Raw genomic sequence first — 72,089 nt, forward strand, 5'->3', positions numbered from 1 at the left:
TCATGAGGTCAAGCCCCATGTCAGGCTCTGTACTGGCAGCTCAGAGCCTGGAGACTGCTTCAAATTCTGTGTCTCGGGGCGCCTGGGTGGCGCAGTCGGTTAAGCGTCCGACTTCAGCCAGGTCACGATCTCGCGGTCCGTGAGTTCGAGCCCCGCGTCAGGCTCTGGGCTGATGGCTCAGAGCCTGGAGCCTGTTTCCGATTCTGTGTCTCCCTCTCTCTCTGCCCCTCCCCCATTCATGCTCTGTCTCTCTCTGTCCCAAAAATAAATAAACGTTGAAAAAAAAAAATTCTGTGTCTCCCTCTGTCTCTCTGCCCCTCCCCAGCTCATGCTCTGTCTCTCTCTCCTTCAAAAATAAATAAACAGTAAAAACAATTTTTTTAATAAAAAAATAAGCCATTGGAAATAAGCCATATCTGGAGGGCATAAGAACAAAATAGGTGAAAAACAGTGAAAAAATCTGTGAGTTCTAGAACAATCAAAACTTGCTTAGCAAAACCTACCTTATGACCACTGAAGTAAATACTTTCGGAGGCTTTGGGGATGACAGCATTGACAGGGATGAGATCAGGAAATGATGGTATAACAAAATTGGAAGCATCATTTCCACATATATTGAAATCATCAAAAACATTTACAGGACCAATTAAGAGACAGGAAATAATTGTTATAAAGCTGTGAGGATTGGTGGGGGCTTTGCAGGAAAATGAGGAGCTGAGGGTTCCTGCTTTAATCATCTCTGATGGCAGAGTTGAGGTTTGTAGAAGGTGAGTGGCATGGAGACCATGAACATCTTGATAGAACCACTCAAATTACAATGAATTATTAATATAGGTATGCACGTTATAGTTTATAGATTGATCTACATTCCATCTTTATTTCCCCCCAAAACTCTTACTAAAAAATACTTATTAAGTCAGATTTGTAATTCTTTACATATTTCTATTCAAGCAGTGAAAGTTTTAAACATGTTCAAACAACCAAAATGAAAGATCAATATCAACTTTCTATTGATTACATAATCACACCAAACTGCAGGAATCCATATACAAATGAGCCTCACAGTAGTCAAACAGCATGCTGTTATTCTGATGGTACCTTGTAATTTTAGCCTTAGTTTGGTTATAGGGAATAAATTGGGATACTGGGGGGGGCAGTTTTCTCTGTCACTCAGTTGATGTCTTCTAGGTTCTTTCTGATCTCAAACCGTTTCTTCATCCTTCATACCTATTCTCAATTTATGGTTCCTTGTTGTTTTTATTTTGTTTTGTTTTGTTTTTGCAGACCAGTCCATTATTGCTGCTAGAAAGTGTTAGTTCTCACCCTTTTTTCTCCTCACAGTAAAATTCATCATGGCCAGCTAACATTTTTTTTTTTGGTCCCATATTTAAATACTTAGGTTATAAAATCTGTTTGGATAGCTTAGTATCAGTCAAATGTTTATTGTAAAGCAACCATCTGGATCCAGAGGGAATGGCAGTTGCTGATGAAAGGAAGAGTTAATACAAAAGTTGTACAGTCTTACTGATTCCAGACTGCATGGGTCAAGTTCAACAAGAAGAGATCATATCTCACGGTCTGTGAGTTCGAGCCCCACATCGGGCTCTGGGCTGACAGCTCAGAGCCTGGAGCCTGTTTCGGATTCTGTGTCTCCCTGTCTCTCTGACCCTCCCCTGCTCATGCTCTGTCTCTCTCTGTCTCAAAAATAAGTAAATGTTAAAAAAAAAAAATTAAAAAAAAAAAAAAACAAGAAGAGATCATAGACTGGGAGAGGATGATTGACCTCATAGTAAAGAAAGAACTATAAGACAAATCAATAAATCAACTGAGTACATTACTATTTGGGGGAGATAAACTCATGATGCATGCCAGTGATGATATATTATAGTATATTTTTATTAATCGTTTATTTAAAAGTCTTTTAATAAATATAAAGTAATGCTTATTTGTGAACAATACTTACTTTGAGTGGGAAAATGTATTTCTTTCTTTAATTATACTGCACTAAATTATCTGAATATCACAACTAAAGTTTCTAGGGTTCATCTTTGAGGGAAAATAATATAATGGGATCATTCATAATTAGAAAAAGAAAATCCATGATCAATGTTTACTTATAACATCTTAATTAATATCTAGTTATCTAGTTATCTAGTTATATACCCAGAGTCTGAGTTCTACCAAATCCAGACACATTGTTACCTCTTGAAATTTTTAACTTGCATGTGCTTGTGAAATATAAATTTCATGTAAGTCTAGTAGAATATATCTTTATCTAGGGGCTAAAAATTAGAATATGCTTCAAAATAATTAAAATTATTTTAAGAACATTTACTATGGCAGGAGAGAACCCTAGATTTTAAACATGTATTTTTTTTTCTTTTTCTCAGTATTCCAGCCAGGTAACAACAATGGCAGGTCTGAGTTCTATGAGCTTTGTTGAATACTCACTCAGGCCTAATTAATATGTTTTTTATGCAACATTAAAACACAATAAACTATTTTAACACAGTCTTTAAGTACCATTAATGATGCAAGAGTGTTTATCCTGGGGCATGTCTAATAAGAGGAGGCACAGTATACTTGCCACTATCTACTGATAGGGAAAGAGTTTTGTTGTTGTTGTTGTTGTTGTTTTCCCTCCAATGTAGTTGTGTTCCCTTTGATTTTTCCCTTCCCTTTTTAATAGCCATATGTGTCAAATAAACTTTTTTTTCTATTTTTTTAAGTTAAAAAAATTAAATCATGGTAGGGTATTCACTGAATGAAGTATTTTTTTTTAATTTTTTTAAACATTTATTTATTTTTGAGACAGAGAGAGACAGAGCATGAATGGGGAAGGGGCAGAGAGAGAGGGAGACACAGAATCGGAAACAGGCTCCAGGCTCTGAGCCATCAGCCCAGAGCCTGACGCAGGGCTCAAACTCACGGACCGCGAGATCATGACCTGAGCTGAAGTCGGACGCTCAACCGACTGAGCCACCCAGGCGCCCCTGAATGAAGTATTTTTAAACTAATGTCAGAAGATATTGATGGAATACAGTCTACTCTTTACACCAATCCCTCCCTACTCCAGATATGTACATCTGGTTGTGTCTCATTCATCTGCTTTTGTTGTTTGTGTTTCATTTATTTCTTCATTTATTTTTATTTTGTTGTTAGTGTTTCATTTATTTCTTTCATTTATGTTCCATAAAGCACAACATGTAAAGCCAGTACTAAATGTACTTTTAAATATTTCAGATTATTTTGGAGACCAACCATGGGAAATTAAGGTATGATGTAAGACACCTACAATCAGTTGGAAGTGCCAAGCCTACGAGCACTAAGGGGTAGTTTGCAAGTCCTTCAATGTTATTCAAAAGCATAAACATCAAGAGCTGAAAAAGAATTATTTATTTGAACACAAAGGACAGAACAAGAGATTTAATTAATCTCATTTTTCTTCTACATAGCATTGGTCACAATGCACACAACCCAAAGACACATTTGTTGTGATTTCAATGGAAAACACTTTTACTCAAGTTTTTTTTTCCTCTATACCTGAGAAAGATCAAATTACAAATAAAAGGTAAATGTGAGAGAAAGCACTGGGGTGTTCTTAAGGATATTAAATTGATGTGTTTTTTTTTTTTTGTTTGTTTTTGAGAGAGGAAGTCAGGTAATATGATAGTAGGTAAAGACTAGAATTTATAGGTGACAATTTCTAGAATTATATGAAGTAATAGATTCTAAAGTAATTAGAAAAGGAGATGAAGAGAAAAATTAGAAAAAATAGAAAATTATAAGTATATAAGCAAGAAAGATTGACTAGAAAAAGTTTGATTTAAATCCATTACTTATGAGTCTTACGAGATTACCTTTCTTAGGCTTCATACGTGCAATGAGGGAAGCTATCACCATAAAGCAGTTGCTCTTTGTATAAATAGTAAAGTAATCTTCGCAGTGAATTAAAAGAAAAATTATGATTTAGTTATATAGCATAAATTAGAATACTTTATGTACAACTACTAGTATAAATTAATTATTATGACAGTGCTTATATAGTAAAACAGAGAACATATATAACATTTTGACAGTTTATGGCTCCTGTGAATCCTTGGTTCCACCATGTTTTTATAGATGAGAAGGTAGAAGAAATACTCTCATAGCATGTCCTATTTTATCTGCCATAATCAGTCATTATTGATTTTCAGTTTGTCCTGGCTTTCCCGTCAGGACATATAGAATGTTTTTTAATACTACCTTGAAGTTATCTTACTCTGCTTTCTTCTTTGTGGTATTTCATCAAGTTCCATAAAGCGTCTGCTGTTTTTACTTTTTATTTTCTGCTTGGATAGTTGGGTATCAGAATTCCACCTGAACCATGTGTACAAATTGTCATGTGAAGACTTTAATTATACTAACTGTATCTTTTTTAACAAAGTCCTGGAAATTCCCAATGATGCTCCAAATTTAGCTTAACTTCCTATTGGTTTTGAGGAAATGAAAGTTAACTATATGGCGCTTCTTCTGTCCCTAAGGAATAAAATAACATGCTAGGATCAGAAGAATCACATCAGTGTAATGTGACATAACTTCTTGTTTGCTTTTGTGCTCTAACTTTGAATGGTCAGTATTTTCTTTTGTTAAATTCAGGATGATAGGATGCAGTGTCCACAGAGGCCTTAGGCAACCTCCCAAACCTGTGACATGAAGGCACATGTCACTAGAATTTGATCCAAAATAATCACTCCAGGGAATGTCCATGTGCCCTTGCCTAGCTGAAGAAACTCCCTTTAATAGTTAGAGAGGTCTTTGTTATTTTTCATTCTGGTGTGGGTTTGCTGTATTGTTTTTGAAAATTTTTTAACGTTTATTCATTTTTGAGAGACAGAGAGAGAGCACAAGCAGGGGAGGAGCAGAAAGAGAGGTAGACAGATTCTGAAGCAGGCTCCAGGCTCTGAGCTGTCAGCAAAGAGCCCCATGTGACGCTTGAATCCACAAACCGTGAGATCATGACCTGAGCTGAAGTCAGCCACTTAACCAACTGAACCACCCAGGTGCCCCATGGGTTTTGCTTTAGATAAGTTGTGAGTGAGTGAAAGTTATAAAGATCCCAAATTGTTAAATAATGACAGGTTTATAAAAGGTTTATAATGGGCTTATTTCGGGGGGGGGGGGAATCTCAGTACATAATAAGTTGAGTGATAGTTATATCATATATAGGTGAATATATGTATATCCTATGTGTATAATATTTATAATTCCAAATCATGTTCTTTCTAGGTATGCAAGTTTAACTGATAGAGTCCTTAGAGATTAATTACTGCAATTTGTTTGTTTATCCAAATGAGAAAATTTAAGGCAGCAGAGGGTAATTATAGTTAGGTAAGCTGACTGAAACTATAACCTAGTGTTTTTTGATTCACAGTTCAATGTTCCTTTCACCCAACCTCACAGAACCACTTAATAGAGCAATAATTAATTTTTTTAATATATGAAATTTATTGTCAAATTGGTTTCCATACAACACCCAGTGCTCATCCCCAAAGGTGCCCTCCTCAATACCCATCACCCACCCTCCCCTCCCTCCCACCCCCCATCAGCCCTCAGTTTGTTCTCAGTTTTTTTTTAATATATGAAATTTATTGTCAAATTGGTTTCCATACAACACCCAGTGCTCATCCCAAAAGATGCCCTCTTCAATGCCCATCACCTACCCTTCCCTCCCTCCCACCCCCCCATCAACCCTCAGTTTGTTCTCAGTTTTTAAGAGTCTCTTATGCTTTGGCAGAGCAATAAGTATTAACCAGCCTGGTGAAAACCTCTATGTAGAAGGTGTTAAATAGAAGAATATTACATCACCAAACATGAATGAAAAGCATACACATTTTTTCTGACAAGCACTCATTTTAACTGACATTGATCTATCAACCCTTGGTATTTTAAATATTTTTTAATGTTTATTTATTTTGAGAGAGAGAGAGACAGACAGACAGACAGACCAAGTAGGGGAGGGGCAGAGAGAAAGGAAAAAGAATCCAAAGCAGGCTCCATGCTGTCAGCCTGGAGTCTGACATGGGGCTAAATCTCACAGATCATAAAACCATGACCTGAGCCAAAATCAAGAGTCGGATGCTTAACCAACTGAGCCACCCAGGCATCACTAGAAGAGTGGTGACTTTTTAAGTATTTTCTTACTTTTGAATTTTTTAAAAATATTTTCATTTATTTTTGAGAGAGAAACAGAGCACGAGCAGGGCAGGGGCAGAGAGAGAGGAGAAACACAGAATCTGAAGCAGGCTCCAGGCTCTGAGCTGTCAGCACAGAGCCTGTCACGGGGCTTGAACCCACGAAGTGTGACATCATGGCCTGAGCTGAAGTTGGACACTTAACTGACTGAGCCACCCAGGCGCCCCTAGTGGTGCTATTTTTAAGTGGTAATCCAAATTTAGTTGGAAATATATTTGAAACAACTTTGTAACCAACCTGTAAGAAATGAATAATTCTTGTTTGATATTTGTTTCTTTTTGTTTTTGTTTTTTTTTCCTGTTTTGTTTGTTTGTTTATTTATTTATTTATGGTTTCTTAACACCTATTGGCAGTCCTTTTTTGGATTTTTTTCCATATTCAGTAGTGCCTATAGTGCCTTCAAAAAAAAAAAAAAAAAAAAGCTGAGGTGTGTACGACTCTTACATAGTCCGGATTTTACAAGACAGTAGGATCTCAGATATATTTTATTCCAACTGGAAAAATGAATGAATCTCAGAGATATTAAGTGGCTGCTCAAGCACATAAAACTGCAAGGTTAGAATGTGGAGCTCATTTTTAACTTTTACTTCGGTACTCTTTCTAAGCATTTACATTATTTCTAGATAATTTATTGAGTATTAGCATTTTCTGTCTTACACCCCTCCTTCACACAAATACATATACACAAATATCTACAGCAACAGCTGTGGTATTTTCTTCCAAACTGCTGTTTAGAAATAATTTACACAGATGCCAATGTTTTGTATTTATAGTCATGCAGTGTAATTCCTAGAATAGAAATACGAATACATTCTTTAGATGGCTGCCAAATTTATATATGTGAAGTTTGTGTGTGTGATTTGTAATATGTTATTCTTAGGTTACATTAAAGGACATATAGTTGAGATACTTACTTCGTAAAAGATCAGGTCCCTTGAAACCTTTTTAATATTGTCTACTTTCAAATAACTTTTAGTCATTTAAAGGGGGATTAATCCACAGTTCTCTACAATATTCACATTTTCTGTTTCATTTTCTGTTTAAGTAAATTTATTTAAAATGTTACCAGTATGCAAATACACCAAATTTGTTTAAATGATTATATTTCCATTCTCAGTGCCATCCAACATTATTTGGTGCTAAAACAGTTCTAGAAAGATATATTTAATAAGCTGTTTTTTTCTTTTGCATATATATGTGGGGCGTGTGAGGGTTGCTGGGGTAACACGCACGCACTCCAACAAGAAACAATTAAAGGGAATCCTCAGTAATATAGTGTATTTAGTTAAAAGGGTAGCACATCTATAAAATGTTGAGAAATATATCTAAGAATTCTCAATTTTTCTTTTAATTCCTACTATTATAGTTTGTGGAGACAGGCCAGGAGCTCACGTGGAGGGAGTATTCCATTTGGCTATAAAGCATCAAGAAGACGCAATTCATCTTGGTCAGATATAGTCTGACTCATGCATTCTAAGCTGATCTCAGCCTTATCCTAGTACAACAAACTCATTTTTCTTTTTCTTTAAAAGAATATTTTATAGTAAATTGAAACCATAAATAATGAGATAATTAAAAGCCTTTTGACATCACCATCTGCCTATTGTGTTAAAGACACATTTTAGTCAAAAACCCACCTAAAAAGATGCATATTTTAAGATTTGGCTATTTTCATTACAAATGTAGTAAAATGTATTACTGGAATTTTAGGGTTTTTTTTTCCTTTTATAAGCTGTGTGCTCCCCTCCCTAAATGTCACATCTGTGTGGATTCTGAAGATAGAAAGCACAAATATTAACCTGAATTTGTACCTTAGTTATTTTGGTAATTCTAGTAGTTATGGAGGAGGGAAAGGGTATAGCGTTGTTTGTAAGACACCTAAAAGACTCATAAATTTGTATGATATCATAGAAAAAAGCACTCACATTAGTTCATATCTTCATATCTACCACAAATACACACAAACACACACACGTATACATATACACACTTCTAAAGGATTGTGATTTGTGTAATCACATAGAAACAAACCACATTATAAATCAAATTAATTGTAGTAAAAAATGCTTAATATGGGGTTGTCTTGTATTTATCAGGTAAGTAAAATTTTCCATATTCAATAACCAATCTTTAGTTTTATTTCTCAGAAAGAGGGATATATGCTACTGGATAAAGATCTTACCCATTCAAGCTAGAGAGGCCTGTAACTTAATCTTGATTCGATCACAAAATAGATGTCTGATCTTGGGCAAGATTTTTAACTTCCTGGACACTCAGTTTTTTCTTGGCTTGCAAGATTATTGTGATTGTAAAGTAAGACAATGTGCATAAAGTTGGCACAGTAATGACATATAATTAAATGACACTAAATGACAAGCTATTCTCTTGAGAAAACTTTTGGTATCATTATGGTATTTTGGTTAAGATCTTTTTATTATGACATTTAGATACTGTAAGCAAATATCAGGGCTATATCAGTGCAAATTGAATGACGTTGAATTAATTTTAATAAACATTTACACAGTATTTGTTAGCTTTTGTGAGATTATACCATTTGGAGGATAGTGAATTTCTTTTTATTTAAAGAACAAGTGGAATTTATACTTTATATGGTAATAATTGATTAGATTCAATGAGAAAAGATAGTGAAGCTAGGTTTGTGACTGAGGTCCCACAGTGAAAAAACTTCAGCGAGAAAAGAGGAATAAATAAATAAATAAGATGTTGAAGAATAGAAGCTTTCTGTAGAAGGATAATCTGAAGTCTTCAAATTGTTTAGATTTCCTAGGCATATTGGAAAATAATCTGTAGATTTTACAGACATATAGAATTTTTCCACCGTAATTAAATCTGGACAGGACTACTTGGTCAAATATAGGTGATGTCTCTGTATTTAGATCTTCTTCAGATTGAATGGATGACTCAAAATATTTAATCATGTTATTGGTGCTAGAAGATTCTAAGAAAATTTACAAGAATGTTTGGTTCACTCAATGCCATCATTTACAGCCTTTATGTAGGGAGCTGATTAAATAATTGAACCCTAGTAAACATGTTCTGTGGGACTCATATAGGTTAAATTATTCTTATAAATTTTTGTTATATTTTTATAAAGTTGGAAATACAAACCAATTTTACTTATAAAAATTGGAATACTTTCTACTTTCATGTGGAATGGGAATCTTTAAAGTTTGTGTTGAATTTTAACAGGTCTGAGATACAATTTTCTATAGTGATTTTTTAAGTCTGAAATTCAAATTCATCTTGCCTCAAAAATAGACTGTGGTGGTTAGGAGATACGAGAAGAATATCAGATGAGAAATTGAGCCACCCTCAATGAGATCTCAAAAAAGTACATAAACCCAATTAATTTACCAGAGTCATTAGTTTGGATAAACTTTATAGATCTAACATCTTCATTTTGTTCTTAGAGTTGACTTTCCTCTTTGTGATTAGCTGCACTCTTGATATTTGTGACAGGTGAATACAAAAATAAATAATAAAAAACCTTCAAACTTCAAATTATTAATTTGAAATTAGATAACTGTGTTTATCTGTTTAGAATACTAAGATGTAACCTTTCTCCTACACTGAGGAGAATTAAACAATTCTAAGTTTAAATCTCCACCTAGATTTTTTGAAAACTTTGTATCTACTAACAATATCTCATCTGAAGAATAATCCTCTACCTGCCAGGAAGGCAATTATAAGTACCAAATCCATGAAAAGTATATGCCCTCTTGAGTCTAGAATAGTGGCACAAAGGGCTTCAGAGTATATTGTGGGCTTTGATGCAAGTAAAGGTCATATCTGTGAACTCTTCTCCCTGACTTCCAGTAGTTGGATAATTACTGATCTAATACACACACAGACACATACACATGCATTCACATATGCACCCAAATATACCTTTGGTGCTAAGATGATTAAATAGAATAGTTTAGATTGTTTAAAAATTACTAATCATTTCTTTAATGCATAATTTATAATGATTTAGAGATATTTATTCATCTTTAAATATTATCTTAATATTATATAACATTTATATTGAGCATACCTTTTTTTTAACGTTTTATTTATTTTTGAGACAGAGAGAGACAGAGCATGAACAGGGGAGGGTCAGAGAGAGGGAGATACAGAATCTGAAACAGGCTCCAGGCTCTGAGCTGTCAGCACAGAGCCCGACGTGGGGCTCGAACTCACGGACCACGAGATCATGACCTGAGCCGAAGTCGGCTGCCCAACTGACTGAGCCACCCAGGCACCCCGATATTGAGCATACCTTGAAGAGGAATGCAGTAAATTGTAAAGTTTATAATTCCTCTGTGTGTGTGTGTGTGTGTGTGTGTGTGTGTGTGTGTATAACAAAGGAGTAAAATAGTTATTTTTTCTCAAAAAATAGTGTGTGTCAAGACTAAATTATGTTTTAAAAAATCATACTTCCATACATTTATTAATCCTGTAAGTTTGAAAAAAAATTGCCTGAAAAATATCAGAAGACCACTAAGAGAAAATATTTCTACTGAATCCAGGAGACCAGGCTGTACTATAAGGCAGTTACCTTCTGAAACACAGTCCTGCATCATTTCATGGCTTAGATCCATAGAAAATAATTTATTTAAAAATAAATATCCGTTCTGTGGTTAACAAATTTTTCTGATGAATCAGCTAGTTCTAGCTTTGTATAAATCTTTGATCTATAGAGTTATTCAGTTTAAAGTCTCAAAATATTTTCTTAGCAATATGGACCAGAGTGAAGGCCATAATTGTATACTATATCCTTTACACCTTTCATAAAAAATATTATTACACAATTTGATCATTTTCTCTTGTTCAGTATTAATTTTATATGACTTGTATTCTTTATTCCAAAGTTTTGATACCAAAACTAATATAATGTGGAAAAGAATGTAAGACTCAGAAGTTGTATGTTAATGTCCTCATAGTCCAGATACAAAGGTCACTTTCTACATCAGAGTTAATTTTCTTTATGAAAGACCATTATTTCCATATTATCAGTATGTTATAATTTCCTATTAAAATGCAAGCAATTTTAGTAAAGAAAAAGTTTTCTTATTTTTATAGACATCAAGTTATTCGTTGAAATCAGAGAAAGTATCAGCACTTGAGATTGTTCAACATTACAGACTTTTCTCATAATGTCTACCCTTCTGAATTGTTTCACCAATTATTTACTCCATTTAAATAATAATAACTTGTCTGCAATACATATTCCTGGTTCAATCCATTTAATACCATTTCTTCTCTGAATCATTTTTCTGTCTTATTACTTGCAGTTTGTATCACTGTGCAGCCAACAGATTTAGTGATTTCTTCATTAGTTCATGCTCAAAACTAATAAATAGCAGTGAAATTGGTATTAATTTTATAACCAAAATGTTTATTATCTAAACTTGAACTTTAGATAATTTTGAGTGGAAGGGAGATATAGTAATAAATGCTTCTGGGCTTTTAGCTGAGATATTTTCCCAGGGAAACTGCCTTGCATGGTCACCCTAATTATGTAGATCTAACAAAGGGCAAATCATAGAACATATCTGAAATATTTAAATTAGAAAAATATATATATACAAAAATATATACACAAAAAGTGAAAAACAGTTATGCAGCAGTGTGTTAAATGGTTTTGTGTATACATATATATATATATATATATATATATATATATGTATATATACATATATATTCTTATAGGTACTAGATATGTACATTTATGTTTTCAGGTTTTCAATGTCTAAAATTAAAATCCTAGAGATTTTGGTTGTTCTGGTACATGGTGAATATGCAGAGGAGATAGAAGGAAGAGTGAGGACTTAAAGGTTAATTAAAGAAAATGATTTATCAGAATAGTTTTGAAGTCACTGACATCAGTGTATAGAGTGCCTATAGGCACTTTGTATATTGTGGACACAAAGATTACATTCACTCATTGTCTTTAAAAGGCTCACTCTTAGTGAGAAGACCAATAAAATTTAAAATACATATTTAAATAAATAAGTGCAATTATAGGCATTTATAAAGTTCTGTAAGAGCATATGTAAGGAGAAACATGTATCTTTGGAAGCTGACGAGATTTTTCAAAGATAGTTTTGTTCAGTCTAGGTGAAGAATAAGTGGGGAAAAAAGTATGTGGGTTTTCTGTATTCCCAGAAAATGAACAGAATTTTCCAAGGCACAAATGTGGCTTCAGTTATGACTGATGTATAGTGTAATTGTTTGAGGATAGTATAAAGGTGGCAGTAGCTGCAAAGGTCATGTCAGAGGTTGTGGACAAAGAATTTGAGATTTTACTGAATGTGATAAAATTAATTTTTATCGAATTTGAGATCTTATTGATTGTTATAGGGAAGTTTAAGCAGAAGGTTACATTTGAATTATAGAAAGATTGCTCTTGCACTGATCATGTGAATGGATTAAGAAGTCATCATACCTGGAGCCAAGAGGACAATTTAGAAATACTTTGTAGTAAGCTAAGCAAGATATAATAAAGACCTGAATTAAGGCCAATTTAAGAAATGTGCAGAAAAAGAGATGGATTAAAGAGATATTAAAGAGGTCAAGTAAGCTGAATTGGTTAAAGGTGACACCTGAGTTGTAGAGAACGAAGTTCCTAGGTGGTGGTGGTGTTTCTCAAACAAGACCATAGAGGAAAAGGATCAAAATTGGGAAGCAAATGATGATTTTTTTTTTAATATTGAGGTTGAAGAACCTGTAAAATGTTTAGGTAGAGATATCCAGTAGAAAATTGGAAATCTAAAGCTTAGGAGAGAAATTAGAATTAACCGTCAATCTATTAAACATTGTATTTCATATGAATTTACCTCCTACATCTTTCCCAATATTGTCCACCCAGGACTCAGATGATTTTTTTTTTTCAGTAAACACATTTTTTAAGCTTGTTTGTTTGTTTATTTGAGAGAGAAAGACAATGGGAGAGGGGAGGGGCAGAGAGAGAGGAAGCGAGAGAGAATCCCAAGAGGGCTCCACGTTGCCAGCACAGAGCCCAATGTGGGTTTCGAACTCATGAACCCTGAGATCATGACCTGAGCTGAAACCAAGAGTCTGATGCTTAACTGACTGAGCCACCCAGTCAACCCCAATACATTTTTTTTTCTGTTGTGCTGTTGACTTGATTCTACTCTGGATCTCTTACTGATTTTTCATGACTCCAGTAATTATGCCTACTTATAGACAGATACTCACTCTGGAGTACTGATGTGAATTTCTGTCTGGGAAGAAAGAAAAACACACTACTACAAAAAAAAAATAAAAGAAAAACTTATATTTTGCTATCAGTGCAACCAATTTTCCATGATTAAACAAAGATTTAAATTTATGTCAACAAACATTTATGGAATGTTTTCTATATGCAAGGCACAATGCTGGAAATAAAGAAAAAATGTGCATTTTTAATCCTCAAAGAATACACAGGTTAATAGAGGAGACTAGCTGGTAGTCTACTGAATTGTAATTTAGATTTATCAATGCAAAAAAAAAAGTATGTGAAATATCAAAGTGTAGTACACAAAAAGCATTGATCAACTCTGTGACTAGAGTTCAGGTCACAATGGACTTGATGAATTATGCTTATAATTTTTCATGCTTTCTAATTTTATTTAAATATTTTAAAAAGTACAATTAGAGAAAAAGACGTATTTTTTAGAAACATCCCTTAAATTTGTCTTAAATTTCGTTGGCAAACAACCAGTAAAAATGAAGATTAATATTGATAGTTATCCACAAATAATATTGATCCTGGTAATTTTGGGATAGATCATGAAAATTTGCTCATTGAAACACATTGATTAGTTTAGTCATCTCAAGAATAATGGTTCATGTGGGATTTTATTATAAAAAAAAAATTGGCTAGAGAGTAAATGATTTCTCAGAACCACACCTAACTATGATATAATACAATGAGATTTAAGGAGAAAGCAGCCAAGTGTTTTGTAATAAATACTAAAAAGAGACATTTTTTATTCCAAAGGCAGATTCTATTTCATGTTTTACATGTAAATATTTTCTTCTGTTGAAATCTACAACAATTTAGAAAGTTGGCATAATTATTAGTTTTTGAAAATTATAAAACACTCTTTTTGGAAGACATATGTAAATGATTTTTTAAAACTCTTCTTGGTGCTGTAAAATCCAATAAGCTAATCTGTGTCTCAGGTTTACAAGAAAACTGTTAAATACTGAGATTGGGTACACTGTGCCTTAATTGAATTCTCACTATAGCCATCCATTACAGTTTTAAGTATCATTTTTGTTTTATGGATTTTTATAGGGTAATACCAAAATATAATGCTTTCTTTTATGATAGATATTAAAGGTATCATAGTTCAAATGTAATTCTAACTGTGGTTCTCTTGAGGGGAAAAAATCAGTTATAAAAATTATTATTATTTTGAATGTCATTTAAACTATTTGTTTTTATATTTGTACATAGAGTGTTTAATACAATTTTGTTTTAACATATCTTAAAAAACCCTTTTATATTTTCTGAAAATTGTAAAAGAATCTCAAGCATTTATTCTACTTATATTTAGAAAAAAATATTAAATATAATGTTACATATTCAAAATCAATTTCTAAGGAATATAATGTATGTTGTGTTTGATTAATCACAATCCCTGGAAACAAATCAATAAGTTATTTTGTCTTTAAATTGATGGTAGAGGGTGGGTGATGGGTATTGAGGAGGGCACCTTTTGGGATGAGCACTGGGTGTTGTATGGAAACCAATTTGACAATAAATTTCATATAATAAAAAAAAATAAAATAAAAAAAATAAATTGATGGTAGAATTGTTAAAAGTTTCATACTACTAAATCAGTTCTATAGTTCTATAGTTCTGTATGGTTCTATAGTTCTATAGTTCTGTATAGTTCTATACAGGATTACAATTGGAGACATACAATTCTGTGTCTCTGACAATTGATTATGTGATTTTGTAAACAGATTTGTTGACGTCAACTTGATAGAAGTCATAGTCACAATCTTTTGTTAACATTTTAGAAACTCAGCCCCAATACATTTTAGATGGATATAATTTAATATGCAGGAGGACCATTTAACCTTACAAAAGAACACAGGCAAGAGGAAAGAGCTCATGCCAGCATAGATTTGTGTGTGAATAATTATATGAATTGTCTCATGCCTTTTTTTTTTTTTTAATGTCAGAAATTCCCTGTAAACTAGGGACATTAATAGCACCTGTCTTACAGGGTTGTGAATAGTGCCTGTGTCTTGGATAAGTGCTATTTAAATATTAAGTACTGTTTTCATGGCACCATTTTCTCCATTTTTTTCCTGATAGTTCTTAAGAACTCCAAATTCTTCTCACTCTATTGTACAAAGCAGTTAAACTCCCAGACTGTTACATCCAGGATGTGCATCTCTCTTATATTTCTGTAATCTGAATATCTTCTGATATAGTACTTATACTCTGTTAAAATTGCCTAATTAGTTATAAGACTGGAAGACCCACAAAGACATGAAAGGTGATGGTCTGTATGGTTCTATGTCAAATAGCTAGCACTAATTTGCTACTTAGTAAATATTTAGGTACAGAAGAGAGGAAGGCAGGCAGACTATCCAGCTATTAATTCATCTGTTAAGTACTATTACTCAATCAGTTACATACTTAATTCTGATTTTCCATCATGTCATCTACAGGTCCAAAGACACTTGTGTTTCACTTTGAGGACAGAAGTGCCTCAAAATTCATTAAAAATTTTTTTATATATATATGGAAGTTATGTATGCTAGATATTATGGAACACCCCCTTATGGGAGTATAAGCACTGCATAAATCAAAACATTAAAACAGTGAAATATATAATATTTACACTGTCTGTATAACAAATGAAAGGATGTAAATAGCCTTATATCAGTCCAAAAAAGATCCACTGTGTCTTCTTTCCTTTCCCTTTCTCTCTTTCTCTTCCTCCTTCCCTCCCTCCCTCCTTGACTCTTTCCCTCCAGGCCTCCAACCCTCCCTTCCTGCCTCCCTCCCTTCCTTCCTTCCTAAACATGTGAGAGGTTACTTCAGTTTTTGCTACCAATGGGGTACATATAAAATAATGTTTTCACAATTTTTTTGTATTTGGAAATTGCAAGTAATGGATTGCAGACCTCTCACATTAGAATAGTTAAGAAATTATGAAAAAAATTTCACCGAGACTGGAGGACAAATACCAAGACAGAAGTTTATCAAAGGAACATTGTGATAAGAAATGAGGTTTTTTAACAAGATGTTTTGAGTAAAAAGCTCTTCATTTATTCTATTTGATAAATATAGCTGGGGCGCCTGGGTGGCTCAGTTGGTTGAGCATCCGACTTTGGCTCAGGTCATGATCTCAGGGCTCCTGAGTTCAGCTCCTGGGTTCGAGCCCCTCATGGGGCTCTGTGCTGGCGGCTCGGAGCCTGGACCCTGCTTTGGATTCTGTGTCTCCCTCTCTCTCTGCCCCTCCCCTGCTCATGCTCTGTCTCTCTCACTCTCTCTCAAAAATAAACAAACATTAAAAAAAATATGCCTATTAAAGTATGGAAACATAAACTATGGAATGAACCACAGGCTGACAGCTTTGTTTAGTATAACTCAAAAACTCAAGTGTTAACTGAACTGTCTCCATGTCTCCTCCCCTGCTTGAGAATAAAAAGGATGGTTATCTTATCACTTAGATACAAAGGTTTCTTACTTAATAGCTTGTGAGCTTATGCCAGATTATTTTATCTTTTCTCAGGGAGTACTTTAGCACTATTTCATCTTTTCTTAAACCAGTCTGAATCACTACTGAATTCCCCTCTCAGTTTTCTTTACATTTTCAGCCTATTCTCCTAAATAACCCCATAGAGCAAGATGCCCTTTCAGGGCTCCATGAAAGCCAGGAGCTACTTTGTCCCTATTGCTTCTTCTAGGGCCACTGAGCTTTCTTACGATGATTGTTCTGCAGTGATTTGGTCTCCTCTGGTTAACCAGCGTCATCTCCCACAAGTAGGATGCTACCTTCCCTCTTCATTTCTTTATGGATATTTCACAAAAGAGTTGCTTGGTCCTTATATTCTTTTTAAAATATTATTATTATATTTTATATGTGTTTTTGCTCATTATTTTATTTTATTTTTATTTTTTATGTGAGTACATTTCCTTTCAAGAGTGACATGAGTTTTATCCATACTGAACTTGAAAATATTTGCTCCACTAGATTTTGTCATGGACAGTTCATCAGGCAAGAGTCTTTGTTTTGCATAGGCATTTTCCAGAGCGATTTCAGTGTTAATCCATATTCCTCACCCTTCCATGGCCCCATCTTAAATTTTGCCCTTCAGTTTCATAGTAGACAGTTTCATGCCTACCTGAATCTTCTGTTCATTTCCAGGAGGATTCACCACCCATATGAATTATTGCATTTGACTCAATGCCTCAGATATATTGTAACTTCAATTTTGATATGATAGAAACCCTCCCTGTTAACACAGTTCTACTCATTAGAAGGGAAGGGGGAAGAATGCATAGGGGAGGGTTTAGAATAACTTGAGTAGTTATTTTCATTTTATGATTTTCCCAGAAGACTTGACTACAATTCCATGTAAGGCACTTTATCTCTTCTATTCTATGATAAGTAACTTCCATCTCTTAATAAGGAATTGCTATTGATGGAGGCTTGGTCTGTTGATGTCTCAAAATTCTGAAACAACTTAATCAGTTGTTATCTTTAAACTATTTTACTTTGTCTACAATTATGAATTCTTATCTAGTTATTTAAATAATCCAATTTTTTACTGATGATATAATCTATATTGTTCTACTAAAATATTTTGTGTTGTATATTTGTAACTTTCATTTTGACATGAAGAGTAAGCACTGGCAAATACAAAAAACAAATATTTTGAGGGTCTGTTTAGGGTCAAATTCTAGATGGGTGTTGATCTATTTTTTTTTTTTTTTGTAGTATAATTATTAAGTGGTTGTGATTCTGTCTACTATTAAATGGAGCAAATATGGGGCGCCTGGGTGGCGCAGTCGGTTAAGCATCCGACTTCAGCCAGGTCACGATCTCGCGGTCTGTGAGTTCGAGCCCCGCGTCGGGCTCTGGGCTGATGGCTCAGAGCCTGGAGCCTGTTTCCGATTCTGTGTCTCCCTCTCTCTCTGCCCCTCCCCCGTTCATGCTCTGTCTCTCTCTGTCCCAAAAATAAATAAACGTTGAAAAAAAAAATTAAATGGAGCAAATGTCACAATCACTCCTTGTCTTTTAAACTATTATAACAAATGTGTGATGAAGAGTATATTTGTTTATATTAATTCTATACTCATTTATTACTCCTGAACTTTAATTTAGATTTTAATTATGTAACTAGTATAATTAATTGCATAGAAATATTTGTGTGTGTGTCCAAAAGCAGATAGTTATAAATATTTATATATTGCTAATACAACATAATTCTTGAGAAAGAATAGGTTAATAGTAACTATTTTCATTTCCAGATTACACAGAGCATTATATTTCAGAGTTGATAGGGTCATAGCTCTTTGGCAGCACTGCCCTTATTTACTTATAATTGTTAAATGTGTTTAAGAAACTAAAACATTTTTGTATTTTCAAGGGAAATATTTAATTTTAAAGCTAAAGACAAAAAAACTGAATAGCTATGCGTGATGCTTTGAGCATCAACCAAATGACACTTGAGAATATAAAACCAGACTCAGGTATTTACCAAATAATAGGCAATACCTAAAGAGGCTGCACAAAATTTGAATTGACCTTTTTAAATACACAATGGCTATTAAGTTGAGATACTAAATTAAATTCAAATTGTTCCATTTCAGTAAACCTCAAGTAGTGAATATGTCATTTGGTGCTGCAATTTTAGAAAAGTAAAACATGCTTTTGAGACATGATATCAACTTTAATGTTTTAAAAATCAAAGTGCATTTATTTAAAATGATCATTTTCCTCAATTTAAAATGATTATTTTTGCACAGTAGTCACAATAAAAGACACAGCATCTATAATGTTTTAAATTAAACAGTAAGCTATTGATTGTTAATCTATTACTGTTGTATTATGTTGTTTAATGGTATTTTTAAGAAAATACATAAAATATATATATATATATAATATATAAAAATATATAAAAATGTTTAAGTATTCAACACATTACAGTATTTTATAGAATTCATTCATATACTAAATAAATATTTACTGATTCTCAGTTATGTCCTAAGAGGATTCCAGACTCTGAGCACAGTGTGGCAAATGAGGCAGATATGATTTTCTGTCTGCATAAAGCATATGTTCCCTTTGAGAATAGAGATAATAACTATCCAAATAGATAAACAAGGTAATTATAGGATGCAATATGAGCAATGATGGAAATAAACAAGGTGATGAGATAGACTATAGCTAGAGGTAACTTTTTAAAGAGGTGTTATCTGTGTTGAGACCTGGAATAAGGAATCTTCAGGTCCTGAAAAGCTCTGGGATAATAGCATCCTATGCTTAAGGGACGATAAATTTTAAGGCTGAAAGAAAAGGATCCATATTTTTAAAAACTAAAAAGAGGCCAGTGTGGCTGAAGGAGCATGAGCAAATAGAGATAAAATGGTATGCAGCTCATGCAGTTTTGGTAAGGAGTTTAAGTGCAGTGAAAGTCACCGAAGGCTTTGTGAGGAGCAGAGATGGGTTGTCATGAACTTACTGCATTTTTAAAAGCTTCCTGTTGATGATGAATACAAATTAATTGGGTAGGTAGAGTAGTATACAAACAGGAGTGTTAAGTGGGTTCCAGCCTTTTGACAGTGAGGATCCTAGTTAGGAATGCCTGAGGCGCTCACCTAGCCCATGTTACTCCATGCAATCCCCACAGACATTTTCCCCGCAGACCAGTGTTGTGGCTGGACAGGCCCTTTTAGTTTGTATTATAATTGCAGTACACACTTCAACAAAAACCATCAGGGAACTTTGAGGAAAAAGAGTTTTTACTTATAAAATCCTGGAGTGTAAACCGCAGGCCCAACAGCCACAGGGTCATGGGAAGAGAGAGAGAGAAAAAAGGATGAAGGAACCCAGGGCTCTGCCTTTATTAGGATCCTGGAGAGTGGTGCTTAAGGTTTCAAGGGTTCACTGTTTATTGGCTAATTTAAAGCATAAGAGCAGGAATAAGGTGTGAGAAGAGACAAGCAGGGTCACTCAAGTATTTCTTAAAAAGGGAACTTTATAGGGTAGGGTTGCCTAATTTCTTACCTGGTTGTTTTACCAGTGGATGTGTCATACAGCTGGCTTTATGTTTATTCAAGATGGATGTCTTTTGAAATGGATGACTCAGTAAAAGCTTAAGTCAGAACAATGTGGGCAGATAAGATAAATTCTTTGGAAAAGGAACCAGTAAAGGGACTTGGTTGTATGGGATTTGGAGGAAGGGGAAATATGTTTCTGATCTTTTGACCTTGGGGGAACTCAAACTGATAGTCTCTGAAGGAAATAATAAGAATTTTGACATGTTAAATTTTAATTTATGATGTAATACAAAAGGAGCGGTCTGGTAGTTTATATACGAATCTAGAATTTAGGGGAGAAGTCACAAGCTGGAAATGTATACTTGAAACATTAACACTAAGAACAGTTTAGACTTTTAATGTCACATCCGTTTGCCACATATATTTATTCATTCACATTAATTCATTCATTCCCTTTAACTATGAGAAATATACAAGTAGATAGAAAACTTTTTTTTAATCAAGCCTAATTTGAATAACAGATTTCATTTTCATTGAAAAAGAAAATAATTATATGGAAAGCAGAAATATATTTAGGCTTTCAAAGAGTTTTTAAAAATTTCCATACCAAAACTATTTTAATCAAAAATGAATGCAGGACAATGGATAAAATCAAGGCAGTGGTGTGCACAGAGCAATTTCAAGGTAGAGAACACCCTAAGGACTATAGTAAACAGCAGTCCTTATTTGTTATAGTTTTATATAGAAATCTTATAGATAATGCAGCTGTAAGTGTTCTTAAATATAGTTCAGAAATATATAATACAAAGCTCTGTATATGAATTGAAGGAGAGATGGTAACATAGAGAATTTGATTATGGGTAGAAAATGGCAGAAATAGTGAAATTAGAGGGGAAATGTCCATTCCATACTTATAAAATAATGGGCTTTGATTTCTTAAATATATTCTAGATGTCATACCAAACTGTTGGTAATGGGAAATAAGAAAGATTAAAATTCAAGATGAGACTCAACAAGACAATGTGTAAAAATAAAGAAATAGTGAAGGGAACAGTTGGTACCCAGTTATGGAGAAACTAGAGCCCAATAAAGGGTAACAGATAAACTCCAGGGAAATTGTTAAGATATATTGATTTTTTTAAAAATCAGTGATCATCCTGGTTCCCTGCTTTCATCAGTGCCGAAGCTTTGCCACTGAGTACACTTTCATTCCCATATGTCATCTTGAAATTCTGATTAGTACTTCATTTTCTATAGAAGTGCAGCCCTGCTTTTTTGGAGATGGGTGGTCCTTATGACTTGGCTATTGTTGCCACCTGCAAGTTAGGGTTGCTAGATAGCATACAGTACACACACTTAAATTTGGATTCAGATAAAAAATAGAGTTTTTAAGAATATAAGTATCCCCCAAATGCTGCTTGTAACTAAAAATCACTTGTTATCTCAAAATCATATTTAACTGGGTTTCCTGTATTTTTATTTGCTGAACCTGGCCTACCTTCCATCAGACGTTCCTAGCACTTATGGCCCTCAACTTATTACCTATCAGCTTATTACCTTGAGCTCATTTCTGGGCCAATCAGAGCCAGCTTAGAGTCCCTGAATGTCATCATTCACATTGCATCTATAGTGGCTTCTCCTGTAATCTTTTCTGTTCATTTGTCCTACCATAGTCCTGGCCTGACCTATAGAATCTGAAGTTAGAAAAGATAATTTTATATCAAAAGTAATTTAGATTGCCCCAGCAGTTAATTGTGATGGTCTTTGCAATATGGACAGTTGATAAAACTCTCAAATCAAATCAGTAATAATGCTGTTTGAAGAATTTATCTTAAAGATAAATTATGATTAAGACGAGTATATGAACCACTATAAGCTATTATCTGGAGACATGGCTTCGATCTAATTTTTCCTCTGTGCTTTGCCCCTCCCCTCTTAATGCTCAAGGGAAAAAAGCATTACATTACAGTTTAATAAAGTTATCTTGAATAGCCAAAACAAATACTGCATTAATATTTGGTTGCAGTACTTCATTAAAAATATGATAGGACTGAAGGTTTCAGATTAGGGAAACTGAAATGCTATTTCCCTCTTTAGAACATCTGAGAATAGATTAAGTACATATACACATACATATGTGTCCATATGTGCATATGCATATGTGTATGTATATGTGTATGAAAAATAGGTTGTATGTGAGAAGATAGATAACACTAAGAATTTAATTTCAACATCCACTAACCATGTTAGCTAGTTTAAGCAGAAAACTTATTAGAATCAGAAACTTGACATAGACAGTTTCCATAATCAGGTAGCCTTAGCTGCTACTACTGCCCTTTACAAAACCACGCTTGCCTATTGTAAACCATATTGGTAAAATGGATGTCCCAGGCCCTGCCTCTTAACATTCCTCAAACTTATGATGGGATGCTGAAACCACTGTTCATTTGCTTCAGAAAACTATTACCTCCATACCTGTACTTAGCAGCAAAAATGGTAGTTGCATCAAAACTTAGTCTCTGCTCATATCCACCTTGTAAATATCATGCAAGGCCATTCTTTTTGTCCACAATTAAAACACATCTGGAACCCCAGTTCCAAACAGGTCTAAGAAGTACAGTCTACAGTTTTCTAACATATAAATGCAAGAGGTGCTAAAAGGAGAGCAGAATACTTATTGAGTGGCAACCTATCATATCCAGACAGGATGTCATAATATTTTATAAAAACCTGAAAATATATTTTTATATCAAATACAGTAGTCATTCGGCTGAAAAACATTGACATTAAATAAAACCATCTCAAGTAATAAATAGCAATATTAAGTTTGTTAATTGGCTGTGGCAAATGTTAAAAAAGCATATTGGAAATACAAACCTTCAATAACTGCTTAGGTGTATTCATAGAAAAGTGATACGTTGATTAATAGAAACAGATAGGTTTTTGGTTTTGTATTCATAAGCTTCTTAGATTAATGGCCAGCACAGCATCTCTCAACTGTGGCTGCCAGTATAATCACTTAAAGAACTTTAAGGAAAATACCAATGTCCAGACTATTTCCTTGACTAAGTTACTCAGAATTTCTGGGTGCTCAAAGAAGCATGAGTGAATCTAATAGGCATCCGGTTTGAGCGTTACTGGTTTAGCAAGAAAAGCAATCCTTCTGGAAACACATTCTTGTTAAGAGCTGAAAGGCTGTTGAACTTGTGATTCTGATCTACAATAGTATTTATTATAATTATTTAAAAATGAGTATATATAAAAACTTTATGATAGTGTTAGGTACATTTTCCCTGGAGAAGAGTTTACCTATGATTTTGATCATGCTGAAAATTTGATCTGGACAAGTTCATTCATTTGGAAAGTAAAAAAAAAAAAAAAAATCATTCGATTATCTGATAGTAACAAATACAATTATTTTTAATTTTTAATGTTTTTTGTTTATATGAGAGAGAGAGACAGAGACAGAGAGAGGGGGAGGGGCAGAGAGAGAGAGAGAGAGAGAGAGAGAGGGAAACACGGAATCTGAAGCAGGTTCCAGGCTCTAAGCTATTAGCACAGAACCTGACATGGGGCTCAAATTTACAAGCCCTGAGATTATGACCTGAGCCAAAGCCAGATGCATGACCGACTGAGCCACGCAGACACCCCTAAATACAATTTTTCAAATGTAAGAAAGGAACAGAGGTGCCTGGGTGGCTCATTTGGTTAAATGTCCGATCCTTGATTTCAGCCTGGGTCATGATCTCATGGTCTGAGATCCAGCCCTGAGTCAGGCTCCTTGCTGGGTATGGAGTCTGCTTAAGATCCTGACTCTCCCTCTCCTTTTGCCCCTCCCAACTCATGCTCTCTCTCTCCCTCTCTCTCTCTCTCTCTCTCTCAAAAAAAAAGTAAGAAAAGGACAAATCAGATTATAAATAGAATATTAGGTAGAATCATTTACAATCACAAACCAGTTTTGCTTTGGAATTAATTTCAGAGATGGAAATTCTTATTTTGCATTTCTTTTGACAAGAGACATTATATTTTGGAAAAAACTTCCTTAAAATAATAATTTATATGATTTAAGAAAAAAATATACATCATTAATAAAATATGACCTGTTAAAATAAGCTGTGTATTTATTTGTTAGAGCTACATATTCTCAAATATATATTTGATTAATATATATTAAATATAAATAAATATTCTAGAATTAATTATGACATAATAGCTAAGGAAATTGTTAACATCTTGTGAAACTAAACATGAATTCTCTAACTCAACCCCTAGGACAGTGTGTTGCACACTATAAACACCTAGTAAATTGGTTTTTTATTAAATACATATTGGAATTATCCAGCAAGGGAAAAGATAATCACTACCAAGAGAGAAAAAGCACATTACTCATCTTCATGAAATTCTCTTTACATAAACCAAAGGGTGTTTCTACAGTGTATTAAGTAGTTTTCTAGGGTGGAGTTGCATTCCTTGTATTTTTTTACATTCCTTCATCATTTATCAAGTGCCCCACTTGCACTTTGTAGATATTGATCTTTTAGTTATTTTATTCAATAAAGCTTTCAAAAATTGTAAGTGAAGAGGCCAAAGAGAAAAGATTAAAACTATAAAATTAAGAGGATACTACAATGCCAAAAAGTGAAAGAAATATTAATGTAATATATCTAAATAATCTCAGTGATTTATAATTTTAAAGAAAACACTTAAAAGTAATCCATACTTGTCATCTGTTTAAGTTTTTATCAGCCCAATTTTTAAAAAGTACCTACATTTCTACATAGCTTGACCTATTCACTAGAATTCCTCACTCCAAAAACAATTAAACTTTAATATTCACAAATAAGTCTATTTGAGCTTTGATGATGTATCAATTTATATTGAAGTGTGCTTATTTCCATTGGAAGATATTTACAGTATTTAGGTGTTTGGACTATTTTGATTACATTCTCCCTCCTCAGGCGACTCTATGTAAGCAGAGTAGCTGACATGGGAGGAAATTTCTCCAGAAGATAATATGTATTGGGTTGCTTAATAACATCCAACCCCCTTCTTGCCCACCTTTCTAAATATGGGACAGTGTTTACATAAGAAAAAGTAAATTTAAGAGACTCCTTGCAGCATGAGAGGGGGAGCAACTTGAGCTGTAGGCGGAGATAGAGGTGCATTGTGCCAACATTTTGTTCTGTGGTAGCTCAAGCAGAAATTCTAGCCCTGTTCCTATTATCACAGGTGCCAGATGGCATGAGCTGGTGACTGTATTGTTTCCACCTGAGCAGTCTGGTAGTTAAGTGTTTCCTTTGGCTGCCTTTGCTGTGAGCTGTATCTAGCCATCTTCTCATTTCTAATTCCTCTAAGGATACTGTAAACCACACAATATCTTGTCATAAATCTCTTTCTACTTAACATGATTAGATTAGGCTTTGTTGACTTCATATCAGAACCCTAACAAGAGCCTGCTAAAGATGTTTGGGTATCCGGTCCTACTTAAGTCTTTAGGAAGTTGGGGAGATGCCTCAGGGGGAGAAAGAAAACTTGCCAGTAAGCTTGCTCTGAAACACAGTCTAGAATGAGTTGTATTATGTCTGGAGATGTCTCCAGCAGACACCTTTCCCACCAGCTCCAGAGTCATATAGAATTATCTGCCTTTAAGTGACCTCACTTACTAAAAATCTCCTTGGCTGTGTGTTCAGCCTTAGCTATATATAGGCAGATAGATTTTTACAACAGTGTTTTACCTGACAGAAGACATAATTTGAAGTCAACTACTCTCAAGTCTATTCAAAGAGTGGAATCACCAACAGAATTGTTTATTTATTAAATTTAGTGCCAATTGCAAACCAAGCTTCTGATTCTAATTTGGTTTAACTCCATACGTAGGACTAGGTCCCTAAAGAAATCCCTTTTCTTTGGGACCTGGTTTCTCTACGCACGTACCTTCTCATCATGATATTATTTTCTCCCTTTGGCCACCCAGGCTTTTTTCTACAAAAGTTGAATATTGTGTATCTTATGGTATAAACAGGATGATATAATACTTTTATACAAATAAAACAAAATTTTGAAAATAGACATAACTGTTATTTCAGTTAAAGCTATGTGTTTAGCTTTGTACTCCCAATGTAATCTAAACAGATTGGAAAATTATTTCATGATTTCCATGAATGCCTGGCCATTCTTGATGAGAAGCATGATGACACCCACTTAGCCCTTTATACTCAATGATGTTCTGAGTTTCTTTTCCTAGACGAGATTTCCATAAATAGCAAGCAATCCTGATTTTTCAGTGAACAAATAATTTATCAAGTCAACCTGATCCTATTAGGGTAGTGATCATGTTATATTTGCTAGTAGCAATAAATAATAAATAAAAAAATGGGCTTTGACAAAATAGTTTATCACTGTAAAAACTTAAGGTGGAATGGCTAAAACTATCCCCAAAATATTACAGCATACATCTGTTGGGAGTTTCGGGCTATGGAGATTAGTGGGGCACCATTTTCCTTCTTTAAGGTTAACTCTCTCACCATTCTAGTGCATATAATCTTCTCAACATCTCTAGCTAATATCTATTAGTAAGGCACTTTTCCTTTTCAAAGTTTTAGCTTTATTATTCTAGCTATTGCCAACAGATTGAAAAGGACAAGATATCGGAATATTACATGATTTTGATGACTCATTAGCAGGTACTGTCTCAAACTTGAAGAGATATGTTTTCTAATGGGATCAGGAATGGAAACTCACCTCTGGAGATATAAACTTTAGTATGATTAGCATGATGGTGATATTCGGTTCAGCTTCACTCAGAGTCTTGCATAACACACATTCCACAACGCCTGTTAAAATTGAAAACCATCACTTAGTGAATTTGTGTCCTAATATTTAGAAAGAATAAGACCCAGAGAATAATACTACCTGCATGAAGAAGGAGAAGGAAATCATTAAAGCTACTTTTTGATATGAAGTAAAAGTAAAATCAAAATATAATTATTTTGGATGGAGTTCCTTCTCAACTAATAAGGCTCTGTTGCTCTCTATAATCATGGCTGCGTACCAGGTATTTTCCACATGTGATTATCTAATCTGATAACTGTTAGACAACAGAATGCATCAAAAGAGGCCAGAATATTTTTTCACCTCAGTTCTAAATCTTGTGAGAACACATTTAATTTTAAACTGTGTCTGCAGAATTCTAATTGTAAGAGATTATGGAAGATAACATTTCCAGTTTTGCAGCATCTCTAGAACAGGCAGGCACTCTAAAGGAGAATAGAATTGATGTGGATCAAATCAATCTCAGTTTTTACTCAAATGGTATTTAATATCTCTTGGCTGAGACTAGCTCCTAAACTAAGATGTGTACTATTAGTTAGGCGAAATGGTCAATATAGTCATCAGTGAAGACCCAAGTTGGAAATGAAACAGTTTGCATTCCAGAAGCACCCAACTAGTGCCAGGTCCACACCCAGGAACACCCAGACACCCAAGCAATGATAACGTAGCTCAAGAATCCAGTATGTTTTTTGTTGGGGGAAAAAATGGGAGGCTTGTAATGTTGCATTAAAATTAAGTATACTTGTGAGACTAGATGAATAGCAATAGTATTAAGGTTAAGGTCTGAAAATGTAATTTTCAGTGTTCTAATAATTTGTCTCTTGTTTTTGTACCAGTGAGGTGTTTGGTGTAACCACATAGGAAAAACCTAAGAGTTCATATACCTTTGAGTCTGTAACCAGGAGCCTAGAATTCAACTCTAAATTTATATAACAATAGAACAAAGGTCTCTTAATGTATGAATGTTAAAAAGTAATCGGACCTCAAGCTCTTCAGTATGCTCCCAAGTATTTATATTAATCAGAGAGCCTATTTATGTTTCAGGGTAAAATATGTTTCAGTAGTTGACTGGAAGTAACTTACAGTGTTATATAAAATTCTTTCACATTCTTTACAGGGAATACATGTTCAGTACCAAAGTGCTTCTTATTGGCTAGCAACAATAAACTGGCAAGTGATAAGCAGGCCATCAGCAAGATTGTGTTTTACTGCTGTAAATTTATTCAGGGATGTTTTCACTGTATAAGGGGGAAAAAAAAAAAAAGATTACTACAAAATCCCTGAGCAACTAAATTCTAACAAGTTATGGAACAATTAGAAATGCTAACATTGAACCACAGTGCCCCCTGGCATATAAAACAGGCTGTGAACTCATTTTGAAAACAAAAATCTAAAATATTCTTCATTTAAATAAAAGACCTACTTCAGTGATTGAAGTACATATTGCAGGGATGACTAGATAAAAGTACATCTGTCTGTTAATAGAACACTCAAATGTGTTAAAACTACATCTATAAGTTATTCTGAATGTGCCTATTCCAGTGTTTAGGTATGAAGGTGAAAAATTTCAAGAGAGTATATATAAAAGTTATGACATATAAAATACCAAATACAGGGGCGCCTGGGTGGCGCAGTCGGTTAAGCGTCCGACTTCAGCCAGGTCACGATCTCACGGTCCATGAGTTCGAGCCCCGCGTCAGGCTCTGGGCTGATGGCTCAGAGCCTGGAGCCTGTTTCCGATTCTGTGTCTCCCTCTCTCTCTGCCCCTCCCCCGTTCATACTCTGCCTCTCTCTGTCCCAAAAATAAATAAACGTTGAAAAAATAAATAAATAAAAAAAATTAAAAAAAATAAAATACCAAATACAAATAGTGTACTGATATTTTACTTCTATCATGTGGTGGATCAAATAAGTTTATTGATACTTTAAGATATCATTAACTCAGACATCAGTCTATGTGTCACTGATCTGGTGATATTTAAGCACAAGATATATGTTGTTCATCTCAATATTCTGATTTGATAGTACTCAAATAGAAAAAAAAAACAGGTATTTTTCATTTCTAAAATACGTTTGAGGTTAAGTGTAACAGGAAACACTCAAAATGAATAAGGCAGAAGAGGACAGAATATGATGATAAGCCTGAGAATAAAATGACTTTGTCAACGGATTGGGAAATTCCTCGGATACAGGAAACTTCACTGGGCATATTCTTCTGGATGATGTTTAAAGGAGATATATATAATTAGTGGTATAAAATGGCAGGATACAGTTTACTAAAAAACTTGATTTTGACAGTATAGGATCTTTTATAAAAGTATAGGATCTTTTATAGGCAGGAAGCTGCTAATAATTGTCATGACCAACATTTATGCTGTGAGTAATAAAACGGTTATCGACCCCTGTTGAAATTTTATCCTACTTACATAGCATCGATCTTACCAACTCAGGGAGGCTCTCCTTCAGTTAGAATGGAGAAAAACATTGGGACCCTATGCTGTGGCCCTCAACTGCCTCACTTAACAAGACAATTGTTTTAAAAAGGCAAATAATTTTCTTAGTTAATCCAACTTCTCTTATTTATAGCTCAGTAACACCTAGAAATATTATAAGACTCACCTAAATACTTACAGTTAAGATTATACTTAAGAAGTTTTGGGAATATGACTGACATATTTATGAGGTACAATAAGATACTTAAGTGTGTATGCTAATCTTCCCTTTTATAAGCTGTGGTGCTTCATTATAAAGCAGCCTTTATAATATTATAAGTGTTAAAGTTAGGGATAGGGTTTGCAGTTTGGGTTTTTTTGTTGTTGCTGCTTTTGTTTTCTTCAGGATTTTTTTCAGAATTTTTAAATGATATATTTCACTTTTAACACTTGAAGTATGAATTATACATTTTTTTTTTTTTTACTATGTCAAACCTTCCTGCCAGAACCATTGACTGATATTTTTTTCTCCCACAAGTTTCCCTGGAATTTGGCTAGACATTGGAATGGGAAGAGGAAACAGGAAAATGATGAATGTGAAAACTTAAATATGAATTTTTATAGTGTATTTTCTTTGCAATTTCTCAATTTCTAGTTTCATAGAATAAAAGTGGGAGAGAAGTTTTTATTTGCTATATAAGCAAGCAGATATGCTTTTTCTCTAATTAATAGGTAATTCACAATGATTGTATATTATTTTGGTTAAGAAATATTATGGAATAAGTCTTATTTTTAAAATTCAAAGTTAAAATTAAAAATATAATACCTATTTTAATTTTTTGGCCCTATCACAGATTTTAAGCAAGAGGAGTTTTTCTGGACAGATAATGTGGTACCTCAGTAAACTAACAAAGATGAACAGGAACCATACTAGCCACTTGAAGTTCAATGACTGGAACTCTGGGCGTGAATTTCATCTGTATTTTCTCTTTCTCTGTCTCTCATTTCTGCTTTGTCGTCATGCTGTCTTCATTCTCTTCTAGTTCACATAGGCTTTCATCATCCTAAAATCATTTTATCTGACATTATTCGAGTTAGTGCCTTGCTGGGGAGGGGAATGTATGTATGTATATAAAATATTCACATTAGAAAAATACTTATGTTAGCTCCTCATAGAATATCTAGGAGTGGTCTCTGATTGCAATAGACTGACAGGGGTCATCCCTGAACCATCTGCTGTGAATAATATTGTATTATATTGTATTGTATTATGTTGTATTAGGGTCAAGAAAAATGAGCTAACAAAAATACCACATGTGGGTTAGGGGCCATTTAGTTATTCGTGGCATTTAATTTTAATTACTGATAGTTTGTTCATGAAAACATTTCTTTCCCGGAGAGTTCTGCAGCTGTTGCAAGATATTAAAGCTATTCAAATGATCTAGCGTCTCTGGAAACAATTTGTAAATATAGAAATCCATGTCTCAAAATGTTAACTTATTATCTTATTTTGATAAATTATTTTTAGTTTAAAACCGTTAACATGTTTTCTTGGGGCACCTGGGTGGCACAGTCAGTTAAGTGTCTGACTTTGGCTCCGGTCATGATCTCGTGGTCTGTGGGTTCAAGACCCATGTCAGACTCTGTCTAACAGCTCAGAGCCTGGAGCCTGCTTCAGATTCTGTGTCTGTCTGTCTGTCTTTCTCTCCACTTCCCACGCTCGTGTTCTCTTTCTCTGTCTCTCAAACAATAGATAAAACATTACAAAAAAAACTTTTTTTTTAATTGTTACATGTTTCTTTAAAAAGCTTGTTTATACTTAACTCTGATCATTCTACCATTTAGAGATATTAAATGTTAATATTTTGTAGACTATTCTTTCACTATTTTTAATATAAAAGTATTTCTTGAAAAATTGGTAAAATGCATATTTTTACTTTTATAATGTAAATTTTCTCCTTATCACTATATTTTAAACATATATCCACATAATTAAGTATTTTGCTACAAACTAATTTTACTGATTGTTCAATATCCCATTAGATAGCTATATTGTATTTATTTAACTAAACTTTTATTGCTAGATGTTAAGACATGTATACAAAAATTTTTGATAAAGTTTGTAGATAAATATTTATACAAGTATAATATTTTTCCTTTAGATACATTTCTATAAATAACAAAAAGTATTAAATGAGTTAATCCCTTAATTAATACAAGTAGTTGATTCATACAGCAATATATTTTATTAAAAAATTTTATTAAAAAATATATTGCTAGTTATCTCAGAAAATTTAAAAGTCAATGTTAGACTTAAAATGGAGGCTTCATCAAATATCACATATTTATTTATTATCCTTATGAAATTAGAAAAAGAAAAATCAGGCAGGGTTCATAATACTAGCAATAAATTCTAGTAAATACTAAATCCTCTTGTATTTGACTCCTCTTTTTTTCAGTATTGTCTGAGAGTCTGATTTTACACCGAACATTTTTTTATGCATTTCAGTAAGGCATGTTATGACACTGACAGATAAGGAAAGTATACTCTTGAGAAGGATGATTATCTTCATTTTAGCATTGTAGGGATTGACAAGTTTGAAATCAGTAGGGCAGGCTGGGGGCTGAAACTCAGGCATGAGTGAATACTGCAGTCTTGAGGCAGAATTTCTTCTCCAGGAAACCTGTTTTTTCTTAGCCTTCAATTGATTGGATGAGGCTTAATCCACATTATTAAGAGTAATCTCCTTTATTTAAACCACATCTTTATGTTAACCACATCTGCAAAACACCTCTTCCCTCCTCAGAAACTTTTTAATTAGTGTCTAATTAAATAACTGGATACAATAGCCTAACCAAGTTGGCACATAATACTAACCGTAACAAGACTTTTAATTCATTTTAATTATTAGAATAAATAAGGACCAGGTACTGAATTCTAGAATCCTACTAAATGAGAAATAAATTGTGCTGTCATTTATAAACATTTTCTAACACTGTAGTAGTCAAGCAATGTTATGTTTAAGTATATTTACTATTTTAATAACTTTAGTGCTTATGCAAACATTTACTGGAATTGGGCCTTTGCGTGAACTTCTAATGCTTTGTATTTTCTTACTGCTGCTGTAACAAACTATTACACACTTAGTGGTTTAAAAATCTATCACATTTTATAATGCAAAATTATTACGTTAGAGTCTAGAGGTCAGAAGTCTGAAATGGGTGTTATGGACTAAAGTCAATGTGTTGGCACAGCATTATTCCTTTTGGAGGCCCTGTAAGGGAAAATCTGTTCCTTGCCTTTTCTAGCTTCTAGATTCTGTCTTTGTTTCTGGGCTTGTAGCCTTTTCCTCCATTTACAAACCCAATAATGTAGCATCTTCAAATTTCTTTCCTTTCTGACTTTCTTTCTCCATCTTTTCTAAGTCATACCCTTCTTCCGATCCCTTATAAAGACTTTTTTTTTGGTTGTATTGGGAACCCCAGGATAATGAAAGATAATTATCTTGTTTGAAGATTCTTAACCATAATCATGTTTTTCCTTGTGAGGTAACATACTCAGAAATTGCAGAGATTATAACATGGGCATCTTTGGCAGGAGGTGGAGGGCAGTCATTATTGATCCTACCATATACTCATATAATTTCTTTGTATTGTTTTGAAACATAATTATTTAAATAATGCATGAGCATTTATGGTCATCACACATCTAGCCATACTTTTAGCATACTACTTTCATAAGAAGATATTAAATATTATTAAAAGATAATTTTCAAAAGCAAATAATGACTTCTATAATAATAAAATGAACTTATGTCAAAGGTATCATTTAACACATTAATTAATGAGTAAACCAGTAAAAGGTTAAAATTATTTCAAAGGATATGTCAAAGTACTGCATGTATATAAGCCAATCAATATTGGTTACATTAATATACTAAAACTGGCTTTTTCCATAGGGCATGGAGGAAATCAGTTGCCCTCCACTGGACAGAATTATTTTCATGTCAGTAGAGAAGAACATTTTATATTTTTATATTTATATTTTTATATTTGTATTTGTTTACAACTCACACATAGTTATGAAATAGCTTAAAGATAATGGTATAAAGTGATTTAAAATAGATGAAACAAAAGGATGTTCTGTAAACAGTTTACAGGTTTCCGTTGAAGATATCCCAAAGGTTTTTGGTCTCTTTCAAAGCCTTTCACATTTTTTTCTGATAATATTTTCACTAAATTTATATTTAGTAATTTATCAAGAGGGGAATGCTGCAACACATAATTCACTTCATCTTATGTTTATGCTAAAAGTCAAATATAAGAAATCCCATTAGTATTGACATTATAATTTATATTTCTAGTTCTAAACTCTTTCAAGGTTCAGATTCATAACCAGTACTGTGTAATATTTTATCCATGTATGCTTCTTAAGTTTAAACTGTACAGAGCCAGTCATCATTTGCTATTCTTAATTTTCTTCTTGTAACTTTTGTTTTTATGAGCACAGTCATACTTTATCCAGATCAATTCCTTTGTCATCATTTCAAAATTAATACATATTTTAATGAATCTTATTTTAATGTATTTTTTAAGTTGCACAATTTTACCTGTATTAGAGACAGAAGATACTTCAATTCATTTTTGTAAATCACTGAGCCCCATTAATAATGTAGACTTAAAAAACCCTTACATTATAAATGTCAAAGACTGAGTTTTACCATGGCCAGTCCAATAGGTTTCTTCAACAAAAACAGGCTAATAATTAATATGGTATTTGTAAAACTATCAAAGAGTTCCATTCAGTGTCCTGGTTAAATGTATGGAGATATAGTTCATGATACTGAGGTCTATGCTTATATGAAACAATTATGGCAAAATGTATTTTAATATTAGTGTATTCTCCCCCCACCCTAAAAATGCTTTCTGTAATGCTAGCTTTGGAAGAAAAATACCAATGATGAGTTTCAGCAGGACTTTAATAAATCACTTGATTCATATTTTATTTTCTTGAGGAATGAGCTTCATATCTCCTAATAATAGTTTAGATGGAAAATTTTGATTTTGTACATTTGAATTTAAAGCAAAAAATAGCAAAAGGTATGAATAGTAGTTGCAGCCCATCCTTACAGTGGCAGAGTAGAGAGAATTACATTTTAGAGGGACTAAATACAAAACAACCCACACGTGATTCTTAGTATTGTTAATATATTCTTTGTGAAAATTTATTAACTTGTTTTTGTATGTGAATACAGTAAAACTTGAAAAGAATCACAAAGGGTATTTATGGATATATTATCTACTTTTTATGCAAAGTTAGTAGGACTTGGTAAGTATTAAGAAGAATGTTTATGGCATGCCGTTACTATTAGTTGTCAAGTGTTTCAAAAGACATTGGACGTGGTACAATATAAATTAAAGCATGATGAACTAATCATTTGCTGTTTTTGAGTACTTTGTGTATTTAGGTCATAGAACTTAAAAAATGATAAATACTAGTAACCAAGAAGATAATAGCTTTGTATCTTGTTTGATTTGGAAAAAGTTGACTCCAATATTAAATTATTGAACTTCCATTTTTCACCTTTAGTAACTTTGTCTGTGCCAGATAAAAGAAAAACTTTCAAAGTGTGTTATGAATTGAAACACTGAATAAACTTTCATTTCTCACTCTTATTTTTTCCTTTTTTCTTCACTTTTTCTGTTCTTCTCCTTTTCCCTTCTTTCATTTTTAAAAATGTCTATCATTTCTCTGTTCTTTCTACTCATCTTTTATATTTCTTTGTGTCATGTGCTTACTATGAATAAACCATTTCAATGTGCTCTATCTAATGAGAGAAATTATATGTTAGCATAAAATAGCATTACCGTGAATTGAGCACTAGAATCTGAATAGAAAGGATACTTTTGACATATTGGGGAAAAGAGCTTTGAGGGCTGTGGACAGAGACTTCACAGAGGGGGAAATGCTGCTTGATGTGGTTTAAAAGTACTAACAACTCACCAAGCAAAGAACAAGAAGCCATTTCCAGTAAACGCCACATGTAGAAGTGCTAAGTAGCATAAGTAGGAATGAACTTTGCTAAGATAATATTTTGTGAGAGGAATTTTCATGTCCTTGTTTGTGACTCAGAGTACTAGAATAATTCCTGGAAAAATATCTGGAGTAGACTGGGAGTTAATTCTTTAAGAATTTTTAAAAACTAATAACAATAAAAAAAGACTAATGGAAAGACAGCCCTATTCCAGAGAAAAAAGAATGTAATATGGTAGGTACACCTGGGTGGCTCAGTCTGTTAAGAGGCTGACGTCGGGTCAGGTCATGATCTCTGGTCCGTGAGTTCCAGGCCCATGTTGGGCTCTGTGCAGACAGCTCAGAGCCTGGAGTCTGCTTTGAATTCTGTGTCTCCCTCTATCTGTGCCCCTCCCCCACTCATGGTCTGTGTCTCTCAAAATAATAAATAAACTTTAAATTTTTAGAAAAGAATGTAATAAGACAGTTTAGTAATATAGCTGTATTCAACTATAAATAGTATACAATGGACTTCAATTTTTTTCTTTATTAGGAATAATGAAAATGGATTGCCAAATCCAAGTATAAGAATTTATCTTTTCTCATCTACTGATTCTGCATACTGCCTCATTTCCGTGTTGCTGCCTGATGTCCCTGATTCCTACTCCTTTCTTAGTCCATTCACTTCTGTACTAGAATAGTCAATTTGTCCTATCAGAACCCTTATCCTAATTTTATAAACATCTTATTCTTTTTGTGAGACATTATGAAATATTTGGATTTTATATATGGAAACATCATTTAATGCATTTAAAACATGCTGTTTTCCTCAAATACATCTGTTAAATGCTGTCACCCAGTATTCATTATCCTAGGAACTATTTCTGTTATTTCATATGGACCTGTAGTTTTATGTCTCCTTTGAACATTGTCTGTTAGCTGATTCCCTTTTTTGTCTACTTCATGCTTTGCTGAAGTTGAGGGGAGACTGTTATCCCTGCTGTAAACAGATCCCCAAATGCAAAGAAATATGGACATCATTGTGCTGTCTATTAATAGTTCATTTTTCTGTAGAAGCTTGAAATTTCATTGTTCAGCCCTCTGTGTCCACTAAGAGTAAGCTGATTACACAAAAGATTTGAAAGAATAAAATAGCATGGTCCTTTCAGGAAGTAAAGGGACTTTTTTTTTTAATGGCTAGATCAGCTGAGTAGGGAAATAGTAGGAGACAAAGCTATAGAGGAAAATAAAGACTTTGTGATGGTCTACTCTGACATGTGAGTATGTCACAGTACCTGAATCATGGTTCCTAGAGATGGATAATCATTTCTTGTATTCCAAAAATGTTGAATCCCTGAAATAAGGAATCAGGATCTCATCACTCCTAATCACTACTATGTAGGTGAAAGTTTAACTTTAGTCTTACATTAGAACCATAAGCACACTGCCAGTTTCTTCCACAGAGGTTTGTTCAGATTTTCAAAAATATCTTGTAAAATCTCTAGAATTTTCAAAAGGTTTTGGCTATGAATGAGTAAAATCTTTGTCACAGTATTATTGCCCATGCTACACTTTTAGTGATTTAAGGAGAATAAAGACAATTATAGCCAAATCCAAATTTGTGTTCATGTTGTTATTGATGGGGTTAGTAAATACATATAGTCTACTCTGAATATGAGTATGACAAATGGAGAACATTTCAGCATTATCCAGAGTACCCAGCGCAGAGTTTCAAAAGGTTTTCAAAAGAATGTATACACACACAGATACATATACACATATACATATATGGATGGATAGATACTAGGTCGGTAAGTAGGTAGATTAGATAGGTAGGTAGGTAGGTAGGTAGGTAGGTAGGTAGATAGATAGATAGATAGATAGATAGATAGATAGATAGATAATCTTAACTTACACCTCCCCTTTCCATTTCTTGTTCTATCTTATTGTTCAGAAATAGTTTTTATGACCACATCTGAGAACCTCAAGCTTACCTCACTCATTTAATATCTATGTTTCTATATAAAAATATAAGAAACCAACAGCTATATTTCAGTATTAAATGACTTTCATTTTTTTTTAATTTTTTAATTGTTTAATTTTGAGAGAGAGACACAGAGTGTGAGAGGGGGAGGGGCAGAGAGAGGGAAACACAGAATCTGAAGCAGACTCCAGGCTCTGAGCTGTCAGCACAGAGCCCAGTGTGGGGCTCAAACTCACGAACTTTGAGAACCTGAGCCAAAGTCAGGTGCTCAACCAACTGAACCATCCAGGTGCCCCATGACTTGCATGTTTTTTGTCTTAAGTAATTCTGAACATTTGAAACACATTTAAATATATCAGGCCCAAATTATTGGGATCACAAGATGATAACCAAAGCCCTTTATTTCCATCTTAGGTTTAGCAGGTTATGAAAGAATAATGATTTACATTGATCAAAAAATAAACACACAAACCACTGTTTAGTTAGTCATTGATAAAAATAGAATTCTGAAATCTGACTGTTGGAATATTTCAAAATTCAATGACTGGGCCCTGTAAGCTTATTCTGGAAAATAATCAAAGTATGAACCTATATAAAAATGGGACAGCCACCTCAGAAGTTTTCAAATATATAAGAAAAAAACTCTTGATTTAAAAATTAATGATGAACTTACATGGATTTTGTTAGTACTGATTTAATTGCATGCAATTTGCTTTTGTTTTAATGTGTGGTTAGAGAAGGGCACCAAGGAAGGGGAGAGAGGTATGGAGACAGCTAAGTCCTGTAGAAGGAAGAGGATCAGGGATCCACTGCACAGACTGTTTGGTACCTTTAAAACAACAACCAATCAATACCCTCATATTCTGATATTACTGTGGTCACTGCTAAATGACTGGAGCACATTAGTAGTAATCATGTAGCTCTGATGAGGATTTAGCATCAACATCATGAAAATAGGGACAGAGAGGAAAGTAAAGATAGGAGAAACATTGTTCAGTTGAGAAAACAGTGATAGATTTGATGTGGAAAATGAGGAAAGAGAAGTCAATAAGTCCAAATAACTCCTAAGTTTCTGATTATTTTGGAATTAAAAAGAATTAGTGCCTCCTATTTTAAAAGTATTTACTGGGCATCTACTGAGTGCCAAGACTGTTCCAGATGTTGGTGGTAATGCAATAAACTAGATAGACCAAGTCCCTACTTTTATAGAAATTTTATTCTGGAGATGGAAGCCAATGATAATCAAATAAGCAAACAAATAGATTTTATAAACAAAAGAAAAGTTTGGCAAAGGGACAAAAGTAAAAGAAAGGAAGATAGGAAAGAATTATTTTCAGAAGAGATGGAGGATGACTCACTGAAAACATAACATCTGAGCCAAGAATTGAGAGAAGTAAGGATATGAATGAACCACTATTTCTGTTACCTTTGGCCTAATCATATTCCCGTCCTGGGCTTTGGGGCTGATTCCAATTTGCATGTCTGTCTTAATATTACTTTTCTTCTTTTTTTTTTCACAATAAAACTGGGGAGCTACTTTTCATCACTCAATAAGCCAAGTTTTGAATGTGGTTCAGCTGGCAGGAGGTCTTATGTTTTCTCTTACAGTACTGCTGGTAACCTTTTCCAAACTTCGCATGCTGTTCTAGACACATTTTATCTGAATCATGGTCCCTAGAGATGGATAATCATTTCTTGTATTCCAAAAATGTTGAATCCCTGAAATAAGGAATCAGGATCTCATCTCTCCCCATCACTACCATATAGGTGAAAGTTTAACTTTAGTCTTACATTAGAACCGTAAGCACACTGCCAGTTTCTTCCATGGAGGTTTGTTCAGATTTTCAAAAATATCTTGTAAAAGCTCTAGAATTTTCAAAAGGTTTTGGCTATGAATGAGTAAAATCTTTGTCACAGTATTATTGCCCATGCTACACTTTTAGTGATTTAAGGAGAATAAAGACAATTATAGCCAAATCCAAATTTGTGTTCATGTTGTTACTGATGGTGTTAGTAAATGCGTATAGTAAATATTTATCATTTATATATATATATATATATATATATGATATCATATATATGTATAAAATATGGAATCAGATGAATAGATAGGTTCACATCTTTTCATATTCACCAAATGCTGTCCTGAAAATTCCTTTATTCCACCTTTCTTGAAGTTTATTAGTGAATTACTTAAAAGTGTTAGTAGCTATACTCCCTTGGATCTGAATTCCTTCTAAAACTAAAGCATAAAACTGTATAATATGACTAGACTCTGATGATGACAAAGCAAAATTAAAAATCATATTAATGCTATATGAATTATACTGCCTTTCCTCCATTATTCTGCTATTTCTTCTGCCCTATCCTCTTTTCTCTGGTACTCTTAAAATGACATTCATTAGGTTTGAGGTCAATAATACTTTTAAGGCAAGTATTTAGTACATGCTAGAAACATTTGCTTTTCAGGGAAGAAAGTCACTTTATAAATAATTAATATGTTGTTCTGTGCAAGGAATAAGTCTGCTTTTGGGCTCTATATAGCTCGTTTATCTGTATTCTATGAATTTGAGTAATAAATACTTAATGTGATAAACTTTAACTCAATTAGTGTGAAAACCAAAAGAAAAATATTTTACCAAGGAAAGATTTTACTAATTATTTATGTTATTACACATCACTAGAAATTTATTTTATACTGATTCAAATTCAGTATTCATTCACATCCACACTTGTTTTGGGCACACATTTTTTGCATGTGTATATAGATATAGAGACGTGTGTGTACACACACAGTTATTTAAAAATATATACATGGAAGTAAAAGTTTGATAAAATAAAATACCTTACTATAATCCATTATTTGTGATACATTCTATTTTCTATTCCATTTTATTCTTTTTGCTTGTTTTTAATGTTTAGCTTTTTAATGCTGGTAATGATCAGTAAATTGATTTCACAAATCGCCAATGGGTTGTAATCCACAATTAGTAAAATGCTAGTGTCACATCATTTATGTGAAAATAAAGGAATGAATATGGAAGAAAGAAAAAGAAAGGGAGGGAGAGAAGGCAAGAAGGAGGAGAGAAAGAAGGAAGGAGGAAAAACACTTCTGTCAATGCAGATATTTGCTGTGTATGCTAATGAACATAGCTAAGATATGGAAGGATACAAATCAAGTTATTATCCTTGATTACTTTGGAGGAGTAGGGGTGAGGATTGAAAAGGGGGAATTCATGAGATGTCAATATAAATGTTTTCTTTGCTCAACTTTATTCACTGACTGGTTACAAACTACTTATATTTGTAGTTTAAATATACAACTGTATGCATGTATACTTATATACATATATTATTTTTACATATACAAAGTACATATACATACACTACATTTATATAAACAGACATAGAAATATGCAAAAAATATTTATGTGTCGTGGACAGAGATTTTGAGACAGACAGGAAAATTCTCATTGTTGAATTTAATATACTTTAGTAGATTTTGCAAAAACAGTCACAACAAACGCCTTCACTTTTGCAAATTGAAAGTGCCAGGAGTACTTTAAAACTGACCTACATACCGAAATGACCACATTAGTACGGAAAATTTCCAAATCCACAAGAATATTTTGTATATCCTTTATGGAATCATTTATTTCAGTGTCAAAACACTTTGAATTCTTGATGTGAATTCTCCCTTTTATGAATAGTTAATCTGCCAAGAGAATTTGGTTAAAGAGTTATTTAAAATTTTGTGTGTAGAGAAGCATCTTAAGATTATTCTTCAGTTTCTTGATAATACATTGCTTTTTTCTTTTTTTTTTTTTTTTTTTAAATTTTTTTTTCAACGTTTATTTATTTTTGGGACAGAGAGAGACAGAGCATGAACGGGGGAGGGGCAGAGAGAGAGGGAGACACAGAATCGGAAACAGGCTCCAGGCTCTGAGCCATCAGCCCAGAGCCCGACGCGGGGCTCGAACTCCCGGACCGTGAGATCGTGACCTGGCTGAAGTCGGACGCCTAACCGACTGCGCCACCCAGGCGCCCCTACATTGCTTTTTTCAAAAGCACTTCATTGACTTGTAAGCACTAGTGTACGTGAGAGAGGAGAGAGAAACAGGTGAATTGTGAATTAACTTGATGACGCTCCCTTTATTCTTTCTTTTTAAAAATGAGACATGAAACCACAGAGGTAGACACAAATTCTGATCAGTCTAAACAGCTTCTTATTTTACAGTTTTATAACTCCTCTAATCAAATTTGTCTTTGATTCTCAGTAAAGACAGTTTAAAGTCATCATCCCTGCTTTGTTTAAATTGCATATGCTAACGTGAAAAATCTAATCATACCTTCTTGGAATCAGAAAAAAAAAATCACTTTTATGTCACTTTTAAATTGTGTCATATTCTTCACTATTAGTGTATTGTTTAATGCACTTTAATATTTAATAGTAAATTCTTCATTTTATTATTTTTTAAATGTTAAATGGAACTGTCCTTTATTGTAAGTAGCTTGCTGTCTCAGGCAATATTGTCCTGCTTTTGTACATGGCACATTCCTGAACACATGTCAAAGTGAAGTGTGAAGGCTAAATAATTGACTTCCACATTGTAAGGAGCAGTTTGTACCCAAAGCGTTAAAAACCAGTTATAAAACCCTCTGTGATATATTACAATTTAGATATAATTTTTGACTACATAGGTTTTCAGCAAGTAAATTCTTCTTTAATACCTTGTATAATATGTATCAAACATTAGGTATTCCATAAATATTTGTTGAATTAATGAATCAATTTTTAGTACTTAATTTCTTAAATTGATTTTAGCTAAGCAAATGGATATTTAGTTGTCCCTAGCTGCATCTAATTTCAGAGAAATTTCTAGAAGTTACCTTCGTATAGAACTTACTTTATTTTTGAGAAAAAAAAAAAAAACCTTTAGCGATTCTTTAATTATATAATTTTAAAGTAAAAAATGGTTCATTATCCTTCAAGAATCATGTTACAAGACACATTCTATTGTTGCTGGTATTTTGTTTTTGGCAAGACCAGCACCTGCATGTCAGGGTAAGTACACACATGATAGTCTCGGTAAGCAATCTCCATATCTACTGGTTTAGGAAAGTTTTATAAATTCTGGAAAAATAGTCAGAAAATTGTCATAGAGGCCAAGGAGACTCAGTAGAAAAGAGCTGAGAATCTTTATCCTTTCCCTTTGAGTTTCTAATTCATTACTTTATCTCTACTTTGATGTACTAGTCTTGGCTAATCACACTAGAAGGAAAGTAAAACCTCAACAAGGATCTCAGTGTGAAGGGAGGAGATTTAAGCAGTTGTCAGGGCTCTTTGAGATCAGAGCCTAGATGGAGAGCTAGCTCTGATCACTCTGAGGAGCTAATGCTGGAATATCTTCTGACCATGCTGCCTGGCTCTGATGATGTGATTATGCTCTGAAGAAAGGCTATTTGTGTAATCAGAAAGAGTGAGGACATTAGGAGCTCAAGTGCACTTGGACCTGAGAACAACCTGATTTTAACACTGGTATAAACTGTATTTGCCCCTCTTCTGCCTTTCCAAGAGTCTAGATGAACTACTCTGGACTCATCTGGTTGTGGGGAGGAAACCCATGGCCCTGCTGTCTTTCTTAGATCAGAGAGGCCTTCTGTAGTCATCATGCTCTGGAAGTGAACCGGGCCACTTTACCTCAGGGCTTTTGAAAATAGGACTCAGTTACTAAAGTGTCTCAAGAAAAGAGAGTCAGCCTTAGACTGTTGTGCCCATCGTCTCCTTGGTTTTAGTGTGTCTCCATTAGTCTGCTGCTACCTTGGTAGACAGAATGAGGCACCAAACTGCTGGATTTTTATATTCACAACTGATAAATTAATACAAATTATAAAAGCAGTCATTAAAATTTGTAATTTAAAGCAACTAGTTAATGGGGAAAGGGCATTGGGCTTCTCAGAATGAAAAACTGAATAGACTTTTCATTTCTGGGCATGCTTGAAGTAGAAGTGTTATGTGCAAGAATTACAGTGGTAAAGCTTGATCCAGATAATAACAGAGAGGAGGGACTATTTTGGGTAATAGAGTCTTTCATTTTCCTCCACACTCTTACATTCAAGTTCTCACAGATGCCTATGTCATTTCAAAAACTCTGTCCTTGCTGTTGTTGCTGATTGCGGTTTTCCTTATGTAGGATATTTGATGGCCCCTCTATTAATTATCTATTGCTGCATAACAAATTACCCCAAAACTTAATGGCTTAATATAGGAGTGAGCAAACTATGCCTCACATACCAAATCCAGCCTGCCACCTATTTTTATGCAACCTGGGAGCTAAGAATGGTACTTAAATTTTTATGTGGTTGAAAAAAAAATCAACTCAAGTGTAATATTTCCTAACATATAAAATTTATGTAAAATTCAAACTTCAGTGCCCATAAAAAATATTGGAACATACTCGTGCTTATTTGTTTAATTATTGTCTATTGAGGTTACTCCTATGCTAATAAAACAGAATTGGATATTTGCAACAGAGACTGTATGTTCTGCAAAGACTGAAATTTATAGTCAGTTTACAGAAAAAGTTTGATAGGCTCCTATCTTAAAACAGTTTGTTATCTCTCATGGTGTCTAGTAAGGATTCAAAGCAGCTCAATTCAGTAGTTGTGTCTTACGGTTTCTCATGAGGTTATAGTCACATGTTGGGTAAAGGGGACAGTTATCAAAAGACTTGACTGGAGCTAGACTACATGCCCTGCCAACCTCTGAACATGAGGCCAGTGACCACAGTCCACTATCTTGTCGTCAAATATTCATCTCCCTCCAACAGAAAAAAGTGACTCACCCCACCCAAAGACACCACAGTCTCCCGCACCATAAAGCATCAGCTCACCTTGAGAGATCTTACCTTGTAGAATAGTTCCGTATGTGAATGAGGCCCATTGGATTCAGTTCTTTCTGATCTGAAGGCCTGTGAACAAAAAGGGCCTTGCCCCTGTGCACTCAACATGGAATGATGGGACAGGCATAGCGAAACTACACAAGACAGTCCTGATTAAAAAGAAGGAATGTGGGAGGCACACAGGAGTCAGTCAGTAGCGATTCTGAAATCCAGCTGGCATAGGTGTTACAACCACACAGGTCTCATCATAGCCAGCTAGGGCCCGGGCAACTGTTCCTTGTAGTGAGAGAGGGGGGTGCCCATAGTTTCCAACAGCACTGAAACTGAAAACTTGTTTGAGAAATCCCAGGAAACTCTGTGAACTTCCTTAATGAGCCTGGAAGAGGAACCTGAGGAGCCTGAGATTTTGCTAATTTGGCCAATTGGCTTAGAGATATTTGTCTTCTTAGGGGTAGCATGTCCTTGTGTGCTACCCAATTTGATGTAGCCTAGGATATATAAATCAGATGTTGCAAAAATCCGACTTTCCTCTTGAGTACAACGTGTTTGTTTTGCTTCTTGTTGTTTTTTGGCTTTTTGTTTTTTGTCTAATGGAGGAAAATATTAGTGGTAAATAATTGTTTTAACACTCTCATGTGTAGCCTAAACATTTCCAAGAGCTCCCTGACCTTCAAAACCTGTTATATTTCTGCAACATATTTAGAGTTGCTAGATTTAAGAAAGACAGATATGTAATGATGGGCTTACTGAATAAAATTGAGAAGAGTTAAATTGAAGAAAGGTAAGACATATAGGGCATTACTTATCTTTAAAAAAAATTATTTCAGAGTCATAAGGGAGGAATGAGTTATTATACTTTCAAAAATAAATCTCCCAGTAAACAAAAGCCATAATAATCCAAATATTTTAATTTTTGAATGAAAATAACTTTTTAATTTCAAGTAATGCATCTTAATTTTTAAAATCATGGGGCTCCTGGGTGGCTCAGTTAGGTAAGCAGCTGAATCTTGATTTCAGCTCAGGATATGATCTCACAGTTTGTGAGTTTGAACCCTGTATTGGGTTCTGTGATGACAGCACGAAGCCTGCTTGAGACTCTCTGTCTCCCTCTCTCTCTGCCCCACCTCTCAAAAATAAGTAAGTAAACATTTAAAATAAAATAAAATCACAACAGTAATATATAAAATGTTATTTACAATCATTTGAAATATTTGTTTTTTAAAAATTAATTTTAAAAAGTGTATAATATAAAAAGTGAAATTCTGCCCTCACTGTTTCTAATGCAGAAGTAACTATTTCTAACTCCTTCCTGGGATTCAGTCTGACTGGTTGTGTGCCTCAGAATATTTCTTTCTTAAATAGATGTTATTACTAAAAATTCTGTTCTACAACTTGCATTTCTCTTTTTGAAAGTATGGAGATCCTTTTTTTCACGTACATGCATATACTTTTACCCATTAGTTTAATAACGCAAATCTTTTAAAGTTTAGTCCACTTTATCCATGACTACATCCCCCACACTAAATGCTATACAGTGATTTTAATGTTTCTTTGATCTTTTACACATTATGGTGTAGATAATAATTATTTTAGAATTGTTTTCATACGTATTTCCCTTGTAACTTTCTTTATGACTTCTCATAATTTGCTGGACATATGGAAACCGCTCCATAAATATTTATTGTTTTATGCTGCATGCCATTTAAACCAAAGTGGAGCCAATTCACTGTATGGTTAAGAACACTGGCTTTGGTGTCAGAAGCATCTGGGTTCAGGCCCTGGTTTTACCATTTTCTATCTGTATGATCTTGGGCAAGTTACTTATGAATGCCACGATTTCCTCATCTGCATAAAATGAGATCTTTTCTTACTGGAGCAGGGCTTTTCCCCACTACTTCTCCATATTTAATTTGCCCCTTACTTTCTGAGAATCACTTTATTTCTTAAACCTGCTGTCTCTTCGGCCCCTGGTTAAACACAGGTGTTACCAACCAGGTTCCCTTATTTTCATTGAAATCACAGCTTACCCAGTACCAAGAGTCCACAATGGAAGAGCAGAGAAGGAGATCTGAGCTTCTCCCACCACTCTGAGACTCAGAAGAAGGGCTTCCTTGAGGTATGAGCTTCATCTTGAAGAGCTAGGGAGATAAATTACCCTGTGGAGATAAATTTGACCAGTGACAGATAAAAGGCAGGAGGAGCCCACAGATAAATCCCTTTCCCTTCCTCAGAGTTAATATGACGGCTGGTACTTAGAAAAATGTCTGCTATGTAGTAAATTCTGTACTTCATATATATATATATATATATATATATATATATATATATATATGTTTCATTTATATATATGTTTCATTTATATATATGTTTCATTTATATATGTTTCATTTATATATATTTTTCATTATAAAGGAATGCAAATTATAATTTTAATAGTGTATATAATTGGTGAACATATGGTATGGGATAGTAAATATATTTTATTTAGGTATAAGAATTCTTTGGAAATATTTCTTACAAATTATTCTTAGTCCATTTAGAAAGAAATTATATTCACATTGAATGTACTATTTCTTAGGTCCAGTAATTCAAACACCTTTTAATTGCTGTCATAATACAATCTTCACTATCTTAATTAATCTTTACTTTTACTTCTAAGTATTTTTTTTATTTCACTCCCAAGTTTCTATTATAATATATCCAGATGTAGATAGAATATTAAAATACCAGGATATTGCGTTCCCAGTACTTGCTATTGTAACCCCCAGGGAAACATCATTGTCTAGTTGGAAAAATAACTGGAAGTAAAAAATTCTGGACTCACCATTAGTTGTTAATTGTGTGACCTGGCACCACTCACATTCCTCTCTGCGCCTTAGAGCCATGATATGAACTATACTAGATGGCTTCAAAGGGCTTTCCAGCCCAAATACATTATGAGTGTATTTAGGAATGATTTTTAATGCTTATTTGTTTATTTTGAGAGAGAGAGAGAGAGAGAGAGAGAGAGAGAGAGAGAAGGCAGAGAGAGAGGGAGAGAGAATCCCAAGCAGGCTCTGCGGCATCAGCCCAAAACCACACTTGAGGCTCAATTCCATAAACTGTGAGATCATGACCTGAGCCGAAATCAAGACTCAGAGGCTCAACCGACTGAGCCACTCAGGTGCCCCTAAAAATGATTTTATACAGGCGAGTCTGGGTGGCTCAGTTGGTTAAATGTCCGGCTCTTGATTTCTACTCGGTCATGATCTCATGGTTCATGAGTTCGAGCCCTGCCTTGGGCTCTTCTTAGGATTCTCTCTGTCTATCCGTCCCTTGCTTGTGCTCTCTCTCTAAATAAATAAATAAGACATTTAAAAAAATAAAAATTATTTTATTTATCTACATGCACAGACACACACTCATTGCTACACACACCCTTATATACACACAACTTCAGTATATTTCTCCAGACCCTTACTATATAGCTCATTCAACTTGATGTTTACTCTACTATAGATTTTTTTCTTTCACTAGGAAGTTCATTCACTCTATTATTCATCAAATACGTGTTAAGTAACTACAATGTACCCTGTATTGAAAGGTGTTAAGAATACAATGGCAAGCAAAATGTGGTCCCTGCCTTAACAATTAAGACTCCTTACCTTGTTTCTTGAATCAGTGATTCTCATGTTTGCTAATAGCATCTTGCTGGTGATGCTCAAATGTGTCCCTCACAGCAAATCCCTGGAACTGATGACCTCTGAGCAACCCCTCTTCTTAGTGCGGGATGCAGCCGGTCTCTCTTTGTTACCCGTGCTAAAGCAGAGGCCTGAGGTCCTTGGCTGGGATCCAGATAGTCGAGACAGCTCAAAGAAATATGATTTGTAACTGTTGTGACTGTTCCTTGCGGTCCAGTGGGCCCTACTTCTTACCTCCAGGTTTGGCTGATTTTCCAAGTCTTGGTGGTTTGTTGCAATATCACTGAGGCGATTTTTCAAATATAAATTTCGTTAAAGGTTATCACACAGCAAAAATTCCTTGTGTCCCAAGAATTGTAGTTTCCATAATCTACCCTTCAATACGTACACAGAAAACCTTTTTTTCCAAGCTGTGTCAGGGACAGATAGATGGCTTGATCAGTAAAATTTTCTCTAATTTCCACATGCTGACTCCTGAGGTAGTTTGTTCTTCTGATAGGTAGAGTGTGATAGTTTCTATAATCAGGGATACCTGGAGAATTGGTACCTAAATCAGAGAGAGGAACAAGAAAGAGCTTAGCTCTTTAAGAAAACTGAAAATAATTCAATAAGCCTGAACATCTGGAATCAACTTGAATTGAACTTTATACTATTCTAGACATCAAGCAAATGGCATTTAGGGCATTGTTCAGCAAATTCCTAAATAAAACTAAAATATTACTTTTTCTCCTGAGAATCTATTATTTAAGTTTCAGATTTCAGTTATTTTATAACACAGAAGCAGTAATATTCTAAGATAATAACATTATTTTACAAGTTTCAGCATATATTTATGTGCATATATGTATACATACCACATTGTAGTACTTAGCACTCTGTTATAAACCTCTATTGCAAAGTATCAACATACTTTAAAATCGTTGTTCACTTTTCTGCTTTCCCACTGGATCATAAATAAGATATATATGGACTATATTTGTTCAATATTTTATTTCCAGTACAGTCAACTTGGTAAAATTGTTTGGCACAGTCTACTAAAGCTGAATATACATATACTCTGACTCAGATTTACTCCTAGTTATAAACCCAACAGAATTGCGTACATGTATGCATCAATAGATTTGCACAAGAATGTTCTCAACTAGATACTTTTAGCATGATCTAATGAACTCATATGTTTTATCCATGACAGTGTACTAACAAAAATGCCAAATGTATGCATTTTGAGTATTATCCTCAAATCTTATATCTCACCAAAATAGTTTTGTCTGTTTCTAATGATAAATCATAACTAAGTTGATTTTCATTTTAGTTTTTTTAGTATAGAAAATTAGGTGAATTTGGAAAGTGTTATTTTGAATGTTCAGTTTTAATGTGACAATTTCACATATGATCAGTTATTTCAATGAAGATATCCAGTCTGAATTCACATTTTAAAATGAAAATTCGGAAATTATTTGTCATTTATCCCTCACTTACTGAATATGTGTCTTTGTTTTTGTTTTTGTTTTTGTTTTTAAAGAATACTAGAAAAACAGATTGAATGCTTGCAAGAGTGGTTTTTGTGTCCTGGCTATCACTGTGTTGTAAAACTTCTGACAACATTCAAAGAAAAAAAAAATCAAACAAAACAACATCAGAAACTCCTACCATCAGTAAGAGCCAACTGTTTTCTTACACAAATTTCATAATATTTCTAGTTTATCTTGCTACCTTTATTTGTATTCCTACCTATACACCATAATATATTTAACCATTGAGTTTCTTGACACATAGCATAATGGGCTTCAAATCAGTATTTCCAATGCAAGATAGCTTGTGACAGCAAATACTAAGTAAAGATATTTTTCTTTACTAGTTGCTGTTGGTGTTGCTCTCATTTTGTTGTTAAGATAAAATAAACTATTTTTAACTTTATTCTTATTCTTATTATTAATTATTTAAATTAAACTTTTTATTGAACATAGCACACATATGGAAAAGTTAGCAAGTCATAAGTGAAAGGTTTGATAAACGGTCAAAAGTAAAACAAATTGGAACCTGTGTAACTCCCACACAAATCAGGAAATAGAATATAATAGTACCCCAAGAAGCCTTATTCATATTCGTTTTTAGGAAAGAGCCCCCAAGTTAACGGTTATTCTGATTTTTAATCACTACAGGCTAGATTTCTTGTTTTTGGACTTGAGATAACTGATCTCAAGTCAGTGTGCTCTTCTTGGTGTTTCATTTATATTGTTTGACATTCTGAGATTCATTTGTGGTGCTATGTATATCAGTGATTCATTTGCTTTAATGTCTTTATAATATTCAAACACTTCAAAGAAAATGTATGTATGACAGAAGGCATATTAAAAGATGTTCAAATTATTAGTTATTAGTCAAATGCAAATTAAAAGCATAATAAGTTACCACTGCTCATCTAAGAATATTAAAGTTATAAAAACTGACCATACTAGTGTTGGTGAGAATGTGAGACAGCTGGAATTCTCATACACTTCTGGAAGCTGAAATGGTAACAATCATTTTGGAAAACATGTGGACACTTTCTTATACAATTAAACATAGACTTGGGTTATGATCCAGCCATCCCACTCTTAAGAATTTACCCAAAAGAAATGAAAGCACGTACCCATAAAAAGGCTCGTATGAGATTGGCCATAGCAAACGTATTCATAAAAGCCCCAAAATACAAACAACCCAAATGTCCATCAATGAGTAAATGAGTAAGCAAATTGTGGTATATCCCTACAATGGAATACTTTGAAGTATTAAAAAGGAATGAACAATGACTATATGCAATAACATGTAAATTTCAGCATAATTGTACTTACTGAAAGAAATCAAATAAAGAGTACATATTATATGACTTCATTTAAATTAGTTCTAGAAAGTGGGAAATAATATATAGTGAGAAAAAGTGTTTCAGTGTTTGTCTGAGGGAGTTGCAGGAGATGGAGTTTGCAAAAACGCTAGAGGAATCTTTTGAGAGTGATGGATTTGTTGATATAGTGGTAGTTCTGTAGATATATAGTATGTCACAGCTTTGGAATGAACACTTTAATTCAGTGTAGTTTGTCATATACTAATCATACTTTAATAAAGTTATTTCCTCAATAATTTAATAAGTAACTTGCCGTTCAACAGTAATTACAATCATTAAAAGAATAAATGAACTGAACATTCATCTTTAATTTTTTTTAAATTTTGTTTAGCTTCCCATATACTTGGAAATAAGATTCACATTTCAGTAGCTGAACATTGAATCAGTATGGATCTGAACAGTCCAAATGATGATAAACATAAAAAAATCTATTTGTTCCACAAATGCTTATTTTGCATTTGATGTCTGGTGTGAATTAGAGTTCCAAATGCAGAAATGCAGAAATGAACAAATAGCTCCTCTCCTCACGTTGAATTCTATTGAGGAACACATAAACCATATTTCTGCTATTTATGTGAAATGATGATGGAAATACTGTGTTACAAGTATATATTTTGAGAGAGAGTTCCTTCCCAGAGGAAAGCAAATACAACTTTATTTCTTTAGGTAATCCAAAAAAGGAAAGTGATTTTTCTGGGCCAAGAGAATGTAGTGGGAAAAGTGAATTTGGAGGGCAAAATGAAGAAGTTTAGTTAGAAATGATTATAATACTTAAAGAAGATATAGAGGTTACGAGAGATGAAGAAGATACAGAGGTTAGGAGAGCTCCATTTTATGCTGGAAGTGGGATTGGGGACTTTATAACCTATAGATAGTAGAGAAAGCCAAGCATGTGGACAGTGTGGTCTAGGAAAAGTTCATGGAAGAAAAAAAGCAGGCTAAGAAAGGTTAAGGTCAACCCTTTGTTACAAGGTACAAGAAAGAGAGTGAGTAAAGGGACTAAGGAAGATCAGTCAAAGAATTGAGGAATAAATGAACAGAAACAAAATGGAGAGGAGAAATAAACATCACAATAAGCGCATGGTGAAATTCACTAAATCCCCATTATTTGAAGTTTAGCTATGGAAGTATTGTAATGGTGCTGCTAAATGGTGTAAGTGTAAATGGTGCTGCCGTACAAAGTCCTTTTTCTGATCAAAACTTGGGCCAATTTATAGATTCCCAATTAAAAAAAAGAAAGAAAGGAAATTATTGCCAGGGAGCCCAAAAAATAGCACTTAAAGCAAAATTGAATGTCCATTACAACTTGATTGATCGCTGCATTCATCAGATTTTCTTTTTCATCATCTGGTTCAAATACTAGCAACTGTTTGTGATCAAGTGTTTAAAACCTGTAGCATCAGAAATATTTTCCTACTAATTTTGTTTTTATGCCTAAGCATTTTGAAGTGCTAATGAATGAATGAGATGAAGTTGGCTAAAAAAGTTTCCTGAATTTTACTGTTTTCTTTTAACCAGGTGGAAAAGCCAGCTGACACTTATAAAAGTTAGAAATGGAAAAAGTTGAATGCCAAGGAAGTTTGAATGAGCCTCAAAAGCATTTTCTAAGAAAGTTGTTGAAAGGAAAGTAACAATATTAAAACAAGAGTTAATTGTTTTAGTGGTTTCAAAATCCTAAGCTGAGAAAAGGATACAGAATTTAGACTTTAAATCAAAGTAATAAAAGCTGAGGTAATTTGCACTCTACTGTTGAAGTACAGAGTACTTATCAACCCTCCCCCCAAAAGTAACAAAAGAAACTACAGGAAACTTTAAAGATGTTTCAACTTTATTTATACCTTCTAGATAGGATTTGAACTATTTTTTTTTAATACAGGAGGATTTTCATTTACAAATGCAAGGGAAAAAATAGGAGAAAAATATTCTTGAAAAATCTCTATTCTCATTCATCTCAAATTAAATTACACAGTTTTATTTTTTTCTGCAAATAAACAAAAACTTTGATATTTTTGCTATTGTAGATATATATGTGTGTGTGTGTGTGTGTATACACACACACACACACACACACACATATATAAAACTCTATTAATAGTTACTGGATGGCAATTATATGCATATGCCATGACTTAAGTACATATTCCATGACTCTCACCAGATATGCTAAATAATGTAGCTAGGATGTGTATCTTACCTCTATATTTCAGAAACATTTGCTTGGTTTCAAAAAGACAATGGCAGTTTAGTTGTGTGTTTTTTTTTTAATAAATAATTTTGCCATTCACAAAAATAAAACAGTACTATGAAAATATTTGACATTTTGGACACAACGTTACTATGAAATGATATTTGGATGAGATTAGAATAAGCAATTCTGTATGGTATAGATTAAACTCTCTTTGCCACAAATATGGCTTTAAAGTTGAGGTTCAGTTCTTTGAAAAACAATAAAAAGAGAATTTGAGGTTCTGCCAAACAGGTTTTCTGCTTAGCTTTTCCAGATCTCAGAGCCTTATGAATACCTGTCTGTGTCTCCAAATGGACACAAGCCAGGCAAGAGGTGAAATACTGTTTATGACTGTGTTTCCAATTGTTTCAGGAAACACAAAACACTGGTCTGCTGATGAGGGAGTTTCACATTACAACAATTATTGTAAAACATTTGTATATGGAAATAACCATTCAAACTATTGTCCTGGGAAATTCATCTCTTTCTCTTTCCCTCTCTCATTCCTTCTGAGAATGAGAAAGATGCCACCTTTTCCATTTACTTTAGACATTTCAAAATTATGTTTGCTGTTCAATGTGTATGATTCTTTGGGAATATAAATTCTATCCATTCATTTAACATCAAATGGGCAATCTCAAGTTTAAACCTGTTTTTATCTGATTTTACTATTACACTTACTAATATGAAGGCAACGAAATGAAAACTAAAGAACCAAAGCAGATCTGTATCTACTTCTTGGGAATGATGATATGTATGTAATTATTTCAGAATGAACATAGAGAAGGCTTACTTGGTTCACTGTTACTCTCATACAGTGTGGATTTATAGGCACTTAGAAATGCTGCCTATTATATAATCCTTCACTACCATTTGGAATAAGTTCTTTCATGACACTTTATATGTGGCATCAAAAAGGATGGGACAGGGATGCTTGGGTCACTCAGTCAGTTAAGCATTTGACTGGCTCGGGTCCTGATCTTGTGGTCTGTGAGTTTGAGCCCTGCCTCAGGCTCTGTGTTCTCAGCTCAGAGCCTGGAACCTGCTTCAGAGTCCGTGTCTCCCTCTCTCTCTGCCCCTCCCCCAGTCACACTCTGTCTCTCTCAAAAATTTAAATCTCTAAAAAATTTTTTTAAAAAGGATGAGACATTGTTTTATAATGTAATATTGGCATCATACTTTTCAGCTTTTCTTAAGGGAACTATGGAAGGTGGTACAGGGCAGGGGTGTGTAGGATGGGAGAAGGGGCAAGAGCAAGACCTTCTCTAAAAGAAGTCAACTGTTTTCCTTGATTTTTAGTCTAGGTTTGTTTGTTGAGGTGTAGATTTGTTGGTCTAAAGAGAGAGTCAACTATATTTTCAGGACACTGGGGACCAGTGTGTGTGTGTGTGTGTTACATAACATATAAATATCTATGTGCATAATTGCATATTTGTTATACAGATAGACATAGATATAGATATTGATATAAATATAGGCATGCATATATACTGTACAGACCTCATCGTACATTTAACATACATAAAAGAAAAGGTCTATACTACATCTATCAAGGAGATACATAAATGTTGAATTTAAGTGTATTTGGTCAAGTTTAAACTTTTATAACCTTTTTCATGTTGTCCTTCACAGTGGCCCATGTAATTACACCTATATTTTTGTCTCTTTATAATTTACATCTATCTTTTCCATGAAGTTTGCCCTGTCTCCAGAAAACACATTATCTCTCTTTCACTGAATTCTGGTGTCTTATAAAATTAATGCCACAAAGTTTTATATTGGTTCTTTTTTTTTTCATTTCTATTAGTTTTATTGTGATTTTCTTGACTGCAACCCACTGGACCAATAAAGTAATAGGAACATGGTGGGTACTTATTACATGTACTTGTACTTTTGTTAAGTGTTTTGGCCCTTTTAATGAGAACAAAGGATGTGAAGATAGGAGAAAAAGTAATTTTATGGTTATTACTTTAGATAAAAAATAAGTGAGGAACACTTGAACTCCAAAGGCATAGATTTATTATAATCTCAATATGAAATTTAAAAAGAGAGACCTTTAACTGGTATCAAACTGTTAATGTATGTACTAAAGAATAATGGAGTTATAAGATTTAAGTTATGTTGAGTTATAAGATTTTAATCCTTTAAAATAAATAATATTTATATGATATTAGAAAAGTAATACTTTTAGCCTTAAGTAGAAGATGTAAAGCTGTGTAGTTTATTAGAAATGGAGATATTTACTCCCCTTATTCAATTATAAATTCCAATAATGTGTTTATTGCATGGTGCCCTCAGACAAGGATTTGTCCATATGACAAATATGACCAGATTTCTACTCCTAGGTAGGGGGTCTAGAGAAAGTATTTTATATATGTTCTAGAAATATGTAAAATAATTAATTCTAATAATGATATTTTTCATCATTACAAGTAAAAGATGTAAAAATAAAAGAGAAAAATAATAAATTATATCACATTCATATAGTGGAATTGGGGTCATCACCTTGCTCAGTTCTGGGGCATCATTCACATTGTCAGCACATTTATATAGAAAACTCATCTACTTTGAAGATCTTGGTTAGCTCATGTAATAGTTTTCAAGCAAATTGTATGCCAGTTATAAGTCTTCTTATTCGTGAATTATAAAAAAGAGATATCCTCTATAATTCATAGGATTAAAGACTTTCGTAAAGTGGGTATGGGAATGTGTATGTGAAATCTTTGTAAAATTTCTATGGATGAAATCCTGTCAAATAGCCTTATTCCTTTCAAACGTGGAAAATTGGAAGTGAACTATCAAGAATATATCGTTTTCTATAATGCAAGTATATGATCATTACTTGCCTGAACATTACTTCATAAAGCCAGTTTTAAAAATTTTTACCTGTGAAAACTGTTTCCTTAATTCAAGGTATTATTGCATCTCATAAAAATTGTAGAAAAATATTTTCACTTTCCTAACCTTAAATATGAAAAATTCTAATTCCAATGACCAAAATATGGAAAGGAAAAATAAAGACTATGAGTAAAATTAATTACAAAGTAATATTTTGAAATTATTTATTTTGTCAAAAATTTTAATCTAAATTAGTAATTGAAACAAGATACTATAATTGTATGTTGTTGTTGTTATTGTTTTTTTTATTAAGATTGTTAAAATCTCAGAAGTTTGAGTTTCTGGTAGAAAACTTTAACAGAACTTATTATCATATTCCCTAGCAGATTAAGTTGTTGACATTTTACAGTAACATTTTTTTGTTGTTGTTATTTAGACAGGATCTAAATATATAATGAAAGAGAATGCAGCTTCCAAAGCAACCTGCATACAGATTGGTATATCCATGCTTACCACTCAACAGGGTCCTCAACATGCCCAACAATCCAAGAATGTTTATTTAATTAGCTCTCTCCCTCCTATTCTTCTCAATTAGTATTTAAGAAGCTCTCCATCCACTTCAAGCCTAAACAACCTTTTAGATTCTTCTTAGCTGTTGATGTCACCTCTTTCCCTTATAGAGAAATGAGTGTTCTTTATTTTTCACCATAATATCTGAAAATCTAGTGGCATGAGTTCCTTATAACATGGTTTCTTCTTCTAACAAGGGTCCCTAGAGTCTATCCATCTCTTCCTTTCTTTTCAGAAACATTTAGTTACCGAAGATTACCTTGCTTTCCTACATCTTTACTTCTCTCTATCTACTGTTTTATCAGCATTTAATTATGTTCAATTATTTTCCATACTAAAAATTACTGGCCTCCTCCCTTCACTCCATATCTTCTAGCTGCCACCCTATAACTCCCGTCCATAGCATAGGTGAACTTCTTTTTTTCTCCAGATTTTTATTAACATAGGCAACTTCTTGACAGACAACTCTATTTACTTTCTCCATGTTTTAACCTACTTGTCATTTTTTTTTTTTAATTTTTTTTTTCAAAGTTTATTTATTTTTGGGACAGAGAGAGACAGAGCATGAACGGGGGAGGGGCAGAGAGAGAGGGAGACACAGAATCGGAAACAGGCTCCAGGCTCTGAGCCATCAGCCCAGAGCCTGACGCGGGGCTCGAACTCCCGGACCGCGAGATCGTGACCTGGCTGAAGTCGGACGCTTAACCGACTGCGCCACCCAGGCGCCCCCTTACTTGTCATTTTTAAACCTAACTACCTTTCACGTGAAATTCCACAACTTTGCTGAGAACTGTGCTTGCCAAAATAACTGTAGCCTCCTTGTGCCTAAGTGCCAAGACCCCTTTTAGTATTTATGTAACCTGACCTCTCATCAGTTCTGGCTTCTCTACCACCAAGTTTCCTTGCCTTTCTTCCTTCTTGTGAGATGTTCTTTCTTTTCTTTTTTTTTTTTTAATTTTTATTTATTTTTGACAGAGAGAGAGAGAGAGAGCGCGAGCATGAGCAGGGGAGGGGCAGACAGAGGGAGACACAGAATCCGAAGCAGGTTCCAGGTTCTGAGCTGTCAGCACAAAGCCTGACGCGGGGCTCAAACTCACAGACCGCGAGATCATGACCTGAGCCGAAGTCGGATGCTCAACCGACTGAGCCACCCAGGTGCCCCGAGATGTTTTTTCTTAATTCTCCTCACACTGCTCTCTTTATGTGTCCTTTACTATTGGATTTCCTCAGGTTTCTATTTTAGGCCATCTTCTTTCCTCACTGTAAGTTTTCTTTCATCCTTGGGAATGTCATTTATAGATCTGGATGTTTATAAATTTGCCCTGGACAACTTCCTAAACAACTCTTTTGATCTCTAAACTATGTATACAGGTACTCCACAATACTCTTAGAAGACAGCCTGTCCAGCAATGAACTCATCTTTCCAGCTAACAAATGTATATGGCAGCTGAATAAATAGAACTAACATTTAAATAGTTGTCCACGTCAAATAACATGGAGTCAGCCCTTGTTTTTCCTTCACTGCCAAACCAATTCAATAATTTACTGGTTATATAACAACAGCAACAGCAACAACAATTCTCGGATTTTTCAATTTCTCTGTATTAGTAACGTCCACCTTTATTCTCTCTTAGATACCTGTTTGAGCCTTTTAAGTAGCCTTTTTGTGTCTAGTCTTGTTTGTTGTTGTTTGGCATTTTCATCTAGTCTTATTTTCTCCAATCAGTTTTCCAAAATGCAATCAGGTTAAGCTTTATGACATGCAAATCTGAAATGTACGTGAGCTCGTGTAAAACTCTTCAAGGTTTCTCATTGGTCTAAAACTTAAGAACAAGATTTCTGTTAGATTCTAGAAGTTAATAAATTTCCTAGCTCATATCACAACTCTTTAAAGTCAGTTTTCAGTTCTTCAGCCATGTTCTAATTCCTTGATTGTACTAGTCTCTTTTTATGTCAAGTTCTCACATGTTCCTATCAATTCTGTCTGCCAAGAATTATCTTAGTCATCCCTAAGTATTTCATTCAGTTATTCCTCCCTTATTATTTTGATTTTAGCTTCAAAATCATTTCCTCCAGGAAGACTACAACTAATTATCCATGCAAATTCAATTCAGCAGTTTCATGCTCTTTTTTGACACTGCAATTAGACTTCAGAATAGTCTTCTGAATTCCAGTGTCATATTTAATGCTTCTTGTTTGATACTTTCACTTGAATAATGCATAGACATCTAATAACAAGCCAAAATGAAAACTTCTTTCAGAACCTGCTCTCACAGTTTCCCCCGCAAAGTAAGTGATAACTCTGTGTTAACAATCTCAGGATCGTCCTTGAATCTTCTTTCCCTTCTCACACATCAGTGAAAGAATTCCAGATCTCAGCAAAATGTCTCACTGCCTCTACCACTGCTCTCCTCATGTAAGACGCTGTTGTCCTCACACGGATGACTAGGCTCACTTCTTGCTTCTGCCCTGGTTCCTTTCTTTCTTCTCTCAACACAGTAAACAGAGCTGTTCTTTTAAAATCTGATTTAGAAGGTATCACCCTTCTGCAGTGCAGTCCCATTCCGTCTCTAACTTGAGATCTCCCCATGTCACCTCTCACTCTCTGCTTGCTTATACAGGCCCCCTTGCCATTTTCTGAAACATGCCAGACTTAGTCCTGCTTCTAGGCTTTTAAGTTGCCCTTCTATGGGCTCAGGAAACATGCCTTCCAAATATTTTTATTGACTCTCTCCTCTATCATCTTATTATTTGACTCAAATGCTACCATTTTTGGTGACCTTACGACACAACTCTATTAAAAACTGCACTAGCCTCATTTCTGGACTGCCTGTTCACTTTTCTACCTTACTGTTTTCCTCCTTAGCACTTAACTGCCTTTTGACAGGGTATATATTCTACTCATTTTTTTTAATTTTCTCTCTTCCCATAAGATTGTAATAGGAAAAGGACTTGAGTCAGCCTTGCTGTATTCCCTGTAACAAAACATTATTTGACAACTAATATGAACTCAGTAAATATTATTGACTTAATGAATAACAGTCATATTGAAATTTTATATTTGATATCTGTTATCAAGCATACAATATAAGCATTTCATAATGAAGAAAACTATCAATTGTTGATTAAGAGGTTGATATAAGTGATAATTAATGAGGTACCCAAAGATTTATGTACTATGTTAGTATGTAGTTTATTATTTGCTATAATAATAGTTTTCTTTTAGAATAGGAAGAAGAGGACATGAAAAAGACTTGAGATTTAGAGGCAGTAACTTGTAGAATCTCTTTGTGTCAGGTTTAATTTTCTCTGTGAAGTGAGAGGAAAAGTCAAGTGACTGGTTGGTGTAAGATTTAAGGAAAGTGGGCAAAAGTCATAACCGTAATAGTAGTGAATGTGTGACCTGTGTTAATGGCCAAGTGGTTATGAACATACTAATGGGCATCCAAGCTGTATGGGGAGAAATATAAAACTAAGAGGATTCATAGATAAATAAGGTATTTTAGGGTTAATAAGTATCTTGATAAAGTCAGACCATGAACATTTAGAAATTACTGATTGAGGGGCGCCTGGATGGGTCAGTCATTTGAGTGTCTCACTCTTGATTTTGACTCAAGTCATGATCTCACGGTCGTGAGATTGAGCCCCATATTGGGCTCTGCACTGACAGAGTGGAGCCTGCTTGGGATTCTGTCTCTCTCTCTCTTTCTCTTCTTCCCCCATTTGCATTCTCTCACTCTCGCTCTCCTTCTCAAAATAAAATAAATAAATAAATAAATTTTAAAAACAAGAAATTACTGATTGAGTAAGAATAAGAGGTGAAGTCTGAAAAGTGTATGGGTTCGTGCTTTCACATGTGGAACAATTCATGTTGATTCTATGTGGCCTGCATTAGAGGAGGCTATGAAAGGAAAGAATGAACTTTTGGAGGCAAGCAGTATTTTAATAAATAGCCACTCAACAACACTTATTTAATGCCTACCATGCTAGTCACTGGGAGAGAAAAGTATATATATATAATTTTCCTATAAAATAACTTTTTCATTGAATGAGTGCTAGAAGTAAATACACCCATAATTTAAAATCAATAAAACACACCCTGCGATAGAGGCAAAGAGATTTCTCTGGATGTAACCAGTTTAGGAAAAGCTGGGCAAAGGATGGATAACCTAAAAAACTTCTGATACTACAAGTCTTGCCAAAGCAGATTAACCAAAATAGATTAACTAATGGCAAATGATTTTAATAGAATTAATAGAAAATTAACTTTAAAAATCAGAGAGTACTCAACACCTGATAAAGTTAAGTATAAGACAATGAGATATTTATTATTTTACTGTTCATAATGCAACACATATATCATGTGATATTAATAGAAAGCCAACATGGTATTAGTTAAAATCCTCTTTTTAAAAGCATTCCACTCAGGTACATGATTATTCAAACTCAACAAATACATTTTTACATATAAATTACTTCCATTTAAATATGAATTTATTTGAAGATTAAAATCCATCAGCATTAAGCTAGACATTGGATGGTTGGTAGTGAACAAATTCTTTGATTTTTAATTGATGTTTTCCCAGAAGTTTCAACACAGTGACTAAAATAGGTTGATAGTACTTCCTGTAGTGTATACATAGTTAGATGGAATACTATACCAAATAGAAGGATACTTTATTTAAATACAATGAGGATATGTAAATATTTACGGAAACTTTATTATTTAAAAAAATATAGACATTCATAATATAATAGAGAGAGAGAGTTGCTAACAAGACAGCTCTAGCAACAATTTGTATTCCAGACAAGAAAGTTTCCAATGTCAACTAGTAACGTCTTGTTTTGTTCTCTGAGCTGTGCTCTGCCAGCTTTCTTCTGCACCAGCTGCTGTACAACATTGTCAACCACATGCTCTTGAGGCTGCAATATGTCTTGAGGCCACAGAGTAGTAGAACTGATGTGATATCTGTAAGATTAAAAATTTCATAATTACATCTGATTTCTTGGCCTGACAGAAGAACAACAGAAAAAAAAAAAAAAACTTCAATGTTATCAATAAAGACAAAATTACTGATCAAATAATTTATTATCTTGAGTTTTAAATTATGGAACTGTCTTATTGGCATCAGCAAAGTGCGGTAAGACATTAAATGGAGGCCTCACTTGACATTTACTTTGTCATGAGTTGTTACCCATGTGAAAACAATGTGCAGTCAGTCCCCACCTAGTAGTAAGGAGGACAATACAGATAATGCTCAGACAATTCTATTGGTTCAATCTTATACAAACTTTAAAAGCAAAACAAAACAAAAAAAGAGCTGTTAAGAAGCAAGTCTAAAGACATTAAGCTTCAGATATGTGAAATATTGCCTTTCCTGAATACTTTTGTCAGTATTTTAGAAACTTATTCTTTTTTTTTAAATGTTTATTTATTTATTTTGAGAGAGAGACAGAGTGCGAGCAGGGAAGGAGCAGAGAGAGAGGGAGACACAGAATCCGAAGCAGGCTCCAGGCCCTGAGCTGTCAGCACAGAGCCTGACGTGGGGCTCGAACTCATGAGTGGTGAGATCATGACCTGAGATGAAGTCAGATGCTCAACCAACTGACTTCCCCAAGTATTTTAAATTCCCCATTCTGGTGCTCGCTTCGGCAGCACATATACTAAATTCCCCATTTTGCCTTGGTCAAGCAGTTATGAAAATATTCCGTATAACAAGAATATCAAAGGAGATAAAAGACATTTAGAAAGATAAAAATGTGAATTATATTCAAGTTAAATCTGTATTGTGAAGAACTTAGTATTTGATGTTTATGTTGTTTGGTGTCAATTGGCAATTTATTTATTTTTTAAAGTTTATTTTGAGAGGGAGAAACAGTGCACACACATGTGCGCATGTGGCAGAGGGACAGAGAGACAAGGAGAGAGAGAAATCCTGAGCAGGCTCCATGCTGTCTGCACATAGTGCGACTCAGGGCTCAAACCCACAAACCGTGAGCTCATGACCTAAATGGAAATCAATAGTCTGCGTTCAACAGACAGCCACCCAGGCACCCGCCAATTGCAATTTAAATGCAGAAAGATAATATGAATCTAAATGAGTTTTCTTTGACACTGTAAACTAAAAATATATTCTAATAAAGAGTCCAGGTGACATTTATGGATGCTATTTCCATGAAAATAATGATAATCTTGGGCTAAATTCCAACCCAGGAAAAGCATGTGTACTTTTGCAGTGGAACCTAACGAGGAGAAGAGGAGGAGGAGAAGGGAAGAAAGAGTAACAGCAGTGGGGCTGTTTTTCAGATTAAAGTTCAATGCTTTTAATCTCTTTTCCTATAGGAGAAAAAGAAATATTTTGTTTATGTGCCATACCAGCAAGGCTCAAACCAACTGCATGATACAACAAAGTAAACTCATTCAGATCTGAGCCAGTAAAAACAAGACTGAGTAAAGTATTTCATGTTAAGTTTGGAAAATATTACCACCAAACTGGATGGGTTCCTGAAACCCCGGGCCATTTTCTCATCTGGCACCGTGGTCAGAAACTGTTCCAAGTGTAGCACTCAATCCCACCAGCCCACCAACTTTTCAAAAACCACACTTTCTAAATCGTTTCTCATGAATGAGAAAAGAACCAGACATTTTCAATGCGTTTGCCATAAGAACAACTTCATATTTTTATTTTATCTATTTACAATCTTCAATTTTGTGTTACACTTATTTATGTGTTACCTGCATGTTCTTTTTTTTTTCTCCTCTGAAAAATTATTTAAATACATCATACACAGGAGGCCCAGTTTGAATCTGTATACTTATTAACAATGCCTTTGCAAAAATGCGTCCAAACAGTCCAGTCTCACTGACTTGGTTTCTATGAACTTTTAAAGAAGCACTTTGCTCTTGCACTGGCATGTATTTATCACTATCAGTTGCCATATATCTACCTCTTTGTTTTATTTATTTGTTTAATAAAATAACACTTAGAATAGATTAATTGAATAAAATACTAAAACAAAAACCATGTCAGCAACTAAATTTTCATCAATAGTAGGCAATTGGTTAGATATGGAATGGATCTTTATAATGAAGCGTATTAACTTCGATTTAAGCAATATTTGAAACCAGAAATTTGTTGACTGGACCACTGAACCCCATTTTCCTTTGTTCTAAGCAGCTAAACAGTCCAACATTTGGGGAGGAGACAAGGGCCAGTGGTGAAAACATTTTAGAGCTGACAGTTGCATGCCATATGCCTGGATTCTTTTACAAATGGAACAGTATTTAAATTCAAAATCAGTTTGAACACAATGCTGTTATTTTTAACATAAGCATTTAAATATTAACTTGTGAATATTGGGGAAAAAAAGAAACTAATATATATTTGTCTTTTGTGGACTTCAACCAAAGCTATTATGGTCTTATCTGAGTAGTTTTAGCAATTAAAGGCAGAATAACAACAATCATTTAGACTCCTCCACCTGCTTTACCCCCAATATCCAGTAGTTCTCTATTTTATTTTTATTTTATTTTCTAACATTTTCAGTGCATCCTTACCATCAGTTCAGGACCTCGACATCTCTCCCCATACAAACTGCCTGCTTAACTGCTGCAGGGCACATTGCGGTTCATGAGAATGGTGCCCCCAGGTGGACAGACACAAGGATCATCATTACAACAATAATTACTGGGGCCTCTACTCTGGTCTTACTCGTTCCACAACTGTCCTCTAATTCCCCATTAATTTTATTACTTATATGAAAATTGAACTTATAACATCCCCGATATATATCTTTCATGCCTTTTTATGCAAGATTATTCTTATCACCACCTATTGATTGGGCAGTCTCATCCAATGAACACATTTCATGCTGTGGCCTTACCAAACCACTTGGAGTCCTCTAAACATGTTCCTTGCCTCTATAGTCTGTGTTACTCTGTCCGAAATGCCAGTTTCACTTCTGTCCACTCAAGAATATAATTCATCCTTTAATACTTCATTCAGTTCCTATCCTTATTAAGTCTATATTTTCCTGATCCCACACTAAATACAATCAATTCCTCTTTTTTTCTATGCCCAATCTGCCGTTTGAGCATACCTTTGCTAATAGCCCCACTATGCTGTATTGAAATCATTTTAAACATACTAGAAGACGAGTTTCTGGAATGCAGAGTAAATATATTCTGTCTTCAGATGAATTCTCCATCACAATATTTCACCTATAGAACATATTCATCAATTTTTTATTGAAGTAAGTCAGACATAAAATCTTAATATAGAATGTTTCTTTGGAAGAGAGAGTTTCATTGTAAAGCTGTACTGCTGAACTTTATATTTCCTTATAATATCTGTTTCAATATTGAGGAAATTTATTTGAGTGCAAATGAACATGTGTTGCATAGCGTAACAATTAACTTATTGCTTCTGAAATCATTCTTCCTACTTGCCTATTAAATCAGTGGCGTATATATGTGTATCTCTTTGTGTGAAAAGGTAAGAGATAAAACCAACATACAAAGTCACTGTTTTCAAAGGTATGAAATTCACTAAGTGAATTGATTCAACAATTCTTAAAATAAAAATAATTGTTTTAAATCTAAATTAAAAGTTGATTTGGTCATTGTATTAATGTGCTATGCTGCTATAACAAAGTACCAGAAACCGAGTGGCTTAAATAACAAATATTTATTGTCTTATAGCTCTAGAAGTAGAAGTCCAGCATCAGAGTATTAGCAGCTTTGATTCCTTCTGAGGGCTGTGAGAGAGAATCTTTGCTGTGCCTTTCTTTAACTTCTGGTGTTTGCTGGCCATCTTTGTCATGCCACAGCTTGTGGAAGCCTCACCCTTATCTTTGCCTTCATCTTCATATGATGCTCTCCTTACTGGTGGCCAAATTTCCCCTTTTTGTAAAGATACATTATATTGAGCCCACCCTCATGACCTCACTGTAGCAAAATCATCTTTGTAAAGACCCTATCTCCAAATAAGTTCATGTTGTGAAATACAGGGGTTAGGAAGGACTTCAACATATGCATTTTGGGGCAACACAATTCAACACATAAGAGTCACCATATAGTAAAACTAGAATGTGTGAGATTGAAGACTGTATCACAAAAATTTTGAGCTTGAGAAAGCAATTTATGATTGCCAGAGAAATGGAATGCCTGTTTGACAGAGGCCAGGTACATAAAGTGTAAATAAGTTGAGTACAATGTATCCAAATGATACATTATTGTAAGTATTAATTTCCTCCTGCATGTTACAAAAACATTAGAATATTTTTGTGAATCAGATAAAGTCTTATTGATCAAGTGTGATTATAGCTACACATAAACAAAATACCAGGAAAAGTTATGGGCAAAAGAAAACAAAAGTAGTTAAACCAGTTTATGTATGTGATTTTTGACTTACATTTGGTAAAAACTAAGGCATATTTTCACCTATCTTTTTATACCAACCATATTTCTATTTTCTATTAAAAGGAAATTACTGTTTGAGTGTTTGATTAAGTGAAACCTGCCATAATTTTATTTTTCTCTTATCTCTGTATTCTCCTTATCCTATATTTCACATTAAGCTACTTTTTTTACAAAAATAATATACCTTGGTTACATTGATAAATTGAAAATAAAGAATTCTTTTCCTGTTATTTCCAAAAAAGTATAGTATTCCCATATCATTTGACAGACAATTTAAATTCTTTTGAAAAAAAAAAGATAGAAGGTATACATTTCAATAAATTTAAAACATATCAAAAATAAGATATTGTCTGTCAAAGTACAAGTCTCTTTCTTCTGTATTTCTTTTGGTATGTCACTAGATTACAAAAGAGGGCTTGGGGATTAATGGGTAAAGCCATATATATCATCAGCATTTATTTAAGTAGTTTATTAATAGGGATTAATCAAGCAATCATTATACGTATAACACTATGAGGCAACATGTGAAATAAGAAAAATATAGGACATGACCCCTGTCTTGAAGATCTTAGCATACACTTAAAGAGAGATAGATGACTAACATGTTTCTAGTGTAATCATTTTAGGCTATAATCTGTATCTGCAAAATACGTTTAGTGCCAAAAAAGGACAACGTTAGAATGTTACATTGAAGCTAGACTCTTTTATCTTAAGTTCTGCAGTTTTTCTGAGCTCTGAAATATAGTGCTTGGTGCTTGCAGTTCTAAACCAAGCCATTCTAGAAACTAAGGGAAAAGGGAAAAATTAGAAATACTGATCCTGTTCTTATTTAATTTTGTAGATTTTATCATGGAATTTTGGCATTAATTTTTATTTTAAAAATAATTACATTGAATATGACTTATCTTGATTATTGAGGCTTATCTTTTGCATCCTTAAATTTTTCTCCCCGTGTGAATGTCTCACCATGTTCACCCTTGTCCCAGCCCTAGCTACGTATAATAAATATCCTTTTCCTTCGTATACTTTGCATATCATCAAGGGCTTCCTAATTGTTTCAAAAAAGGCAATATTTATGTTTCCATTTTGCATATATAAACATAAAGTTTGTATCTTTTAAAAGTGTTCTTTGTTTTTTATGAATTGCTACACCCAGCCCAGTCACAGAGCAAATTTGACATTAATGACAAAGTAGACAGTTTAGATCAATGGTAATGTCTCAGCTTTCACTTTATTTTTGTGTTGTCTATTTATGTGAAAGCCTTTAACAAAGACACTAAGGCATCTTAATATCTTTATCAGTTTTGATTGTGACATGTTTATAAAGTGTGATTTGGGAAGCATAACTGTGGTATCTAGCAGGGGGCGGGCGTAGGTGGCTCAGGAGCAGAAAATGTTTGGATTTGCTCATTGTTAACTTTATAGACTGTGTGCCTATAACATCTAGCCTTTCAATCAGGAAACTATTTTTTTTTTCCTTCGATGTACAATTTGAGAATTCATACAGTAGAAAAATTATTTAATTAGTTTAGATTTCACGTATTTCTGGTAAGAGTCTGAATTGTTGACTTACCAGCATTCAGTAATACGTAAAGGAGTTTTCTGCTTTGGCTGGAAATCATTTGTGGGGGAAGGAAAGCTCAAGTGATCATATGTCCCTGTCTGAGAGGACATTCATCCTTATCAAATTGCCATGTGCTGTTTTCTCTACTTGGCATTCCTGGCAAAAACTGCACTGGCATTAAGAGGCAATTATTTCTCAATCTTAGTATCCTAGATTTCCAGAGCCACATCACAAAGAGGCATACAACCCCCCTACCAGCTCTGTGCTTAGGAAATTACTTCCCAGCACAGATTGGACTAATATTGTAGCCTGCAGGACTCCTGGCTCCTGGGCATGAGGAGACTTTCCACTATTTTGAAGAGCAATTAGCACAAGTGAAAAATCTTAAGTTTCCACCTCTTCTCTTTAAGATCTTCAAACAAACAAACAAACAAACAAGCTTCTAAAAACACTGTATCATAAATACTGTCTTCTAAATAATTATTGCTAAAATTGTCTGTTTTGTGGATCTTTAAAGTGATGTAACTGCACTGATAAAATATTTTATTGACAATTGAATGACACATGCTACAGTTTTGAATCCTAAAATCAGAACTTTATAAAGGATTTCTTAGACAACACCCAGATAAATATTCTCACTTAGCAGAAGAGGAAGCTAAGGCATCAGAAGAACTAAATCACTTGTCAGTTACTCATCTCTACTTAGTAACAGAATTTGCATTGGAACACAGTCTCCTGTTATAACTGCAAAGTGCATTGATTGAATTTTCTGGACAGTTGAGTGGACTTTTCAATATAACTTCATCAAAGATAAAAATACCTAAGGAAAGAATGTTCTAATTAACAAACCTTGTTTTTTCCCCCCTGCCTATAGTATAGACATTAAAAACAGTAGATATTAGGGGCACCTGGGTGGTTCAGTCAGTTAAGCATCTGACTTCAGCTCAGGTCATGATTTCATGGTTCCTGAGTTCGAACTCCACATCAGGCTCTGTGCTGACAGCTTGGAGCCTGGAGCCTGCTTCAGATTCTGGGTCTCCCTCTCTCTCTGCCCCTCCCTCACTTGGGCTCTGTCTCCTTCTCTCAAAAATAAATAAACATTAAAAAAACAAAACAAAACACCTCTCTCTCCCTCTGCCCCTTTCCTCCACTCGTATGCTCTCTCTCTCTAAAACATAAAAGAATAAAAAATTTAAAAAAGAAAATAATCAATATTTCACTATGTTTTAAGTCATAAAACTATTTAAGTATGAGATTAATAGGAATTTCATTTTTCCCACAACAATGGATGAGAGATTGCTTTACATTTATGTAACATAAAGAATAATTCTAGGAAAAATAAGTAATTATAGGAATTTTGCCAAAACAAGTAGATTTCTTCCAGAGTTTAATTGATGTATTAATAGAGACAAAAATTGCTAGTAATGTTTAAAATACACATCAGGGGTGCCTGGGTGGCTCAACTGGTTAAGCGTCCAACTCTTGGTTTCAGCTCAAGTCAGGATCTCACAGTTTGTGAGTTTGAGCCTCACATTGGGCTCCGTGCTGACAGTGTGGAGCCTGCTTAGGATTCTCTCTCTCCCTCTCTCTCTGCTTCTCCTCTGCTCACTCTCTCAAAAATAAATAAATAAACTTTAAAAATTAAATAAAATACACCTCAAAGATTCAAAATAATTTTTATTTAGATTCCAAGTTACCTCGGCATATAGTGTTCTTTAAAAGCAAGACTTGAAAGTTAATTGGTATAGTGTGGTGGGGATTAAACATTTTGACTTGGCCTACTAGATGGTGTGTGATGCCTATAAGAAAACCCAGAACTTGTTTCCATGAAATCAGTGGATATATATGGTTCTGGAGGCTAGATGGGGGATGGTTTAGAGAAAATAATAATGGGTTCATCAACATAGACATAACTGGAGCCAAAGGAGTGGACAAGACAATGAGGGGAGAGTAGACAGAGTTAGAAGAGAAGAATGCAAAGGACTGTGTCCTGAACACCAAACCTTTAAGACATACATACAGAAAGACTAAGGGGCCAACAAAACACAATGGGATTCGGGCAACTGTGAGTTCACAAGGTTGAAAGAAAGCCCTTCACAAAAGAGAATCACCTTAACAGCATCAAATCTTGCCAAGATATTAAATTAAGGTATGGTCTCATTCTTCCTAGAAATGGAAGAAAGGCAATCATGTGAAACTTTGTTGGGGGCAGTTTAGGTGGAGTTGTAAGAAGGTGATATAGATGGAAAAGGGAAGAGTGTTTACATCAAACACTCAGTGTTTTGATTTTAATAAAATAATCTGAGAGGGGCACCTGGGTGGCTCAGTTGGTTAAACGTCAGACTCCTTATTTTGGCTCGGGTTGTGATCTCATGGTTTGTGGGTTCCAGCGTCACATCAGGCTCACTCTGACAGCTGAGAGTGTGCTTGGGATTAGATTCTCTCTCTCCCTTCTCCCTGCATCTCCCCTCACTCTCCAAATAAATAAATAAACGTTAAAAAAAAAAAGAATCTGAAAGACTTATAGCTGAAAGGGGAGGAGTTCTGGGAGAGGGTTTAGTTAAGGGTTAGATGTTTTGATTTGTCCTAGTTTTTTCTTTCTAATAGGGAACAAGTTTCTGCCTTTGAAATACCAATGAGAGATAAGCAGAGTGAAGGGAGAGATTGAAAATCACAGGAAGAAAAGAAAATGTATGTAGTATAGTCTCTGGGGAAAACAGAATCCAGGGCACAGGCCTTAGATAAGGAGAAACATCCTTATCCGTAGATAAGGAGTACACATGCAGATCAGTTTGCAAAATTGGTGTCAAGATGTTAAGAGGCTTCCTTTTGATGGTTTTAAACTCTGTAAATAAAGAGGTGCTGCTGTTTGCTGAGAATGAGGCGAGGCATTGGTGAGATGCCAGGTTTGAGCTAGGTAGGTTTCCTCGTATGTCTTTCCATTACCACAAATTCATTTTTTCAAAATAGTTCTTTATTTTTTTAATGTTTATTTATTTTTGAGAGAAAGAGACAGAGCATGAACATGGGAGGGGTAGAGTGAGAGGGAGACACAGAATCTGAAGCAGGATCCAGGCTCTGAACTGCCAGCACAGAGTCTGAAGTGGGGCTTGAACTCACAAGATCATGTGAGATCATGACTTGAGCTGAAGTCAGATGCTTAACCACCCAGACACCCCTCAAAATTGTTCTTTATTTTTTATTTATTTATTTTCTAAATTGTTCTTTAAATAGTCTCTTTCTTTCTCTTTTCTCTCTCCCTGTTTCCTTAATATTTCTATGAATGTTAATTCTTCCGGTTTCCCAGCTTTTTGGCTCTTTTTTCTCTCATTTTGGGTCTATTCCTTCCTTAACTTCAGACCCATCCAGGAAGTCACCAGTAGAATTGGTTCTTCCTTCTGAATGTCTTTCACGTCATTATTCATTTCTCTTATACCATATAGGTATCACATCCATAATCAGTAAAACCCTGTGATCATTGGAATAGCTTTCTACCTGGTCTTCGCAGCTCCCCTTCTTTCCTCATCATTCCCTACATTGTTGTTGGCAGATTACTAAAACACTCCCTCAATTTGTCATTCCCTTGCTAAAACTTTCATTGCTTCCCCTGTGCTGACAGGATAAAATCCAATCTCTTAACATGAAGTACATAACTCTTTATCACTGGCCTCTAACTACTTATAACAATTTATGTTCAAATAATGCCAACCAGTTTCTCAACTTCAACAACAACAACAACAACAACAAAACTTTTCTTTTTATCCATGTTTCACTTATTTGTCATACTGCTTTCATCATACTTTTCATCAGTTGGGAATGTACTGTCAGTATGACCAGTTATATAAAAAGCTGACCTTTCAAGTAGTACCTTGTATTCTGAGAAGTCTACCTAGACTGTCTTCCATTCATCTCCTTCCTCTAACTTAAATAGCACTTATGTTATTTACCATTTATTTGGCAAATTTCACAACTGTTCTTTTTATTATATGTTTAGTATTATATAGTTAAGATTGGATTAGAAGCCAGTTTTCTAAATTTAAAATTTGACTGAGTCATGTTTCAGATTGGCGGCTTTGGTAAATTTCTTCATCTGTAAAATGACTTCTTGTGAAAATCGATGGATGAAATTTACAAAACTGCTTACCAAGTATCTTGAACATGATGAATGCTTAATATGTGTTAGAGTTGTTTATTATTGTTTTTATTGTAACTATTATGTAGTTATTAACATTTCACTTTCTTCTCA

Source organism: Leopardus geoffroyi, chromosome A2, assembly GCF_018350155.1.
Source record: "Leopardus geoffroyi isolate Oge1 chromosome A2, O.geoffroyi_Oge1_pat1.0, whole genome shotgun sequence".
Taxonomy (NCBI): Eukaryota; Metazoa; Chordata; class Mammalia; order Carnivora; family Felidae; genus Leopardus; species Leopardus geoffroyi.